Raw genomic sequence first — 70399 nt, forward strand, 5'->3', positions numbered from 1 at the left:
ATTGCAGCATTTCATTGTGTTGGGTGTACTCATTTGTTTATGCTATTTTTATTTCATTTGACAACTTGCAAAACCCTGGTAAATATAAGTCTTGCGAAGGGGAGTGCATGGTTTACTTCTCAAAGGAAGCGGATATAATTTTTGTGTTTGTCATTCCAGTCATTATCATCGTTGTCCTGTATATGAGAGTGTTTGTAGTAGCTATGTCCCAGGCCCGAATCATGCGATCTCACATTACTACTGTGACGTGCAAAGCCTCCAAGAAAACTGAGATTAAAGCCGCTAGGAACCTGGGTATTGTTGTGATCGTGTATCTGATGTGCTACTGCCCGTACTACTGTGTGGCCTACTCTGGGGTCAGTGTCTTGTTTCTGGGGGCTCCAATAGAAATGGTCATGCTTTTCCTCATGCTCTTCAACTCCTGTCTAAATCCTCTTATCTATGCCATGCTCTATCCATGGTTTAGGAAAACTATTGAAATCATTGTGACACTGAAGATTCTGAGATCTGGGTCCCGAGACTTTATGGTCCTCTAGTCACTTTTGTTTTTTGAAATAAACATAAATAAAGGTGCACTGTCTAGTACCCCTGGGAGGGTTACTAGACAGTGCACAGACCAAGGACTCCATTGTTCAACTGGGGGAGTTCAAGGCTCACGTGGGCAATGACAGTGACCCCTGATCTAAACCAGGGTGGTGTTCTGTTATTTGACTTCTGTGCTAGTTACAGTTTGTCCATAACCAACACCATGTTCGAACACAAGGGTCCATCAGTGCACGTGGCCCTAGGACACCCTAGGCCCAAGGTCGATGATCGACTTGTTATGTCATCTGACCTCTGGCCACGTGTCTTGGACACTCAGGTGAAGAGAGGGGCAGAGTTGTCAACCACCTGGTAGTGAGTTGGGTCCGTTGGTGGAGGAGGAAGCTGGAAAGACCTGGCAGGCCCAAGCATATCGTGAGGGTCTTTTGGGAACATCTGGCAGAGCCCTCTATCGGGGCAATTTACAACTCACACCTCCAGCAGAGCTTCTCCCAGATTCCGAGGGTGGCTGGGAACATGGAGTCTGAGTGGGCTATGTTCTCGGCCTCTATTGTCAATGCAGCCGCTCGGAGCTGTGGTCGAAAGGTCTGTAGTGCCTGTCCCCGAACTCGGTGGTGGACACTGGATGTAAGGGATGCCGTCAGGTTGAAGAAGGAGTCCTATCGGGCCTTGTTGGCTCGTGGGACACCTGAGGCATTTGACAGGTACTGACGGGTCAAGTGTGCTGCAGCCTGTGCGATTGCTGAGGCAAAAACTCTGGATTGGGAGGACTTCAGGGAGGCCATGGAGGAGGACTATCGGACGACCTCAAGGAAATTCTGGCAAACCATCCGACGCCTCAGGAGGGAGAAGCAGTGCTTCACCAAGACTGTTTACAGTGTGGGGAGAGAGCTGTTGACCTCAACTGAGGACGTTGTCAGACAGTACGAGGAATAATTTGAGGATCTCAATCCCACCGTCATGTCTTCCCAGGAGGAAGCAGACTAGGGACTCAGGCGTTCTCATCCATCTCCCTGGCTGAAGTCACTAAGGTGGTTGGCACGCCCCTTGGTGGCAAGGCGCCAGGAGTGGATGAGATCCGTTCTCAGTATCTTAAATCTCTGGATGTTGTGTGGCTGTCTTGGCTGACACGCCTCTTCAACATTGCGTGGCGGTCTGTGACAATACCTATGGACTGGCAGACCGGGGTGGTGGTCCCTCTGGAGGGTGTGTTCCAACTACAGGGGAATCACACTCCTCAGCATCCCCGGTAAAGTCTATGCCAGGGTACTGGAGAGGAGAATCTGACCGATAGTTGAACCTTGGATCCAGGAGAAGCTGTCTGGTTGCGGAACACTGGACCAGCTCTACACTCTCCATCGGGTGCTCGAAGGTTCATGGGAGTTTGCCCAACCAGTCCACATGTGCTTTGTGGACTTGGAGAAGGCATTCGACCGTGTCCCTTGTAGTGTCCTGTGGGGGGTGCTCTGGGAGTATGGGGTTCGGGGCCCTTTGCTAAGGGCTGTCCGGTCTCTGTATGACCGGAGCAGGAGCTGTGTTCACATTGTTGGCAGTAAGTCAGACCTGATCCCAGTGCATGTTTGACTCCGCCAGGGCTGCCCTTTGTCATCGGTTCTGTTCATTGTATTTATGGACAGAATTTCTAGGTGCAGTCAGGGGCTGGAGGGGGTCCGGTTTGGGGACCACAGGATCTCATCTCTGCTGTTTGCAGATGATGTTGTCCTGTTGGCTTCAACAAACCAGGACCTGCAATGTGCACTGGGGCGGTTTGCAGCCGAGTGTGAAGCAGCTTAGATGAGAATCAGCTCTTCCAAATCCGAGGCCATGGTTCTCGACCGGAAAAAGGTGGCTTGCCCTCTTTGGATGGGTGGAGAGTCCTTGCCTCAAGTGAAGGAGTTCAACTATCTCGGGGTCTTGTTCACGAGTGAGGGGAGGATGGAGCGTGAGATTGACAGGCGGATCGGATCGGTGCAGCGTCGGCAGGGATGCGGTCGCTGTATCGAACTGTTGTGGTGAAGAGGGAGATGAGCCAAAAAGCGAAGCTTTCGATTTACTGGTCAATCGTCTTTCCTACTCTCACCTATGATCATGAGTTCGGGGTAATGACCGAAAGGACAAGATCACAGATACAAGTGGTTGAAATGAGTTTCCTCCGCAGGGTGGCTGGGCGCTCCCTTAGAGATAGGGTGAGGAGCTCAGTGACGTGGGAGGAGCTCGGGGTAGAGCCGCTGCTCCTCCACGTCGAGAGAAGCCAGCTGAGGTGGCTCGGGCATCTGTTCCAGGTGCCTCCTGGGCGCCTTCCTCGGGAGGTGTTCCAGGCATGTCCCACCGGGAGGAGGCCCCGGGAAGACCTAGGATACGCTGGAGGGACTATGTCTCTCGGCTGGCCTGGGAACACCTTGGGGTTCACCTGGAGGAGCTGAAGGACATGTCCAGGGTGAAGGAAGTCTGGGAGTCCCTGCTTAGACTGCTGCCCCCGCGACTTGGCCCCAGATAAGCAGAAGAAAATGGATGGATGGATGCACAACTTTTCTGGTAGAAGGTCCATCACCTTGTATTTCCATGGAGATTTTATACCTTTGCTTGTTCTATCTGGCATTTATTAATTATTACCTGTGTTTCTACTGCTCAAAAATATCATAATTTCCTCTGTGAATAGGGTTGCCTCTCTGACCTGTAATGTAGCCTATACTTGTCTCCCCTGAGATAGAGATAGGTTCAATCTCCACTGTGGAACATTCTAGACATTTCCATGAAGACAAGCAGGTGACAGACCCTCCACCAGAAAAGTTGTGCAGTGCACCTCTAATAACACAAAACATGGCTTAATATAGAAAATAGATACATTAGACAAATAGCACCTTATGAAATAAAGTACATTTAAATTTAAATAATGTTATGGCACATCATGTCCAACATGAGTCCCATTTAGTCCAAAGTTTATCAAAGAGGTCCATTTTCAAAGAATTTTTTTTTTTTTTTCTCTCAGTTTTTTGAATCTCATTCATAAATTTCAGTCCAGTCTTTGATTGTCGGTGCAGTTTCTGTCATCCATTTTCTCATAATGGCCTTTTTTCCTGTTGCCAAATTTATGCTCCAGAGATAACTATTGATTGTGTCCATGGCTCAAATACATAATTTTGAAGCTGAGTGGGATGGTCATATTAAAAACAGTTTGCAGTTGTTAATTTCGGTCCGATATTTATTATATTGATGGATGGACGTCATCAAGTTTTTTGTTAAACTTTTATAATAAAACGTTCATCCAAAGCATGAGGGTGAGATGTCGTGCCAACTTCATTCTGCAGTAATCCCTCAAGACAGTTTTGGTGTAAATTGAACACAGAAGACATTGGCTAAAGGAGATAAATAGGCACTTTCTGAGGAGGCTGGTCTGATGATGGAGACTGAAGAGGAAGAGTTGTGCTTCCCTCATCTCCTCAACAGCTCCTGCAGAAAGACCCAGAGCAACTCATTTCACGTGTATTTCGTTTATGCCCTGCTCGCACTCGTCTCGTCTCTTTGTTCACTGCCATCCTTAACCTGCTGGTCATCATCTCCATTGCACATTTCAGGTAAATGCAAAGATAAATTATGTATATTTTTTGCTTTTGCTGTATTTTTTTGTTTTCATTTTTGTGCTTATCCATATTTGAATAGAATTTTCTGTTTTTAATGTGTAACTTTATCAATGAAAATTGTATTGAATTCATGATGTTTTAGATGCAACCTTATATTTGTACTGAGGGCATATGAGATATATTAGAATTTAGTAAACATTTTACAATAAACAATTAAGTAAACAATTTGTGTTTTTTCGACCATCTAATAAATCTGGCAAGTAATTAAATAAGAATCAGTCCTGCTTTGAAAACTTTTATATTTTATTTATAATGTAAATGGTGTTAAGAAATACACCTTTTTGATTGTTTTCTTTTTTTCCTTTTTCCAGGTGAAAAATCTTCAAATGAATAGAATAGTTTTTATGTTATTTTTTTGTGTCTCACATTAAAGGACCCATATGGCACTATTTTCTGATCTCATATAATGTTTCCTCATCAAAAAAATGCCTGGAGTTGTGATTTGTTTCATTGACACATGTTGAAAACACAAACCCTGCATTGTTCCACCTTGTGATGCCATGTGGTAATAATGAATAAAGGACTGAAAACCCCTACACCTTCATTAGAATCCTTTCGATAATTTCAGTCCTGGATATACCAATCTCTACTGAACTAAAGGTTAAAAGTAGCTGTTGACTTGAATACTACAATCCAATTAAACTAATACATTTTAACATGAAAATCTCACAAGAGTCAAATTTGTGTAATATAGGACCTTTAAATTGACTAAATGTATATTGTACAAACTACTAATTAAAACCATTTGTCTCTTTTGCAGACAGCTTCACTCCTCCACTAACCTTATCCTCCTCTCCCTGGCTGTCTCCGACTTCCTCATTGGCCTCGTGGTGATACCGATCTATGGGCTGATGTGGAAGACCTGTTGGTTTTTTGGGGACATGTTGTGTGCATTGTACCACCTCCTTCCGTTATCTTTAACTACAGGTTCAGTGGGAACAGTAGTCCTCATTTCAGTAGACCGTTACTTAGCTATTATTGACCCGTTGCATTACCAAATCAGAATGACTGAAAAGGTAGTAAATTGCAGCATTTCATTGTGTTGGGTGTACGCATTTGTTTATGCTATTTTTATTTCATTTGACAACTTGCAAAACCCTGGTAAATATAAGTCTTGCGAAGGGGAGTGCATGGTTCACTTCTCAAAGGAAGCGGATATAATTTTTGTGTTTGTCATTCCAGTCATTATCATCGTTGTCCTGTATATGAGAGTGTTTGTAGTAGCTATGTCCCAGGCCCGAATCATGCGATCTCACATTACTACTGTGACGTGCAAAGCTTCCAAGAAAACTGAGATTAAAGCCGCTAGGAACCTGGGTATTGTTGTGATCGTGTATCTGATGTGCTACTGCCCGTACTACTGTGTGGCCTACTCTGGGGTCAGTGTCTTGTTTCTGGGGGCTCCAATAGAAATGGTCATGCTTTTCCTCATGCTCTTCAACTCCTGTCTAAATCCTCTTATCTATGCCATGCTCTACCCATGGTTTAGGAAAACTATTGAACTCATTGTCACACTGAAGATTCTGAGATCTGGGTCTCGAGACTTTATGCTCTTCTAGTCACGTTTTTTTTTTTTTTTTTTGAAGGTGCAGCATTGCACAACTTTTCTGGTAGAAGGTCCATCACCTCGTATTTCCATGGAGATTTTATAGCTTTGCCTGTTGTATCTGGCATTTATTAATTATTACCTGTGTTTCTACTGCTCAAAAATATCATAATTTTCTCTGTGAATAGGGTTGCCTCTCCGACCTGTAATGTAGCCTATACTTGTCTCCCCTGAGATAGAGATAGGTTTAATCTCCACTGTGGAACATTCTAGACATTTCCATGAAGACAAGCAGGTGACAGACCCTCCACCAGAAAAGTTGCGCAGTGCACCTCTAATAACACAAAACATGGTTCAATATAGAAAGTAGATACATTAGACAAATAGTACCTTATGAAATAAAATACATTTAAATTTAAATAATGTTATGGCACATCAAGTTTATCAAACAGGTCCATTTTCAAATAAAATCTTTTTTTAATTTTTTTATTTTTTTCATTTTTTGAACCTTAATAATGCTTTACTTTATGCAGAACAGCAATGGCTTTGGAAATTTTGTCTTTTTTGTAATTTATATGAGACCTCCAGTCCATTCATCATCATCATCATAACTCCTAAAAATTTGGTTTCATTTACTCTTTGAGTCTGTATCCCATCCATTTCTAATGTTATGTTGTCTTTAATCTTTTTATCATTAAATAAAATGATATTTGTTTATTTAACATTAAGAATCAAACCAATATATTACTTTTCTTAGCTCTTTGTTAACTTTACTTGTGACGTCTTTTATGTCTTTTCCAGAGTAAAATAATGTTGTGTCATCAGCAAATAGAATTTTAAGTAAGTCATAAGTTTAAAGCCAATGGAGTCAAACATGTGGTACACTCTATCAGAAAAATTACATTGACCACCTTTAATTCACGACTGTCATTTAAAGGTGCATTGTTTAACTTCTCTGGTCTGGTCGTTACAGTAGAGAAAAAAGCTGAGCTGACGTAAGTAACAGGGAAATAGATGAAGGCGTTGACCACTGGAGACTTAAAGAATCAGGAGTTATATATCAGAGGGAGCTCAGTCACTTTCTCTAATGATGGAGACGGTGGAACTTTGCTTTCCACATCTACACAACAGCTCCTGCATTAAGCACCAGGCTGACATATTTGAGATAGATCTTGTAAGTGTCCTGCTTTCTCTCCTCTCCACGATCACGGCTGCACTCAACCTGCTCGTCATCATCTCCATCTCCCACTTCAGGTAATCTCACATACGGCTGAAGATTAATCACATTTCAATTGCAATTGAATTTGAATGGTTGAAATGAGCAAATCAAGCATTGTTTAAAGGTGCACTGTGTACATTTTCAGTTTGAGATCCATCACCTTCTTGTTTCTATGAATATGCTATAATATGTCATTGCTCTGCTTAGAATATTCCACAATATGACATTAAACAGATCTGCGTTACATTTATTTGTTGTTCAAAAATACCTAGAATAACAGACATTCTGATAATGTGCCTCTTCACAGATCAGACCTGTAACTTGGTCTGGTTTGGTTTCCATGAAGATAGAAAGGTTTAATACGGTGAAGAAGAAGAAAAGGAAAAAAGCGTAAGACGGATCCTCCACCTGAAAAGACAATGCACACAATACACCTTTAAGTACCATAATTTCCTACGAAACTGCTAAACCTGTAGTCCTAAAGTTCTGAAATGTTTTTTAGTTTATGCTTTAGTCTTTTCGTTGATTCTTCAGGAACAGAGCCTATTTTTTAAAGTGCATGTGACCTGTTTAAACTGTCAGAAAAATGCCTTCCTTGTGTCTAAATTGTCTCTGCATGGGACAGAGGATAGGTAGAGGTATTATGTTTTAAAACTTCCTCTATTTTCCAACTTTTTTTTCTACTTTTCTTTACAAATGATCTTGACTGATGTAAAAGTATGATAAATATTATTGCATTCTATACCACTAAACCAAGTAATAAATTTAAATATACATTCATCTGTCAAACGTACTTTAAACATAAAATGTTCATCTAATTGCAATCGCAAATTGTTCAACCCTAAACATTCTGTTTTTCCTTTTCTTTTTCTAGGCAGCTCCACTCCACCACTAACCTCATTCTGCTGTCACTGGCTGTCTCGGACTTTCTTGTTGGCCTCGTGGTCATACCAATTTTTGCCACAATGTGGAAAGTCTGTTGGTACTTTGGTGAACTTTTATGCGGTCTTGTCTACCTTGTGCCTTCTACAGCGATCATGGCTTCAGTTGGAACTGTGGTGCTCATTTCAGTGGACCGTTATGTGGCGATTTGTGATCCTTTGCATTACCCGACTAGAATGACAGAAAAGGTAGTTGGAATCAGTATTTCTGTGTGTTGGATCTACGCTTTTGTGTATGCAATTTCAGTTTATATTGACAATGTTATAAATCAAGATAAGTATCGACTTTGCCATGGACAGTGTATGGTTCATACGTCGAGAGATGCAAATTTTATTTTGGCCTTTGTCATCCCAGTTACCACCATTGTATGTTTATATGTGAAAGTTTTTATAATGGCTGCGTCACAGGCGCGGGCCATACGTTCTAACGCTACAGCTGTAATATCCAAAACTTCCAGAAAATCTGAAATTAAAGCTGCCAGGAATTTGGGTATCCTTGTACTGGTGTATCTGATGTGCTACTCGCCGTATTATTTTGTAGCCTATTCAGAGGCCAATATATTGATATTTGGTGTTCCCATTGAACTTGTATCTATTTACCTATACTTTTTGAATTCCTGTATTAACCCGCTCATGTATGCCATGCTCTATCCCTGGTTTAGAAAAGCCATCAAACTCATAGTCACACTGCAGATATTGAAACATGGATCGTGTGATTTGACAATTCTGTAATCTGTCATCATTTATTTGTAGATATGATTAAAATCTTATCATTTAGCATGTTTTTGTTCATCTTCATTGCCATTTCTGCTGTCTCTCCTTAATAAAGATATGAAATGCTAACACTTTGTTATAAGTTTATTTGAAGAGAAGCATTCTGGATCTATACTCTGGGAACTCTGGCTCCAAAAAACCTCAAGGGAGATTTTGATCTAAGGCCTTTTCTGAGACTCTCACTCTTTCAAATGTTGACCTCTTCACCCCAGTCTGCGGCCGTGCGTCTCCAATAATTTTTTTGTATGCAAACTGTACATAGTGTAAATATATTCCACTATGGTTTGAAGAAGGTTTTTTTTTTTATTTGTTTTTTTTTTTTTAATTAAGAGCGCCAAAGAATTGCATGGCAGATCTGTTTTGTTGTTTTTTTTCTGGGCATATTAAACAAGACATCAAGGTTAAGTTGATTCATATTTCCAAGTCAATCTGACAAAACACAGGGCAGACCACAGAAATACCCACTGAAATGAAATAGTGTCCCTAATGCCACAGCTCCACAAGAACCTGAACTGCAACAGATCACCTTTATCTCACCTATGCTCAGTCGGTAGAGTGTTTATCCTGTTGGTTGGTGTTGCCAATCCTGCTCTCGACATAAACATCACAGGTTGAGCGGTCAGATCCACCGACCCACAGGTTGGCTGATGTGATTCCCACAGATGAATGCTGTCGTTGTCTCCTTGGGCAAGACACTTAACCCACCTTTGTGTACACTGGTGCACGAGTGTGTGTGAATGGGTGAGTGGTTCGTTGATGTAACTGGAAGATGGAAAAGTGCTATATAAAAATGTGACCATTTACCATCTGCTTTTCTCCACAGAGGTCGATACATTTAATGCGAATGGAGTCAAATATGTGGTACGTTCTCTACCAGAAAAGTTACATCGACCACATATAATTCATGACTGTTCACTATTTTTGTTTAAATTTTCATTTAAAGGTGCATTCTGTAAATTTTTTGGTGGAGGGTCTGCCACCCGCAATTCTCCATGGACATGTTATTGCTTGTTTCACAGTATGGCGTTAAACCTTTCTGTCATCATGGAGACCAAACCACGCCAAGTTACAGGTCAGATCAGTGGAGAGTCGACCCCACTCACAGTCAGAATACTTGTTTTGGTTTTTTTTTGAGGTATTTTTGAGCAACAAATCCACCTGTAATTGAATAAATGTAAGGTCGATCTGTTTAATGTCATACTGTGGAGCATTCAAATCAGAGCAATGACATTACTCATAGAAACAAGAAGGTGATGGACCCCAATCGAAAAGTTACACAGTGCACCTTTAAGATCAGTGCTACCTCTTGACCTAAATTTGCACACAAAACCATCACAATAGAGAAAAAAGCTGAGCTGACGTAAGTAAGACGAAACAGATGACGGCGTTGACCATTGGAGACTTAAAGAATCAGGAGTTATATCAGAGGGAGCTCAGTCACTTTCTCTAATGATGGAGACGGTGGAACTTTGCTTTCCACATCTACACAACAGCTCCTGCATTAAGCACCAGGCTGACATATTTGAGATAGATCTTGTAAGTGTCCTGCTTTCTCTCCTCTCCACGATCACGGCTGCACTCAACCTGCTCGTCATCATCTCCATCTCCCACTTCAGGTAATCTCACATACGGCTGAAGATGAATCACATTTGAGTTACAGTTGAATTTACGTGGATGAAATTAGCAAATCAAGCATTGTTTATAGTTGCACTGTGTAACTTCTTGGTTTGAGATCCATCACCTTCTTGTTTCTATGAATTATGTCATTGCTCTGCTTAGAATATTCCACAATATGACATTAAGCAGATCTGCATTGCGTTTATTAAATTACAAGTGGTTTTATTGTTCAAAAATACCCAGAACATTCTGGCTGTGAGCAGGGTCACCTCTTCACAGACCTGGTTTGGTTTCCATGAAGATAGAAAGGTTTAATACTTTGAAGAAGAAAAAAAGAAAAGCATAAGACGGAAAAGACAATGCACACAATGCACCTTTAAGTACCATAATTTCCTACAAAACTGCTAAACCTGTAGTCCTAAAGTTCTGAAATGTTTGTTAGTTCATACTTGAGTCTTTTTGTTGATTCTTCAGGAACAGAGCCTATTTTTTAAAGTGCATGTGACCTGTTTAAACTGTCAGAAAAGTGCCTTCCTTGTGTCTAAATTGTCTCTGCATTTTGAATGGAACTGATGACGTATTGACATAGGTAGAGGTATTATGTTTAAAAACTTCCTCTATATCCAAACTTTTTTTCTACTTTTCTTTACAAATGATCTTGACTGATGTAAAAGTATGATAAATATTATTGTGTTCTGTACCACTAAACTAAGTAATAATTTGAAATATGCATTAATCTGACAAATGCACTTCATAAAATGTTCATCTAATTGCAATTCCAAATTATTTAACCCTAAATATTCATTTTTTCCTTTTCTTTTTCTAGGCAGCTCCACTCCACCACTAACCTCATTCTGCTGTCACTGGCTGTCTCGGACTTTCTTGTTGGCCTCGTGGTCATACCAATTTTAGCTACAATGTGGAAAGTCTGTTGGTACTCTGGTGAACTTTTATGCGGTCTTGTCTACCTTGTGCCTTCTACAGCGATCATGGCTTCAGTTGGAACTGTGGTGCTCATTTCAGTGGACCGTTATGTGGCAATTTGTGATCCTTTGCATTACCCGACTAGAATGACAGAAAAGGTTGTCGGTGTTAGTATTTCTGTGTGTTGGATCTACGCTTTTTTTTATGCAATTTCAGTTTATATTGACAATGTTATAAATCAAGATAAGTACAGACTTTGCTATGGACAGTGTATGGTTCACATGGCGAGAGATGCAAATTTTATTTTGGCCTTTGTCATCCCAGTTACCACCATTGTATGTTTATATATGAAAGTTTTTATAATGGCTGCGTCACAGGCGCGGGCCATACGTTCTAACGCTACAGCTGTAATATCCAAAACTTCCAGAAAATCTGAAATTAAAGCTGCCAGGAATTTGGGTATCCTTGTACTGGTGTATCTGATGTGCTACTCGCCGTATTATTTTGTAGCCTATTCAGAGGCCAATATATTGATATTTGGTGTTCCCATTGAACTTGTATCTATTTACCTATACTTTTTGAATTCCTGTATTAACCCGCTCATGTATGCCATGCTCTATCCCTGGTTTAGAAAAGCCATCAAACTCATAGTCACACTGCAGATATTGAAACATGGATCGTGTGATTTGACAATTCTGTAATCTGTCATCATTTATTTGTAGATATGATTAAAATCTTATCATTTAGCATGTTTTTGTTCATCTTCATTGTCATCTCTGCTGTCTCTCCTTAATAAAGATACGAAATGCTAACACTTTGTTATAACTTATTGAAATCTATTTAGTGTAGAGGATGTGCAATAAAAACCATGTTAGTGTTAACACGTGGTTTTCAGTGGACAGAGAATAAAGAGTCAATATTAACAGATAAATATTTCCTATGATGAAATTATATAGCTTGTATTTTTGTGTTTTATATCAAAGTCAGTAATTTCTCACACATTTGGATAGAGCTGTTTCCATTTATTCTAGTAATAAATTATTTGTCAAGTTTTGTCATTATTTGATCTACTTAAAACATCGTTAAATTAAAAACCATACTAAACATTCTATTGAAAAGAGAAGTATTCTGGCTCTGTGGGACCAATCAGTGGCAATGGAAGTATAGAGTGGAGTGTATATGTACTCTCCATCTGCAGTAAAGGTAGTATTTTATTCTATGGGCTATTAACTGCTAACACTTAAGTTCACCACGTTACCTTTTATTGTTCTGAATATGCTATATTTGCAGAAAACAAAGTAACAGTTTACAAAGAAAACAAAGCAGTAATAGTTTTTGATGGTATCAATCCCCCCTTCCTTTGCTGCCTGCACAAAGTCACTCCCCCTTCAGAGCGCTGTCACAACACAATCAGTGTGCATCCTGCTCATGAAACTACTGCACCTTCCATAAGGTTTGTCAAGTGAGCATGGATGATGTATGTAGGCTGAGCATTTGCACAAAATGTTGCAGCAAACTGGGCCCGAGAGAAATCGCAAAATTATTCAAGCACACATGGATGACATCTGAAACCTCTTCAGGCATGGTTTGGCGGAGGGAAAATTATAACACGCATAGTAGAAAGCTAAAAAAAAAAAATGATTGAACTGAACTTCAGAGGGGATGGTGATGGAGCTTTTCACCAGGGCTGCCCACACTTTTTCAGCGAGCTACACCCACAGTTTGAGAACCCCTTCTTTAAGAGATCTTCCTCTGGCACGTTACACAAAACTGTGAAAAATGTGAAGAAAGTGGGTATGATTTTTAAACCTGTTTTTTCAAGTTCCTAACTGGAGTTACATTCTCTTTTGCAGTGGTATTTAGCCTCTGCACATTTACCAAACCAAACACATCGTGACAAACACAGATGCATTTGTGAACTTTTTTTAGGCAAACTTCAACCACATGTCACAGTATGTCTGTTCTGTGCTGTAGGTCTGTTCTGTGCCAACACTGTAACATAAACTTAGATTAGTTTTTGCTTTGCATTTCATCTTGCTCTTCTAATCAGTGCGCATTGTGGAAGGAGCCTGTGCGCTTTACACAGAGGCAGGAGATAGAAAGAGAGCTCAGTCACACAGGAGGAGCTCGGAGTAGAGCCGCTGCAGAGAGGAGAGGCTGGCACTCTGGCACACATGAGGCACGCTGGAGGGCTGGCCTGGGAACGTCTCGGGATTCCCCCGGAAGAGCTAGAGGAAGTGTGTGTGGAGAGGCAAGTCTGGGAGGCCCTTCTCAGATTGCTGCCCCCACGAGCCGACCCCGGATAAGCGGAAAAAAATGGAATGGCTATTCTATGATTTTGCTCTTATTTTATTTTACTGATTTTATTATTTTAAGACTATTATGATTATTTTAGTAGTTTATTTTATCATTTTATTATTGTTGTCATTAGTATGTATTTGTTCAGCACTTTGGAAACTGTTTGTTTGTGAAATGTGCTATAGAAATAAAGTGGATTGGATTGGAAAACCTGAAACAGTCTGAACATGTGAGACAGGCCTCTACTTTGACTATATTTGAAACGGTTCTGTCTAGCTGTGCATATGACTGAACGTTTTTTTATTCCACACTCTTCTCTTTTACTGTAAATTTTTTGTTGATTATTTATATTTTGATTTGCTTCGTATTCTGAAAAGCACTTCAAATTACTGTGTGTACAAATTGTGCTTGCCGTATGTGAACACAAGACAACCAATGCTGTAAACCCCTTGGGATCGGATGCTGAGGTGGTCCCACTGAGGCCATAGGCAGTCGGGCATTAAAACAGAGCTCTACGACTCCAGTGCGTCTGATGATGGAGAGTGAGGAGGTCGGACTGTGCTTCCCTCACCTCCTCAACAGCTCGTGCAGAAGGGCCCAAAGTCACTCACCCGAGGCTGTGCTCATCTACACAGTGCTCTTCCTCCTCTCCCTGCTCACGGCCACACTCAACCTGCTCGTCATCGTCTCCATCGCACACTTCAGGTAGATATGATGCAAGAAACGTGTATGTAATGTGCTCTTATACTGGCTCTGGTATTGCATTCTGTTGTTGTCTAGCAAAATCCCATTACTCTCGCCTTACGCTGTGAAATTTGATGGAATTAAAAGGCGCGCTGTGTGATTTTTTTGATTGGGGGTCTGTCACGTCACTTTGTTATTTCTATGGATATGTCATTGCTCTGCTTGGAATGTTTCACGGCATGACATTAAACAGCTTTACTTTAGGTTTAGTTAGTTACAGGTGGTTTTATATCTCAAAAATACCTAGAAAAAGCAGGAGCAACTTTGCCTCTCCACAGATCTGACCTATAATTTGGTCTGGTTTGGTCACCGTGATGATCGAAAAGCTTTAAAATCATACTGTGAAACATTCCAGACAAAAGAATAATGTCTCTACGGAGAAAAGCATTTCACTGACCCTCCACCAGAAAAGTTACACAGTGCACCTTTAAATAATATGTAAGACTGTATATAAAACATGTATGTTGTTGATTTATTTATTTATTTTTGCTTTTACTTTTTTGTGCTTTTTTTTTCCAAAATTTTAACAAATATACATAAAGCAACAAACAATCTCTGGGGTTCTACAAAAAAAATTGAAAAATAAAATACCTTAAACATTGGAGTGAGCTTTGTAAATAGACCATTTTGACCGCCGCTTCTCAAATTTACCAGCTTTCAGTTTCAAATAAGCTCCATCACATACATTTCCTCCATTATATCTATCCATTGCTGTGATTTCAAAGAGTCATCCTTCAGCCAATTCCTTGTTACGACTTATGTATGCATAAATAATACTACTAGTGCATAAATAATTGACATTTTCTTGGGTTTGGGTTACATATTTCTTTAAAATTCCTTCTGCTCTCTTCCAGACAGCTCCACTCCGCCACTAACCTCATCCTCCTCTCACTGGCTGTCTCAGACTTCTTCATCGGCCTCGTGGTGGTCCCGGTGGAGACCTTTATGTGGAAAAGTTGCTGGCTTTTCGGAGACTTGCTGTGCCTCCTCTACTTCCTCCTCCCCATCACGTTAATCATATCGTCCATCATCAGCGTCGTTCTCATTTCAGTCGATCGCTACGTCGCCATCTGTCACCCCATGCACTACCACACCAGGATAACGATGAAACGCGTCCAAGTCACCGTCTGTGTTAGTTGGGTTTACTCGTTTTTCTTCGCCGTGGGCATACTTCACGAAAACTATTACAACTTAGGCGCGTACAAGTCCTGCCACGGCGAGTGTCTGATAACCATAGCTGTTGCTGCCGATCTTGTTTTGGGTTTTTTCATTCCTATTTCCATTATCGTTATCATGTATTTGCTGGTGTTTGTCGTGGCCGTGTCCCAAGCCAGAGCCATGCGTTCAAAAGTCGCAACAGTCACATTTCACAGCACGCAATCCAAGAAATCTGAAATTAAAGCGGCAAGAAACTTAGGCATTTTAGTCCTGGTTTACCTCATGTGTTACTCTCCGTACTGTGTGGTGCTCGCCGGGCAGCCTATTTTGGTTGGCATGTCTCTTGAAGTGATCATGATTTTTGTGATGTACGTGAACTCATGTTTAAATCCGCTTATTTATGCCCTGTTTTATCCCTGGTTTAGAAAAGCCACTAAAATCATAGTCACGTTAGAAATACTTAAACCCGGATCACGTGATTTTAAGATTATCTAGGATTTGTTTTTATTTGAGGGCCTCTAGCTGATTTTAAAGATTCCATATTAAGCAAAAATTTACTCTTGTGAGCTTTTGTTCATTATAATGTTACCTCCTCAAAAACAGACCTGGAGTTCTGTTTTGTTTCATTCACACAGTTTTGAGTAGCCTTTATTATTACTGTATTTTCTGGACTAAAAGTTGCTCCAGAGTATCAGTCGCACCAGCGAAAAAATGTGCAATGAAGAAGAAAAAACATATATAAGTCGCACTTTTGGGGGAAATGTATTTTATAAAATCAGAGACCAGGAATCATCTTGAAAGGCAAGTTATAGTAATAACAACAGAACAGAGAACAACAAACTGATGTTAACATGAACAGTTCTTCAGACAATTATAGCATAAACAACATAGCATAAGTTTACCAAACTCACGATCTCACTCGAAATCACTAAATCCATTGAATTCTTCATCCTCGGTGTCACTTCTGAACAACCACCCTTCCGAAGATAAACCACAGATTCATGATGTAAACAGAGCACCGCTTCCTCTTCTGTGTAGCTGTCGTCAGACTCAGCATCAGTTCCCATTAGAATTATTCTGGCTTTTCTGAATCCCGACAGGAAAGTTTCAGTGTCATTGAAGTTCAGGCTTTGTCCATCCATCCAGTGACATCCAGGAAAGTTGCATGGTGCTTCCTCCCGGTTCCCGTGAAGCTGTGTTCTCCATCCCCGCTTTCCGCCAGTCCCTCACAAGTTTCTCGCTCACTCCAAACTTTCTTTCTGCTGCTCGATTACTGTTTTCGGCTGCGGATTTCACTATTTGCAACAAGGCAGCGGGTTTTTCTACAGGAGGCATGCACAGTGGAGTGCGAAGTGACAGTGATACAGGAGTAATAGTAGTACTAGATACTGACACACAAGACTAGAGCCTCTCGCGGCTGTCAGTCTGAACATTTTAATATATAAATTGAAACACCCAAACCATGAAAAAAAGTGTGACTTCTAGTCCAAAAATATGGTAATCTGTCTACACCAAAGCTCAAAATCGTTCTGTTCCACCTTGTGATATCATGAAAGGGTAGTTTTCAAGTCAACAGCTCCTTTTACTTTTAGTTCAGTAGAGATGGGCAATTCTTGGGCTGAGAAATTTGTGGTTGAATATGTATGAATGAAACAAAACTCAACTCCAGGTCTGTTTGTGATGAGGAAACACCGTTATAACATAGATCAGAAAATAGCATAATATGGGTCAATTAATGTATTCTTGTCAAGATAAATGTTTTTTTAAAATAAGAGTTAAATAAGACAATTAAGTACATGGTAAAATATAATCTATACATTTTACATAGCATTTTCTCAGGTAATAACTAACACACAACACTGTCCAATCAGGCATCCTTTTACTAAGAAATATCAGAGACCAACTGCGTAACACTATCCCAGACTGTTGATTCTCTGCCATGGTGCAATTCAAGGTTGTCAAATAAGCAAATACTAGGCAGAGCTCAGAGAACTATGAGCAGAAAGGACTAAGTGGACGGGGCTAAAAGTTCAAACTAAAATATATTCCTGATTCATGTTGTGAAATCAGGTACAAGGCCTTTAACGTGGGGTTTTCAAAGTAAAATCTACATTCTACATTCACAGTTAGTAGAGTAGACATGAAATTGTAAAAAATTATAAGTGCTGCGATTCAAGTAAAAGTACAAAATAGTCCAAGAAATATCAAGTGAGAGTAATAAAGTGATTGAACATAGCTTGAACATAACATCTGCATAAAACGTGGAAAAAAAAAAAAACTTATCTGAAGGAGGAGAAATACAAAAAACACAAATATTCAAAAAAAATTTCAGAATAAAAGCTTTTGTCACTTGTAGACTCACTCAGTGGATAAAGTAACCAACCTTTAACTTCACAGTAGTGTGACTTTGATGCAAATATTACTCAAGGATGCGTATAAGGAAGGTCTTTGAAAACTACTCAGAGAAAAACACATTTATTCAAAAGTTACACAAGCAAATGTAGCACACGCCTCAGCACCAGAGAGAGAGCAGCAGGTCATGTTATGATCCTGAGGAAGAGCGACGCCCTGCTCTACATCAGTATGTACTACTATATGACTATATGACTATCTAATATTTGTCACTATCATTTACTTATTGTTGCTTAAAAAGATAATTTCTAGCCTGCTAAACTTTATGACCTATTTAGACTTAACTGCTGCCAAAACAACTGTTGAGCTCTTAAAAAAAAAAAAAGCCATATGGAACTTTAGAACTAGTAATTTAGTAACAAGGATTTAGGAGGTTTTGGAAAGCAACATGAGAATTTGTAATTTGTGTGAAAATAATTCTGAAGAAAATAAATTCCATGTTTTATTTTGACTATGAAGTTGATGTGATGTGATAAAAAAATATCTATAAATAATAATGCCCATAATGAAACTTGTAACAACTGAATACAAATATCCAGGGCAAAGGCTGCCCTCAGGTGGTGAAACAAGACACCTTAAGTATGTCTCACCTGGATGATATGCAAGAGTTGAATAAATGAAATAAAAGTTGCGCCTCACCCACAGACCACAGACATGTCAATCTTCAAACTGTAGGTTACTCCAGGGCATTCTCTCAGAGTAATATGATGACTGGATCAGATAGAACTGACTTTAGAGGCCTGGCAGGGTGCTTTACATTTGAGAAACAGTGGTGATGTGGAAGATGAGGATTCAATGATGGCCGTGTAGAACTGGCAGCTTGGCTCTCCTCTACTGAGCCTTCTTCTTGATGCTCCCACTTGAGGTCCTGGATGATGTTGGGGGTTAATCAGGGCGAAGGGGAGCAGATGCCTGTGACTTAGGGAGCAGCTCACCCAGTGGGTGTGCACTGTGACCCATCTGCAGCATTTTTGCAAAGGACACATTCACAATGTGTTTTAAGAACTTCAGCATTATATATCTGTGATCAAGATGCTTTTGACTCAGACATCAACAAAGAACAAAGAAATAAGGCTACATCTGATTTCTGGTCAGTTCAGCCATGTGTCCTTGGACAGTGTTTTACCCACACTTCACCAATATGTGGACTGTAAAACTCTAGACCTGCTGTATGCCAATTCTAAGGAGGCATGCAGGTGCCATTGTACGCCTTTCTGATTCTGTGGTCAGTAAAGTCCCCCAGGGTACAGTCCTGTCTCCTTTTCTGTTCACTCTGTACACCTCTGATTTCCAGTACAGCTCCAGGTCCTGCAGCCTGCAGAAGTTCTCTGATGACTCTGCAGTGGTTGGGTGCATCAGAGATGGTCGGGAGCTGGCGAACAGGACACTGATTGTAAACTTTGTGGAATGGTCCCAGGTATCTTACTTACATACTGTGTCCAAGTAATTTCCCTTGTGGATCAGTAAAGTTTGTCTAAGCTTAAGTTTAATTCTTGACCTGAATCGGCCCTTTAGAATATTATGTCATGACATGAACCCGACCTATAGGGACTCATGCGCAGTAAACATCCATATAAAATAGATTTGGGTGGTGCCAGGCTGCAGGAGGATGGAGAGTGCGGCAGAAGAGGAGCTGTGTTTCCCACACCTGAACAGCTCATGCAGGAGGCCCAATGCTCACTCCCAGAGCCAGACGGACATCATCTACACTCTACTGTACATCACCGCTCTGGTCACCACCGTGCTCAACCTGCTCGTCATCATTGCCATCTCACACTTCAGGCATGGGACCAGACTTAAACTGAGAATTTAATTGCAACTGAAATGATTTGCAATTAAAAGTTGGATATTTTTTCTGCCTTCCATGAGGCAATCAAGAACAAACCTTCTCTGAAATTAAAGGGACCATATTATGCTAAATTCTAATCAACATTGTCACGTTATTTTCTCATAAAAGCATACCTGGAGTTGTGTTTTGTTTCATGTACAATGTGTAACTCACACACTTACCCTTTAACTGTAGCAGCAGTTGCAGTGCAATCGCTTCCTGCTTGAATAACCGTTTGATATACTGTCTGTTGTTGGCTATGAGCTGTGTACTTCTTGATGCTTGAAAATTATACGACAAAAGACTTTGGAGAAAACCTGTTACACTGATTGAATGCTTCTGATGAGTTTCAAACACTGACAACATTTATGTAAAAATAAATCTTTTTTACAGTTAGACCATCATGCTTGTTTTTAAGAAATTCCAATTTAATCTTTTTGCCATTTGTTAAAGCCACAGTCTCCAACTTTTTAGTCTAAAAGAGACTAAAATAAAGCAGCTTAATTGCAGTGTTAATTGCATTGAAAAACATAGAAAATCCATCCTTAGTGTGAGTGGGCTTGCATTTCTCTTATTTGACTCTAATTAGTCTAGAAGAGGGTTCCTTCTGCTTGTTTCCAGGAGAATGTTGTTCCACAGTATGGCATAAATTTGTGTTAATTTCCACGAAGAATGTTTGTATGTATGAGAGTATGTTTTAAACGTTCATTTCCATGCAGGTGACCCACCAATGGAATGAGACTTTTTGTTCTTAAAATATGAAAATACATCCTGCTACAGCTGCTATAAGAAACAAAATCTCTTATTGCTTGAATTAAAAACCGACTTTCCTTTCCATTGGTAGATCATTTTACTCGTCAAGTTGAATCTATTCACATAAATTAAATTTTAACTTACTTAGATATTGTTTTTTGCAGTGCATTTACCTTTGTTGTTTTTGCACAGGCAGCTCCACTCCTCCACCAACTTCATCCTCCTCTCTCTGGCCGTATCAGACTTCTTCGTGGGCATCGTGGTCTTCCCCGTGGAGAGCCTCATGTCCAGAACGTGTTGGACCCTGGGCGACGTCATGTGCGTGGTGTACCTCATCATTCCCATTACCTTGGTGTCTGCCTCCGTCGGAAACATGGTTCTCATTTCCGTGGACCGCTACGTAGCCATTTGCGACCCCATGCATTACCAAACCAGAATGACCGTAAAAATCGTCGGTATCAGCATCGGCGTCTGTTGGCTGGGCTCTCTTCTGTACAGCTTCTGTCTTATGTACGAGAACTTGGTGGAACCGGGCAGGCACACGTCTTGCCGTGGGGAATGTGTTATCAATGTTTCCGGAGAAGCCGATTTGGTTATAGTTTTTATCATTCCGGTTAGCGTCATCGTGGTGCTGTATTTGCGGGTTTTCGTGGTAGCCGTCACGCAAGCCCGATCCATGTGCCATCAAGTCAGCAATAAGCAGAACGTTGTCACCGTCACCGCGCGGAAATCGGAAATCAAAGCAGCCAGGAACTTGGGTGTGGTGATAGTGGTTTTTCTTATTTGCTACTCACCGTACTATTGCGTCTCTCTAACTGGAGGGAACCTTATGATTGGGTCGCCGACGGAAATGTTCATGAGCTTTTGGATGTACTGTAACTCGACTCTAAATCCAGTTATTTACGCTTTGTTTTATCCATGGTTTCGGAAAGCTATCAAACTCATCGTGACTCTGCAGATTTTGAAGACAGGGTCAAGTGATGCAAATGTTCTGTAATATTTTTGTGGGGATGTGTAAGAAGAATTAAATAAAGCCTATTCTCAGGGATTATTAATACTAACATTGTGAAATTATGTTTTTTTACTACAAACTGGAGACAAGCTTGCAACATTTCTGTTTCTGGTCAGATCTGTGGAGAGGCAAGCCCATATACAGAATGTATGCAAGGTATTAATTTAGCAATAAAAACACAATGAACTGAAAGTGCAAGCGTAATTTTCTACTGTTAAACATTACAGGCAATTATTCATATAATTTATTGCCAAAGTAGATGCCTGGTCCGGGAATTTCAGGCAGCTACTCCATTAGAAGAGCTAGACTGCGGACAGTTTATCTTGTGGTGTGATTTCATGCACATTCTTTCTTTGTTGGGTGCATTATTATGTCCTCTATAATTTTTATGTGTTTCATCTTTCACCCAGTTGGGGGCGCTAATGCGTTTTTTTTGTTTTTTTTTTTTTATATTAGGTTGTGCTTGTTTAAAAATTTTAATAAATGAAAATGTCAGTCATCATATAATTTTTGCACTGTTTTCCTTAGGACCTCTTGCATATAGCTAATATTTTTTATTACTTATTTTAGTGGCAGCCTGTTCATAATGGGCGATGGGGCGCCGCCCTCCCTATTAATCATGCAAATTTGTAAAACAATTTAACATAAAATTTTGAAATAGTCCTGCAATATTAGTCTTTAAATATTACACAAATGTTGACTATAAATAACATAACTCACAAGAAAATATATCTTAATCTGTTAGTTTTTTAATTTTCTGTGTTTCAAAGTACACAACTTGGGGGCTTGAGGGGATTTGAAAATACCTCATCAGCTCCATTCAAAGTCCATGAGCAAAATCTGACTAATCAAATCCTTGTATTTGAGCGTCTAATGCACAGGTGTCAAACATAAGGCCCGGGGGCCAGATCTGGCCCTCCAAGACCTTTAATGTGGCCCTTGGGTGATTTTCTACTAAAATATTTCAAATGTTGAAATTGAATTTTTCTTAAAGTTTCAGGTTGTTCATAATATTATAATATTTTGTAAAAGAAAGAGTTCATCAATTAAAAAAGATTTCTGTAATAGATTTGCGTTTCTCTGCACAAATATTTTAACTTATTGTTATTTTTGGGGTTTATATGACATGAGTTTTCTGATCTGGTCCCTTTGGGATCAAAGTAGGTTGGATACGGCCCCCGGACCAAAATGAGTTTGACACCCCTGGTCTAATGCATTTGAGTGGCGTGCGTGAGAGCGATCAGATCTACGGCCCTTAACCCAAAGCCCATAATGACCGTGTTATTACAGCGCAGCAACACATTACACCCTTTAGAATATTATGTCATGACATGAACCCGACCTATTGGGACTCATGCGCAGTAAACATCCATATAAAATAGATTTGGGTGGTGCCAGGCTGCAGGAGGATGGAGAGTGCGGCAGAAGAGGAGCTGTGTTTCCCACACCTGAACAGCTCGTGCAGGAGGCCCAGTGCTCACTCCCAGAGCCAGACGGACATCATCTACACCCTACTGTACATCACCGCTCTGGTCACCACCGTGCTCAACCTGCTCGTCATCATTGCCATCTCACACTTCAGGCATGGGACCAGACTTAAACTGAGAATTTAAGTGCAATTGAAATGATTTGCAATTATATGTTGGATATTTTTCTGTCTTCCACAAGGCAATCAAGAACAAATCGAAGGGGCTGTATTATACTAAATTCCATGCAATTACTTACCTACTTACCACTTGAATAACCCTGTGATATACTGTCTGTTGTAGGCTATGAGCTGTGTACTTCTAAAGTTTTAATGGTTAAAAAAATTAGACGACAGAAGACCAAATTTGTCTTAAATAACATACTTCATACCAAGACTTTCCTTTGTTTTAGTAAGCAACTGCCATTTCATCTGTTTGCTGTTTCTGAAAGCCAAAGTCTCAAACCTTTTAGTCTTTAAGAGAGAAAAAATAAACATATTTTGGTTGTGTTAAATGCACTGAAAAACATGCAAAAAAAATGCATCCTTACTGTGAGTCCATTCTTATTTGACTCTTTCTGCTTGTTTCCATGAGGATGTTGTTCCTTTAGCTATAACCTTCCACAGTATGGCATGAATGTGTATTTACTTCCACAGAGAGTGTTCTGTATGTTTTTAAATATGGTTTTAACCTTTAATCTTCATGCAGGTGGCAGTGTTTCAGTTCCAGTCACGTGCTCTACCTTTAAAAAGCAATAATGATCTGTTCTAAACAATAATCTGACCTTTAGGAAGTTACAACATAGTTACTTCTCCTCTTTTGTCCTATACTATGTCACACACTGCAAAGACTAAAATCTACCCAAGTTAAGATGACTTGAATTAAGAAAGTTTTATCATGATTTGAGTAAATTTCACTTGAAAAGTAAAACGATCTATCAATGGAGTGAGACATTTTGTACTTAAAATATGAAAATACATCTTGCTACACCCAAGATAATAAACAACTCTTTACACTTAAAATAAGAAACTAAATCTATTATTGCTTGAATTAAGAAAAACACCCTTTCCATTTCATTGGCAGATAATTTTACTCAAATAAAGTAAAATGTTCTTAATTTTAACTTACCTAGATACTGTTTTTTGCAGTGCATTTACCTTTGTTGTTTTTGCACAGGCAGCTCCACTCCTCCACCAACTTCATCCTCCTCTCTCTGGCCGTATCAGACTTCTTCGTGGGCATCGTGGTCTTCCCCGTGGAGAGCCTCATGTCCAGAACGTGTTGGACCCTGGGCGACGTCATGTGCGTGGTGTACTATATCATTCCCGTTACCTTGGTGTCTGCCTCCGTCGGAAACATGGTTCTCATTTCCGTGGACCGTTACGTAGCCATTTGCGACCCCATGCATTACCAAACCAGAATGACCGTAAAAATCGTCGGTATCAGCGTCGGCGTCTGTTGGCTGGGCTCTCTTCTGTACAGCTTCTGTCTTATGTACGAGAACTTGGTGGAACCGGGCAGGCACACGTCTTGCCGTGGAGAATGTGTTATCAATGTTTCCGGAGAAGCCGATTTGGTTATAGTTTTTATCATTCCGGTTAGCGTCATCGTGGTGCTGTATTTGCGGGTTTTCGTGGTAGCCGTCACGCAAGCCCGATCCATGCGTCATCAAGTCAGCAATAAGCAGAACATTGTCACCGTCACCGCGCGGAAATCTGAAATCAAAGCAGCCAGGAACTTGGGTGTGGTGATAGTGGTTTTTCTTATTTGCTACTCACCGTACTATTGCGTCTCTCTAACTGGAGGGAACCTTATGATTGGGTCACCAACAGAAATGTTAATGAGTTTTTGGATGTACTGTAACTCGACTCTAAATCCAGTTATTTACGCTTTGTTTTATCCATGGTTTCGGAAAGCGATCAAACTCATCGTGACTCTGCAGATTTTGAAGCCAGGGTCAAGTGATGCAAATGTTCTGTAATATTTTTCATATCTGGAGATGTGTAAGTGTCAACTCCTTTAATAAAGAATTATTTTCTATGAATGGAAAATGGAAGAAAAAAAAAAAGGCTGTTCCCACTAAAGTATAGTAGGAACACATTCTTTCTTTGTTGGATTGGATCATTTTTATGTGTGTTTCTTCTTTCAGGGGCGCTAATGCATTTATTTGAAATTTTTAGGCTGTGCTTGTATGTGGTTTTGTAAGGGGATGTGGTCATATATATTTTTAGCTCCTGTTGCCATGTTGCATCTGTGTGCCAAATATGGTTTGGCTATGCCAAAGTTTTGTCATGTCCCTTTTGCGAGAGCAGATATTTGGCTTGTTGCTATGGTAACACGATAGGAGATGGGTGTGCCAGTCATTGGCTTTTTTGTTCGAGATGGATATGTGTACAGAATTTTGTATGTCTAGGACAAATGAAATTTTGTTGTTTCGTATAATTTCTTCTTGATTCTCTTATAGCCTATCAATTTGTTCAAGGCAGGGTTTCCACCAGCGATTAGAGTTTGAGTGAAATATATATGTGATAGATTAATCTAAGAAAGTAAATGTACATATTGGAGAATCACTAACAATATTTAGGCAATTCTTTCACTAACTTTTTCAAAATTTACAAAAGTTTAGTTTAGTTTAGTTTATTAAGATCCCCATTAACTACTGAAACATCAGTAGCTATTCTTCCTGGGGTCTCCTCAAATTCATTACATAGAAATTGGAATCCAACACATAAACTTCACACACAGAGACACAGAGACAGAGACACAGACACAGACACACACACACACACAGACACACACACACACACACACACACACACACACACACACACACACACACACATGCACACATGCACACACACACACACACACAATAACAAGACATGAAAACTCAATGTATAGGAAAAATATTAAATAAAATATAAAAATAAACAATTACAGCAGATATCAATAATACATAAATAAACAAACTAATCACTGTGTAAAAAGGAACAGTTTTAACTTTTTTTGAAATAGCTTTTTGTTATTTTCAACCAACAAAAATTCTGGCAGTGCGTTCCATGCAACCATGACTCGATAACCAACAGTCCGCTGCATTTGTTTGGTTCTACACATAGGAAGCACACCACTTATATTCTGACTCTGACGAGTTTCGTAATTGTGGGTATCTGAGAAAAACACGAATTTGCTATAAATTATTTCTGGGATTTTAGTTAAAATTATATTTCTAATAAAAGTTAATAAATGATACTTGAGTCTGTATTTTACAGTCAGCCAGGCCAACTCATTGTGCATTAAGATTATATTAGTTCTGTATGGGCAGCTCAAAACAAGCCGGGCGGCTTTATTCTGAGCGACTCGTAACCTGTATAAGTTATTTTCACATGTGTTTGAACAAATGACCGATGCATAATCCATCTGAGAAAGAACTAATGACTGTACTAGATTTTTGATCGACCACTGTGGGAGATATTTTCTACAGTGTCTGATCATGCCCAGACTACGACCCATTTTCTTCAGTATGTGATCTATATGGTTGGTCCATGTTAATTTAGAGTCCACTATTACACCCAATAATTTTATTTCTTCAACTTGTTCAATTAAAATTGCTCCCAAATTTAAATGTAATTTAGGTCTATTTTAGGTAAGTTGTTCCTCCATAAACAGAGAAAGTCACGCCCACCAATGCGGCCATTTTGAAAATGTTTCCTCTGAGCCTGTTATTTACTGAAAACCATGGAAAGCCACTAGGGGGCGTCTGACAAGTATTTAATTGTAAACAACAGGTTTTTCAGGGAAACTATTGATTATGTGGTTGGGCAGAGGTCTCAGAATGTTGTGTATCAAATATGATACAAATGGCTTTAAAGAGTTAAACCATTCTGTCTTCATGGAGGTCAAACCAGACCAAATTACAGGTCAGAAATGATCAGATGTAACCCTGCTCACAGTCAGAATGAACAATGTAGGTACAGCATCTAAATGGGGATAAATAAAATCTCCAGATCCTCTATGAGAAAGGTTACATAGTGCAAATAAAATGTTCTTTTGCATAAATAAAGCTGTCCATGTCATCTGTATCAAGTAACACACTGAGCTCCTAAACTGTTACTTAATCAAATAAAATGAAACTAAATATGAGGCGGCACTCTGTCTGTACAAACATATGAACCATTTCTAAACACGAGTGTCTAAATATGTTTGTGCAGACAGAGTGTCGCCTCATATTTCGTTTCATTTTATCTGATATATATCAAATGTGTGTGTGTGTGTGTGTGTGTGTGTAAATTATACATTTATTTACATACATATATATTTTGCAGTCAAAAATAAACGCAAAATAATTTCATCAGCATACACTTTTTTTATCACAAGATTAACACTTTTTGTGAACAAGTTTTTTTACAAGCTGTGGCCTCTTCTTGGAGCATTTGAAAAACAACTGGATCTGACTGTAAATCAGAAGCAAAACAATTTGAACGAAACTGAGAAGTCCCGGTTGGAGGAGGTGGGCCAAAGCACGGCACGGTTGCTCATGTACACGCACATACACGACTTCACTATACAAGTCCTGTGTGTGCACTGATGTTACTCATACAAGGAAAACATTATATATATATATACATATATATAAATTCCGCTCCAAAACATGGCAAATCCGCGTTTACCTTCAGAAAGGACTGTGGATAGTGACAGATGTTTTGCAGCCACTCTCCTTCTGTTATTACTGCTCTGCGCTGTTATCCATAAACTAACACAGGAGTGCACTATGTAATAGATATTTCATGCCGCTGGACTTGTTTTCTCCACTAACAGCATTAGCTCTGCTGCTCGACATAAACAAACAGCGCCATGTGATGACGTTATCAGTTGTGCAGGTGTAAGTGTGGCCATAGAACCCTACGCAATCCTGCTTTAGCACAGCTCGGGTCAAAAATCCCATTGTGAGTGCGCCCTTAGTACAGCAGTCATGCTAACTGGAGATTACTGGACATCTCTCAGTAATGAGAACTACCTCAGGGTCGCAGCACAGTATTTCACCCCACAGTGGGAACTTCATGCTTTGGCTCTTATGGGCCCGGTCAAGCAGAAGTATACATCCATCCATCCATTTTCTTCCGCTTATCCGGGGCCGGGTCGCGGGGGCAGCAGTCTAAGCAGGGACTCCCAGACTTCCTTCACCCCAGACACGTCCTCCAGCTCCTCCGGGGGAAGCAGAAGTATACAGCAAGGCCAAAAATTCAAGTTAATGTATCTGATATAAAAATGTATTAAACAGACAGCATATGTACTCTAGTTTGTAAAACTGTTTACCTTTTTTCTGTACTATTTTTGGTTCTAAAGTTACATACATTTTAAACAGACCATGTATGAAACATGAAACAAAAATTATTTCCCAAATTATTATTATTATTATTTCAGAGAGTGGAACATCGAACACAAAGTTGTCTCACTGACAATTGTTACGGTACCGCAATAAAAAAATAAAATAAAAATTACAAAGCAAGCAGGGTACAAAAGAGACAAAAATGTGTTTAATGATAATCAAGATTAAATATTTAAAATGGGCGACACTCTGCACAAACATGTGAACCATGTCTAAACATGTTTGTGCAGACTGAGTGTCGCCTCATATTTAGATAGGAAGTTGTGGGAGGTATATATATATATATATATATATATATATATATATATATATATATATATATATATATATATATATATATATATTAGTGCTGTCATGCGATTAAAAAAAATGAGAGATTAATTAATTATGATCTGTAATTAATTAATCCAATTAATCTCATTTTAATCTCACCTAAAAATTGCTGAGAAAAGCTTCAATTTGAGGTATTTTCATTTAAATTCATTATTACATTATTGTGGCAGATCAAAAAGACTGATATAGATTTAAAAAAGTGACTTTATAAAGTCATTTATTGTTTAACAAATCTCTCCAAATTGGCTGTTGAGCCCAAGTCTCCATGAATAAGAAACTGTTTGCTGTAAAGTAGCAAAGACGAGGAAATCTGAACATAATAACTTTTGTCTACTTAAAGACAATAAAAAGTCCAGTCTTTCCTTAACCATATTAAAAATATTATTGATAGAGAAATGCTTTATATATGTTTAGATCTACTGTTAGTTTTAGTCCTGGTTTTAGTCCTGGTTTAGTCCTGGTTTAGTCCTGGTTTAGTTTAGTTCCTGGTTTAGACCTGGTTTAGTCCTGGTTAGACCTGGTTTTAGTCTTGGTGTTAGTTCTGGTTTAGAGGCGCACAGGAGGAAGCTGCGGTTTACGCCGCGTACGCGAGAAAACACGATCCACACGCGGCTCACGGGAGCACGTCGGTGTCCGCGCAGTGTCTACGGAAGGAAACGTGGTCCGCGCGTTCTCAGGGTAATGACGATGATGAAGGTGTGTGTTTGTTTGTGTGTGTTGTGTTTGTGTTGTGTTTGTGTGTGTGTTGTGTTTGTGTGTGTTTGTTTGTGTGTGTTTGTGTGCGTTTGTGTTTGTGTGTGTGTTGTGTGCGTGTGTGTGTGTTTGTGTGCGTGTCCCCTCATGTGGCAGGTCACTATAGGACAGTAGTGCAGACATCATGAGCCTATGCAGGTTGTTTTCAGGCGATATTATATTTGTTATTTTCTTTTATATTTCACATCGGGAGAATAATTTCCAAGACACGAATGTGTTTTTACCTGTGCACTGCTGCCTCTGTTCTACTGGCTCTTCGACCTCGTCCATTGTGCGACTGACGCCGCCAACGTTAACATGACGTTTACTTACGCTGTTACTGCTCGCGTTTTGTGTGGGTTTCCGGCAATGAGTGGAATTACCGAAATAAAAAAATGTATAAATGTGTTTTGTGTGTGTGTGTGTTGTTGTCCCAACAACACATAAAAACAGGTTTTATAATAAAGAAACTCACATACAGAAACACTAAAGTTAGAGATTAAAAATGAGATTAACGCGATTAAAAAACATAACGCACTAAATATGACTGTAATTAATTAATCGCAATTAACGCGATAATTTGACACCCCTAATATATATATATATATATATATATATATATATATATATATATATATATATATATATATATACACACATCACAATATTCCTCACCTTTCACAGTGGTAGGTCTCTCTCACCCTCATTAAGCTCGAGTCCAGCCTGGGAGCTAGAGAGTTCTGCACAGTATGTTTGCTGTTCCTAGTATTGCACTTTTCTGGACTGAGATGTCTGATGGTGGGTAAGGTAACCCCCTCGATTTGGAGTTGCCTTCCAAGTGTTCTCCAGCTGTTCCTTGAGCCCCTGGTATTTCTCTAGTTTTTCATGTTCCTTTTTCTTGATGTTACCATTGCTTGGTTCACCACAATGTCCACCACCACGATTTTGTTCTGTTGCTTTTGACTGTTGCAGTTGACCGATGGCCTCAGTAGGTGAGTTTCCAGTGTAGTAGACGACTATTTGGAACAATTTTGAAGCAGCAATCTAAGTATAGCTTAAGGCATTGTTACAAGAATGTTTTCTGTTATAGCTGAATAGACTGCCCTTTATTATCTTTGACATCAGGTGTGACCAGAGTAAATGAAAAGGAATCTGGGTGTTCCTGAAGTCAAACAGTGATGGGAAACCTGCACACAGATCACAGTAAAGATAGAAGGATGCACTTAGGAGTATAAAAGAAGAGAGTGTGGTCCAAAACAGTACCTCAGACTGAACTAGCCAGTTCTCCACTCAGAAAGGTGAGCATCTTCTTGTTCCTCACAGCTCTCTACCACAGTCATCTGATAATGAACATTTGGTATAATTAATGTTTTTATAATAAAGTTGATTTTTATGATCTACAGGGAGCCTGAGTTTTATCTTCTGCATCGTCGGTATGAAGCTGCTGGTTTTGTGTGCGCTCATTGGGGCTGCAGTGGCCGCTACTACAAGTGAGTTTAAAGGAATTGTTTATAAGATTTACATTTTAAATTCCGTAAACACAATCTAATTGTGTCCCCAGAGATGAGTTAAACATGTCTGAGTCAAATATAGCTTTTCCTACTATTGCTATTCTTATGCTGATTCACTCTTAATTAGAAAAAACATTGGACATAATGTCAAAGTTGTTACAGTTTGGTGTGGTTGCTTCTCAAGACGATTATCCAATCAGAAAGAATTTGAGTTTCATTTGGGTCTCCATTTTCAATGCTGAAATCCAGTTTGCTTAAAGAACACATATTGTGCTCGAGCCGGCTTTATAGTTCTAATCCATGACACACATGGATCATCAGGTTATAATTTGCAAAGGTGCAATATTCATCTAAAATAACTTAATAAAAAATCAAGCTCGAGTGAATCACTCCAAATACAACATCAACTATAACATGGTTAAAGGCTCTGAAAAGTCGATTTTGCATAATAGGTCTGCTGTGAGTGCTAGTGCAGCCTCTGCTGCTCAAGGTGTGATTTCTGAAGGTTCTGAACTTTCACATGAGGCCAGTCCATAAACTGAGAATGAGAAAAGCTTGTATGTGTCTCTATCTGCAGGTTAAGGCACTGATGACCCAGGTTCAGTTGTAATTGTGGTTACATACAAAGAAATGTTCAAATATAATGTGTAATTATAATATTTTCACTTTGGGGTTTAATGTTTTTGTCTCAGCACCATGGCAAGGTGAGACTGAACTTACTCAAGGTGAGTACCCATCCAAAAACATGGGATGTCTTTGTCATTTAAATTTAACAATACCATGAATAAAATTCATTCATGTGTGACTAAACTTGCTAAGAAGTAAATAATCAAATAATTAAAGCAAAATTTGTGCTCGGGTACAGGCTCTCATGATTTTCAAACTGAAATGTCAGAGTGCAGCAATTCAGGACGCTACCTTTACTTCAAGGATGCCAAACATTGGGCTGATGCTCAGGTAACACAAGTTACACATTTTTGTGTAGTAAAGATTGCGTACATATTAATATACACTACCAGTAAAGACAGGACACACCTTTATGTTTACTACTTTCCTCAAATATATGACGCAATATGTAAAAAAAAAAGAGGCACGTCATTTGGGCTCTTATTTGTTGTCTTGTTTTAATTTAATTTATTTTTTTTTTTACCAACAACTCAAAAATGTTTGTTTATTCTTGTCTTTTTTTTCTTAGCAGCAACAGCTAACATTTTTATTTATACTTATTATTTTTTTTGACATGGCTGATAAAAAATAAAAAAATAACGCTGCACTGCCTCTCTGGCTTTAGTGGGACTGGGGTGCACCCTGACATGGAGAGCGAATGGACTGTTGGCTGGCTCTGCTGCTTGCCAATGGGAGCAGACATTTTGCGTGTTGTCGTCGCAATGGGATTTGTGAGGATGTTTGTGTTATTAGACCATCCACAAGCGACTTTTGGAGCTGTGCTTAGCTGCTCCTGTCCAACACAAGAGTGAGGTACGCACCAAGCAAATATGCATGGCAAGAGGAGCTCATGGGGATTTGGGGACAAACATGCAGCATATACTTTCATCTAACATCCAGCAGCTTGATGTTATCTGAACAAGAAGTTCAGGGGTTTTGATCTGGGTGACTATTTCCTATAAGACATTGATTCTATGTATTTTGATGGTGACACTCACCAGCTCATCAGGGCGTGCCTGTGGGAGACTTGATGCCACAGTGCCCTGCTTAGTATCAGACTCACTAACTATACATCTCTGAGACTCGGTCCTGTCTATCTCCTAGCAACTGATGTTCCATTTGTTGTTTTTCCTCGGCTTCTTCACCTGATGTCCACTCTTCATCACTGTGTTGTCCTTCCTGGGTTTCTCCACCTGCACTGTACTCTGGTTCCCTTTGTTGCCCGGTTTCTTCATCTAAAGTGTTGAGGTCACTGCCAGTTAAGTGAGAACATAACTCCTTTTTAGCCAATTTGGCTTGATCATGAATTTCCCTACAGTCTCATCATGGGGCATTTCATAGTTTTTTAAAATCACAGACTTCAGAAGAAGTGGACTTGGAAAAAGTCCTTTCCCAGTCTAAGAATGTTAGTGTATTTGGCATTTCTGGAGATGGCAAGTCTACATGTGCCACCTCCATTTATTGCTCTTAAACATTTTTGACATGTGAAGCCAGGGGCGGACTGGGACCAAACAAAGGCCCTCAGTCTATCACTTTCAATCAAATCAATAGTGACATAATTGAAGAAAACACACAAAGATTAACTACGTCTGATGTGTATTAACACAAGCACCTAAATCACTGAAATGCTGTAAGGGGCTGCAATCAGTGCAGTGGGAGTAGATGTTTCCTCAACAGGTCACTGCTTTCTGCCACCTTGTCAATCACACACTCAGTGTCCAGGCACATGAGGACATCCTTTTCTATCACCATTAGCATGAACACCTCCAGATGTTTCTGTGAATTCTTGCTCCTCAACCAATTGATATATTTTAGGATTGAGAAACTTGTTTCAAAGGCCACTTGTGTCACATGCAGAGTAAGAAGGAACTGATATCCTAACCTAAGGATGTGGTAGGCATCCATTAACAGGCTGTACCTTGTTAGAATCTGGTAGCAACATGTGGGGTACTCTTTACAGGATTTGCACATGTTGTTTTTAATCTCTGCCTCCTCCACCACCTCTGGGTCATCTTCTACCCTCCTCACTGTGTACTGCTCAAGCACAGACTATTTAAGGTGTGGCTACTGGGCAGCCAGGCTCTTCAGCTCACTTTGTAAATTAGCTGTAGTGGCCCTGTTTTCGAAATTGAGCAAGCATTTGCTTAGCTCCATCAGTGCAGGGTCAGGCAATCCTGAAAAAATAAATGGGTCAAGAAGAGCCAAGTCTGCATAGAGAGCACCATGAGTTAAAAGCAATCGTGGATGCTCTCTGTAACAGTATCCATGATCTGATTATTTACATTTGCTTCATAGGCAATGCTGGCATTTGTGAAAACTTCATCACTTGCCACTTCACAAGCCATCATCGTCTTCTTTCTAGTTCTTTTCTCTGGAACGCATTTTGGCCACTTCAGGGTCACATTTCTCTTCAGTCAGTTTTTCATTTGCAAACTGAACAAAACAATCTTTAGCTTGCATCACTGACTTAAAATCTCTTGCTATGTTCCTCAGTGATTCTTCAGTGGTCAAAACCATTCAGTGAGCTGACCATGTATGTGACAAACCATGGGTCTGTAAGTATTTTGAGGTGGGGTGACTTCAAAAATTCTAAGGAAAAGCTGTATAGTCCGAACAGTCTTGTACCTTATCAGTGTCTCCAAATACGCCCTTGCTTTGAAATGCATTGCTTTCAGCGTCCTTTTCTTCAATCATTTCCAGTGTCCTGAGGACATCAATGTAAACACACTGCTCTGGCTTCCCAAAGGACCCAAACATCTTCTTCAAGGCACCATCTTTAGCCCACCATAGTGTCTCTCCAATAATGGAGAGGTGTCTGTGTTGACTATCCTGCACACACATTCATCCATTGAGCAATATCATTCATTAAGGAGAAGAAGGTTCCACTAGAAAAGGACACTTCAGTTGTGTCAGCCAGAACTGTTTAACACTTGTGCATAACAACACACATGCACTTGATTTGGTGCTTTTAAAGAAAGCAGTGTGACAAACTGGAATGTGGAACTCGCATCGTATCAAAACACAGTCAAAACACCCCAAATGGGTGCCCTACTATCCTTTACAGAACACCACATCTGTATGGCGATGAAGACTTCCTGGTGCCTTGCAGGGAGGTGTACATTGCAAACTGTGCTGAAGAAAGCCATGAGCAGGTTACCTGTGTGATGAGACTGAGTCTTTGAGTTGTCCTGCATGTTGATGGCAGAAAATGAGCAGCAGCAACCAAGAAACATCAAGGGAGGAAAGGAAGGCTATGTGAATTTGAGGGAGGAAATTATTAAACAGCTTTGAGTGATGAAAAGTGGAGAAGCCAAGTGCAGACAACAAAGGGTTGGTTGTAAATGAGATATTTACAATGGCAACTAATCAAATTTTACAGATTCAGCACAATACATGCAATTCAGAAATCTCTCGGCGAGCTACTGTGAAGAGGATGAACAGATACTGGTAGCTCCTGACCTAGAACTTGGAGACCTCTGTGTTAGGTGCTTCTCCAACAATGGCAGCAGCAATCCTGAGTTTATTCGCTATGATATAGTAATTATTGTTCTTGTCACAATACTAATACCACCACACACATACAGTTACACACATGCAACCAGAACTTCGCTTAGAGCATCTTAACCAACACACTCTCCTTTGATTTCGACATAGCATAGATTGCTGGGTTTCAGGTGACATCACAAGATTCTATAGTAGAGGTTTGCATGAGACTGAAGTCCAGATTTAGTCCTTGTTCAGAGATGATTCCATTGTGGTATAAGCTCCGTTGTTGAGTTATTTGTGGCTACACTGTGGCGTAGCACGACCCTCCTCTTGTGCCTGGTCCACTCAGGGCTACAGAGCGCACACTCTGTTTAGTGCTTGATGTTGGATGAAAGTATATGCTGCATGTTTGTCCCCAAAGCCCCATGAGCTCCTCTTGTCATGCATGTTTGCTTGGAGTGTACATCACTCTCGTGCTGGACAGGAGCAGTTACGCACAGCTCCAAAAGTCGCTTGTGAATGTTGTAATAGCACAATTATCCACACATATCCCACTGCAAAAATGACGTGCAAAATGTCTGCCCCCCCATGGTGAGCAGCAGCGCCAGCCAACAGTCCGGGAAACCTGCTGCTAAAGCTAGAGAGGCAGTATGGCGTTCTGTCCTCCAGCCCGGAGCAGTGATTCCCGCTCTGGCTCTCACTGCTCGGTTTCAGATTGGGGTCCACGATCTCAAGCTGTCTACATCACCTGCCCGTGCCTTTGTCTTGCACAGCACCCGGTGCCTGGGCAGTGGGTCAAAACATGAGCAAAAACCAAAAAACAACCCATCTATCTGTCAATCCCTTTACGCGATAGTGCAGTGCTTTGCCACATGAGCTAAACAGGAGAATATCAACAAAATACAATAGCACAATTAAAGTACATTAGAAAAATAGCGTCTTATGCCTGCATTGTAATCAGTGATGCATCAGTCTTACTTCTCATATAACTCATAAAGGGAACACAAAAAGTAAAACTGATGAAAAGACTGGTGGTTTCGTATACAGTTGGAGCAGTTGAGTCTTAAACCCCTTCATTTTGTAACTCACTGCCTACACTGGAGCAGTGAGTTAGAACATGAGGGATTGGAGCAATAATAGTTTTTGTTTGTTTGTTTTTTATTTGTTTGTTTTAATCAGTCACACCAAAGGTAAAAAAATAAAAATGAAAAAATAAACTGCTGCAAAGAATAAAACATTTTTGAGTTAGAATACAGGGCCCAAACGACGTGCCTATTTTTTTTATATTTATTTTTTTTTTCGCTTACCACTCAGTGCCTCCATAGATTAGGCAGCAAAGCAAGATTTGTTTTAATATTAACATTCAAAATCTTTGCTTTGTCCCGTGGCAGAAGGCTTACTGAGCTTCATGATAAAGCCCCTTGAAACTGTTTTAACTTACCAGCTGTGCCGTGTCATGAATGAACTGTATGTAAAGTGAGTGTGCTGGTGTTATGTACTTTTGTGTGATTGCTGCTGTACTTTTCCCTGTGCTGTAGATGATTTAACATCACATTGGCCACGTTGGCTATAATCTTTACATATTATTTACATTTTAAATATTCATTGATATGTGCTGTCCCTTTACAAATAATTCATAAGAAAGAAATTTAACGTAATGTCTCTTTTATACAGCTGCACTGTCAGACTCTGGGAGGAACTCTGGCCGTGATTCACACATCCCAAGAGAACGATTTACTGAAGAATCTTGCTAAGGGAATGCCTGCATGGATTGGATTCTCTGATGCACAACATGTTTGTCACTTTAACTTTAGCAACGTTGATTATAGATGTCACATTCTACAAAATAATAATCAAATCTGCTTTAGGAAGGGATTTGGCTCTGGATAAACGGTGACCGGTTGAGCTATACTGACTGGTGCTATGCAGAACCTGACAATGTGGGTGGGAAACAGGACTGCGCTATCATCAATTCGACAGGTCAGACACCATCAGAAATAAACACTAATGTTAAATTGATACTCTGCAGCTGATGACGTCAACATTCCTGCTGAACATTCCCTCGTAGACATACCGCATTTTCCGCACCATAGGGCGTACTCATAAGCCTCCAACCCCATCAAAAAACGACTGTGCGCCCCGCAATCCAGAGCGAATCCACTCGGGTGTCCCAGCACGACTTTGGTAAACTACAAAGCCGCACCACCCGCAGAGCACAAAAACACACACGGAGCAGACAACGAACACCCACAGACACACTCATCACTCCACGCGGACGAGGAACGGAACAGAGGAACCGAACCAAAAAAAATAGTGTTTTAGTCCCGGTTTAGTCCTGTTTAAGTCGTGGTTTTAGACCTGGTTTAGATCTAGTTTATATCTAGTTTAGACCTGCTTTTTAGTCCTGTTTTAGACCTGGTTTAGTCCTGGTTTTAGACCTGGTTTAGACCTGGTTTAGTCCTGTTTTAGACCTGGTTTAGTCCTGGTTTTTAGACCTGGTTTAGACCTGGTTTAGTCCTGGTTTTAGACCTGGTTTAGTCCTGGTTTTAGACCTGGTTTAGACCTAGTTTAGTCCTGGTTTTAGACCTGGTTTAGACCTGGTTTAGTCCTGGTTTTAGACCTGGTTTAGACCTGCTTTTAGTCTGTTTTAGATGGTTTAGTCCTGGTTTTAGACCTGGTTTAGACCTGGTTTAGACCTGGTTTAGTCCTGGTTTTAGACCTGGTTTAGTCCTGGTTTTAGACCTGGTTTTAGACTGGTTTAGACCTGGTTTAGTCCTGGTTTTTAGACCTGGTTTAGACCTGGTTTTAGACCTGGTTTTAGACCTGGTTTAGACCTGGTTTAGATCTAGTTTATATCTAGTCTAGACCTGCTTTTAGTCCTGTTTTAGACCTGGTTTAGACCTGGTTTTAGACCTGGTTTTAGACCTGGTTTAGACCTGGTTTAGTCCTGGTTTAGACCTGGTTTAGTCCTGGTTTTAGATCTGGTTTATACCTGGTTTAGACCTGGTTTAGATCTAGTTTAGATCAGTTTAGACCTGCTTTTAGTCCTGTTTTAGTCCCGGTATAGTCCTGTTTAAGTCGTGGTTTAGACCTGGTTTAGACCTGGTTTAGACCTGGTTTAGTCCTGGTTTTAGACCTGGTTTAGTCCTGGTTTAGACCTGGTTTAGTCCTGGTTTAGTCCTGCTTTAGACCTGGTTTAGACCTGGTTTAGACCTGGTTTAGATCTAGTTTATATCTAGTTTAGACCTGCTTTTAGTCCTGGTTTAGACCTGGTATAGTCCTGGTTTTAGACCTGGTTTAGTCCTGGTTTTAGACCTGGTTTAGACCTGGTTTAGTCCTGGTTTTAGACCTGGTTTAGACCTGGTTTAGTCCTGGTTTTAGACCTGGTTTAGTCCTGGTTTAGACCTGGTTTGGACCTGGTTTAGACCTGGTTTAGATCTAGTTTAGATCTAGTTTAGACCTGCTTTTAGTCCTGTTTTAGTCCTGGTTTAGACCTGGTTTAGATCTAGTTTAGACTTGTTTTAGTCCTGTTTAAGTCATGGTTTTAGACCTGCTTTTAGTCCTGTTTTAGACCTGGTTTAGACCTGGTTTTAGACCTGGTTTAGTCCTGGTTTAGTCCTGGTTTTAGACCTGCTTTAGTCCTGGTTTAGACCTGGTTTATATCTAGTTTAGAACTGTTTTAGTCCTGTTTAAGTCGTGGTTTTAGACCTGCTTTTAGTCCTGTTTTAGACATGGTTTAGACCTGGTTTTAGACCTGGTTTAGTCTAGTTTAGACCTGGTTTTTGACCTGGTTTTAGACCTGGTTTAGTCCTGGTTTTAGACCTGGTTTAGTCCTGGTTTTAGACCTGGTTTAGTCCTGGTTTAGACCTGGTTTAGTCCTGTTTTAGACCTGGTTTAGAGCTTTTAGTCCTGTTTTAGACCTGGTTTAGTCCTGGTTTTAGACCTGTTTTAGTCCTGTTTTAGACCTGGTTTAGTCTGGTTTAGACCTGGTTTAGACCTGCTTTTAGTCCTGTTTTAGACCTGGTTTAGACCTGGCTGAGAAAAAAAAAAAAAAAAAAAAGGGATATAGCCCAAAATGTGAAAACAGGAAAATACTGCCGTGTTTCAACAAAGTAACTGTAATCCAATTACCACTCACTGAAACAGTAACTGTAACTGAATACAGTTACTCATAATTTGTACTCTGATTACATAACTCCGGTACATGTAATCTGTTACTCCCCAACACTCCCTACACGCCACAACTGAACAAAGCCCAGAGTCACCGTGAACGCGCCAAACAAAGTCCCACTGGCCCATCCCACTGTTGTGTTTCGTTTAACGCGCCTTATATTCCAGTGCGGTTTATAGGTGAAAAAAGTTCGCAAATAGACCATTCAATGACAGTGCGCCTTATAATCCAGAGCGTCCTATAGTGCGGAAAATACGGTACTTGCTTTACGCCAATGACAGTCACGTTCGCTGTAGCTGGTCTCAGACTCTTCAACAGTCTTCCTCTGGGTATTAGAAAAGTCCACTCTTTTAATGTTTTCAAATCTATGTTGAAAACGAATTTGTATGCACTGACTTTTAACACAAGCAGAGCAGGATTTGTATTGTATTGTATTGTATTGTATTGTATTGTATCAATTTTTGAACACTAATGCTAATGAGCTATGACTAGAAAAAAATAGACTCATTGGCTCTGGTGTTCTAAAATATAAAACTAGCATGAGCGTCAAATGTCTAGTTATCTTTGCTTTACCCTGTCAGACAGTTGTTGTATCATTGTGTTTAAGACATGTTTCTTCCTTAGGTAACAAGTGCTGGGATGACCAGGACTGCAAAACCGCTTTCCCTTTCATCTGTCAGATGAAGTAGCTTCGGAAACATAAACCCTGATTTAAACACAAAATCATCTCCATCAATTTTTCTTTTTCCTGCTGTGACTTAAAGGAGTGAGAGAGAGTCCCATGTGAGAGGAGGTCTGCTCAGAGCTCATACAGAGAACAAGGAATGGATTTTAAAGATGCTTTGACTTCACTTTTTTTATTGTGATTAAAACGCTAAGCAATAAAACATGATTGGTCATTTTTCTATAACCCTAGGATCTAGACCTTGACATTAATGAATATTTATTTGAATATCTTACAATGGTTTTAATACAGTTAGATCAATCAACCAATCAAACTTTATTTATAACGCGCTTTTCATACAAAAATGTAACACAAAGTGCTTTACAGTGATTAAAAACAATCCCATATTTCCATCCACCTACCCACTTACCCAACCCCCACACCTGCCCGATCCCACACAACCAAACAACCAGACACACACACACACACACACACGAGCATGCTAAAATACATAAAACATAGTAAAATGTGAGGCTGAATACAGGCGAACCAGATGAGAAAGCACCATCAGAGGAGCCGTCTACACCAGGAGCAGAGAGACGTCCACCACCACCAGGAACCACCAGGAGCCCACAGGACAGACCCCGGCAGCCACAGCCGACCTCCGCTCCTGATGCAGAGGCTCCTGTAGATCTAGATCTAAGCTGCTTCTGAGCTGCGTCTTTCTTCCATGGCCCTTAGAAGAAATATAAATGTTGGTAATTTAACAATAACTACACCAGTTAGTGGCCCTCGCACATGTTTCGTCCAGGTGTCCTCTGACTGACTTGCAACTACCCCAGCATGCCTTTCTCTTTTTCTGACAGTTGGCCAGGTCCTGTCCTACGGAAGCCGAGAGGGGTCACAACAAACGCAAACGCCGCAACAAATACAAATGCGACAACACAACAAAAAGCCACAACACACCAAAAAAAGCCACAACAGGAATGACCGCGGGACTCTATTTTAATGCAAACGCCGCAATAAATACAAACGCCGCAACACATTAAAAAGCCACAACACATCAAAAAGCAACGATTTGTTCAAAGTAACCTCAAAACTAGAACATGTAGACGTTCAAGTAAGTGAAGGTGCAAGTGCTACTCATCAGACTACCAAACCAAAAAGGAGGAAAAAGTTCTTCTGTCTAAGATCCTGGTGTTGTTTTGGGAGATCTGCTAAGGAGTAAGTGGTGAGGAGTCTGAGTGGTAGTGAGTAGTTTAGAGCTGTAGGGGGCAGCAGTTTCATGTTCAAAGTGTGTTTCAGCTCCAATAGTGGTTCACCTGTGTTGGTGAACCACTTCTTTTTTCTTTTTCTTTTTTGAACTTCACTGAAATTGTGTTCAGTAATTGAATAGAATTGTTAAAAGGGCTGTACCTAATTTTTACTGTCTTCAAAACATGAGAAACAACAAGTTTGTATTACGTGGTTTACTGAAGTCAAAAATTATTCCTAAGCCATGCACTTAGGAATGCATCACATTTCACAACTTTTAGATTTCTAAGCAGAGTTTTGATGTCACAGTAATGCAACAACTAGCATGCTAACAGCATAACAACCGCAGCTTCCTCATACTTGATAGAAATGGGGTAAAAACATTTTGCTCATCTACACAGATGCAAACCTGGATTCAGCCACTTTGGTAACTGATACCTTACATTATATGGGAATCAATACTTGTGATACTTTTCAAATCATATCGTGGGATTTTAACCAACTAAGAAGTGACAGCATGTGCAGTTCAGTGGACACAAGTAAGGCACTGCTGGATTGTGTGAAATGAGAAAATACTCCAAGAGAGAATGAACCATTTCATCACCGACTGAAACAACAGAGTGAAGTAAGAACAAGGCCTTTCCTGTTGTGTCCACCTGGCGCCCCCTGGAGGCTGCTGTGATGCTGCAGGACAGAGGAGGGACACTTTTGGCTCTTCCTCTCCTCAAACTGCCCTGACACAGGATCTGCTGACTCTGCCCAACCAGTCACCCTGTTAAACCGCACTGAGACCTTTGACTGAGACTGTCATAAATTAGTCAACCTTAAACCCATATCCCATGCAAGAAATATCATGATCGGGGTCACCTGTCCACAGATCTCACCTGTAACACGGCTCGGTAGTGACAAGGAAATTCTGAGGAAGGAAGACCAAATGAACTTTTTGTTTGTACGGTCTATTTGAAATCAATTTGTTTTGCTCCAGTGTAGATGTATAGTATTTAGGTCAAAACAAATCCGTGGCGTACTGTCTGCAACTAATTTTAAAGAGTTTTATCCTCAAAGAATCAGGAAGTGTGCTGTTAGCATTACTGTGACTGGCCCCTGAAAGTTGTAAAAGTCATCACAGTGAGTAATTATTATACTCAGACTGAATAAGGTAAGTGAGGAAAACCTTTGGACCACTGCAAATCATTTAAAACAAACTAGTTCTTGTAAGTATCTTTTATGGTGAACTGTGTAACTTTTCTGGTGAAGGGTCCGCCACCTGCTTGTTTTCATAGGTATGTTAGTGCTTTGTCTTGATTATTTCACAGGATGGAAATATACTTGGCTATCACAATTGAGACAGGTTAATGGTCTATGGAGAAGCAAGCCTGCACACAGTAAAAATACATGTTTTTCAACTCCTGAAATTGAATAAACTCAAGGCAGATACACAACCGGTCAAGAGTTTTAGAACGTTTGACCGGTGGGGGATTTAGACCTGTTTTAGACCTGTTTTAAACCCTGTTTTAGACCAGTTTTAGTCCTGTTTTAGACCTTGTTTAGACCTGATTTATTCCTGGTTTAGACCTTGTTTAGACCTGACTTAGTTGTGGTATTAGACTTGTTTTAGTCCTGTTTTAGTCCTGTTTAAAATCTTGTTTAGACCTGGTTTAGACCTGTTTTAAACCCTGTTTTAGTCCTGGTTTTAGACCTGTTTTAAACCCTGTTTTACACCTGTTTTAGTCCTGTTTTAGACCTGGGTTTAGACCTGGTTGAGACCTGGTTTAGACCTTGTTTAGACCTAGTTTAGTCCTGGTATAGTTCTGGTTTAGACCTGGTTTAGATCTGGTTTAGTACTGGTTTTAGTTCTGGTTTAGTCTTGGTTTTAGTTCTGGTTTAGTCCTGGTTTTAGTTCTGGTTTAGTCTTGGTTTTAGTTCTGGTTTAGTCCTGGTTTTAGTTCTGGTTTAGTCCTGGTTTTAGTTCTGGTTTAGTCCTGGTTTTAGTTCTGGTTTAGTCCTGGTTTTAGTTCTGGTTTAGTCCTGGTTTAGAGGTGCGGCTCGTGCAGCGTATGGGACGGGGAACCGATACGGGTTCAGAGTATAGAGGTTTTTGGTGGGGGCTCTGTCACCTGCTTTTTCTCCATGTTACATATTATTATTGCAAAGCAGATACGTTTAATGCCCTGCTGTGGAACATTCCATGCAAAGACATAACATCTCCATGGAGGTAGCAGACTCTCCACCTTAGAAGTTACATAGTGCACCTTTAAATTTGTGAGCCAAAACTGTTCAGTGAACTTCACCAAAGTTCCTCAAATTGGATGAGTCAGCAAAATCGTGCACAAACTGAAGTTGCAAAGTAGTTTCTGGTTTTTCCAATGATGTAAGTCCCTTGGAGCATCCAGTGTCCATCTGGGAGCGGTGCAGAGGTGGAGATAAAGGGGACATAAAGAGTCGGCGTGATGTCACGGTCCCATCTCCTTCCAAAATGTCCACCCTCTACAGTGGCGCTTACTTGTGCTTCCCCGAGCTGGGCAACCTGTCCTGCTACAAGGGGATACCAGCTTTGGGCTACTCCCTGTATCTCAGCGGGTTGTACTCTCTCGCCTTCTGCTCTGGCATCCTCAACCTCATGGTCATTGTTGCCATCAGTCATTTTCGGTAAGTAACGTGTTTGTGACGTGCAGGCCTGTCATGATAATTACTACATCAACTTCAGTATAAGGAAGCTGGAACAATATATTTTGAGCCTTAATATTTATCATATGTACAATTTCCTTGCAACACTGGGGAGATTTTTGGTTTTGGTTTAAATTTTCTGTTCATTCTGCTGTTTATGTGTGGGAGCTGTTGCCTTATAAATATACTATATACTTAATTATCCTGCTTTTAATATTATGGTTTATCGTTCTATTTCTCTGTGGTGCTTTAACATTTGTTATCATCACAGGCCTAGTCACTTATTTGTGCTGGATTTAAAAAGAAATTTACTACGTCCAGTCAGCGCGACTGTCTGTCCCAGCACCTGCTGTACTAGAGGTGCACTTACGCTGGGACTTTTGGGCTGTGCTGTGCTCAGACGCTGTTACCTGTGGTTCTGTGGCCCGTGTTCACACCTGCGCGGCCGATGGCACTGTCGCACGATTGTTGCAAACAAAACAAAAACGCAGTTGCGCAGTGGAGCTGGCACTTTTGGCGAAGCAGGTCCGTCCAGCATCATAGAGTGTTGAACGGTGGGACCAATGTTGCGGCGCGCGCTCTGCTGTGGGTTTGTGGATGTGGTGGCGGTGCGGGGGAGTGGGGCCAGCCAGGGGAGAGAGGCTGTGGGGCTTCTGTCATCTTGTTTTTATTTGATAAGATCTTGTATTATTTGGAGATCATAGACTGGCCTAAATGTTTCAAACGTAATGCACATGCTTCCATATAATGTCAAATATGCAAACTGTAGATTGTGCAGAGTCGAGTCTCAGGTCTGATCTGATTCTGGTCTGGTTCCTGTTTTGTCCGGTTCATTAAATATATTAAGTTACACATTCCAAGACCAGACTGTAAAAAGTCAAGATTTTCAACAATGATGGTGCACAGTTAGAAAAGTTAATTTAAAAAATTTCTCACAAGTTCAGCCCAAATACTACACATTGAAATCAATACAATCTGATCCCGCACATATCCTTAGCTCATTTTATAATGTTTTATAGAAGTATCGGATCGGGACTTGGTATCAGCAGATACTCAAAATCAAAGGACTCGGACTTGGACCCGGGGGCAAAAAAATGTGATCGGGACATCCCTAGTTACAATAATATTTATGCTGTTATACTTGTTTTGGTACAGTTCAAGATCATTCTAAAGCTATTCAGGAAAAGTTCATTTCATGTCCAGTAGATGTGATTTTTTTAGTATCAATACTTGTTCAGATGAGTACGTAGTTTTGACATTAGTTTTAGTTTTAGTATCAATAAGTAGTGCTGTCATGCGATTAAAAAAATTGAGAGATTAATTAATTATGATCTGTAATTAATTAATCTAATTAATCTCATTTTAATCTCACCTAAAAATTGCTGAGAAAAGCCTTCAATTTGAGGTATTTTCATTTAAATTCATTATTACATTATTGTGGCAGATCAAAAGACTGATATAGAACAAAAAAAAGTGACTTTATAAAGTCATTTATTGTTTAACAAATCTCTCCAAATTGGCTGTTGAGCCCAAGTCTCCATGAATAAGAAACTGTTTGCTGTAAAGTAGCAAAGACAAGGAAATCTGAACATAATAACTTTTGTCGACTTAAAGACAATAAAAAGTCCAGTCTTTCCTTAACCATATTAAAAATATTATTGATAGAGAAATGTTTTATATATGAGATCACTGGTTTTAGTCCTTGTTTTAGTCCTGGTTTAGACCTGCTTTAGTCCTACTTTAGTCCTAGTTTAGTCCTGGTTTTAGTCCTGGTTTAGTCCTGGTTTAGTCCTGGTTTAGACCTGGTTTTAGTTCTGGTTTAGTCCTAGTTTAGTCCTGGTTTAGACCTGGTTTAGTCCTGATTTAGTTCTGGACTGGATTAGTCCTGGTTTTAGTCTCGGTGTTAGTTCTGGTTTAGAGGCACAGGAGGAAGCGCGGTTTACGCCGCGTACGCGAGAAAACATGATCCACACGTGGCTCACGGGAGCACGTCGGTGTCCGCGCAGTGTCTACGGAAGGAAACGTGGTCCGCACGTTCTCAGGGTAATGACGATGATGAAGGTGTGTGTGTGTGTATTTGTGTTTGTGTGTGTGTTTGTGTGTGTTTGTGTGTGTGTCCCCTCATGTGGCAGGTCACTATAGGACAGTAGTGCAGACATCATGAGTCTATGCAGGTTGTTTTCACCAGTGACATTTAAGTTGTAGGCGATTTTATATTTGTTATTTTCTTTTATATTTCACGTCGGGAGAAGAATTTCCAAGACACTAATGTGTTTTTACCTGTGCACTGCTGACTCTGTTCTACTGGCTCTTCGACCTCGTCCATTGTGCGACTGACGCCGCCAACTTTAATATGACGTTTACTTACGCTGTTACTGCGCGCGTTTTGTGTGGCTTTCCGGCAATGAGTGGAATTACCGAAATAAAAAAATTATAAATGTGTTTTTGTGTGTGTGTGTTGTTGTCCCAACAACACATAAAAACAGGTTTTATAATAAAGCTACTCGCATACAGAAACAGTAAAGTTAGAGATTAAAAATGAGATTAACGCGATTAAAAAACATAACGCGCTAAATATGACTGTAATTAATTAATCGCAATTAACGCGATAATTTGACACCCCTATCAATAAGTACTTGATTTTTAAATAATTTTCCTTTGTCTTTTCTCTCCAGGCAACTTCACACCCGTACCAACCTCATCCTCCTCAATCTCGCCATTTCGGACTTCCTGGTTTGCGCCTTTGTGATCCCAATCGAAGGCGGATGGTTTTTCTTTTGCTGGAGAGCCCCTGATTTCATGTGTGTTACGTACATTATTTTAGTCTGCATACTCATATCTGTATCCACGGTTGACATGATCTTCATCGCTCTGGACCGCTACATAGCCATTTGCCATCCCTTACACTATTCTTCCATTTCCCTTCGATCTTACAGCATCACTTTGGTTTGCTGTTGGCTCGTTTCGGCTTTTTACGGTATTGGTTTTCTGCATAACGAAGTCGTGAATCCCGAGGAACAGAGTCCATGTGAAGGCAAATGCCTTACGGTAGTCACATTAATCGCAATCTACGTAGACATGGGTTTGAATTATGCCGGGCCCTTTCTGCTCATTGCGATCTTATATTTGCGAGTGTTCATTGTGGCGGTGGTTCAGGCTCGGGCGATGCGTTCTCACGTCGCAGCCAAGGCTCACCAGCAGGGGGCGAGCTCAAAGAAATCGGAGCTCAAAGCAGCGAAGAATCTGGGTTTTGTTCTGTTCGTGTTTTTATTGTGCTACACGGCGTACTACGTAATCAACCCCACGGAAGATATGAATCCCTATTTAAGGTTTACCCTGCTTTATCTCTTATATTTTAACTCATGTTTCAACCCTTTACTCTACGCGGTCATGTACCCCTGGTTTAGGAAAGCAATGAAAATAATTTTTACCTTAAACATTTTCAAAAGTGGATCGAGTGATGCAAGTTTACTGTGAGAACTCCAGTGTTATATTTAATATTTCATAAAAGTGCATTGTGACACACTGATTTAGAACACACAGAAAAAACAATATCTAGGTAATAGTCCAATGAGGTTCATTTGGTCTTCTGATATTTTATGTTATTTGGTTCTTTTTACAGACCAAGAGTTTGTTTTTTCATACCTGATCGTACAGAAAACTCAGACAATTACTCGTCCACCTGAAAGACAAAAAAAGAACCGGAGCATAAATGTAATGTCATATACGAAATACCATGCATGTCCCGTAATAAAACATACATCGGGGAAACAGAGAGGGCGTTCAGTACACGAAAAAGGAACATAGAACAGAATGTGAGAAGGAAACAGCAAAGACGTGCACACGAGTAATAAAACACAAAGCAGAACAGGAACAACTCAAGTCAGCCATCTCTGATCACTGTAAAAGAAAGAAGCACATTATGGACTGGGACGGAGCAAATATCACTGGGACAGAGGAAAACAAACACTGTCGCTGGACTAAAGAGGCAATCGAAATACGGAAACCTGCCCATGGGATGATAAACTGGGAGGGGGGCCTAAGGAAGTGGGACTGCAGATGGCGCTGTCATCCTGCCTCCACCGGTAGAAAGACAGCACCAAACCTGTTTAAATCAACTGAGCGACACGACACAACATCACAAGGCTCTGGGAAAGAGCGCTAGTGAGCAGTCAAAACTGTCAGGTATGAAAACAAACTCTCGGTCTGAAAAAAGAACCTAATAACATAAAAAAGACCAAATGAACCTGATTGGACAACATAGTGCACTTTTAATAAAGAGTATGTGTATTAAATATAGTGTATATGAACGGAACTGTACATGCAGAACGTGTAGTTGTACAAATATAGTGTAGTAAAACATGTAGTCCAGTTTTGCCGTGAAGGTAATGCTAACAACAATTAGCATGCCAACCATGAACTTCCTCAAGATCAAACAATGAAATGCTTTATAATTAGATGCAGACAGCTACTTGTACAATATATCTGTACTGGGGTAAAATAATAATAATAATACTTGGCAAAATGGGTATGGAGCCTTTGATATGACAAAACAGAAAATGTGTTAATCATATACTGTATATTATTATCCTGCTCTGGGTGTAGTTTGGATATTTGCAAAAATATATGTCCAATGACTGATAATATTAGCTTGAACATGGTAAAAGAAAAATAAATGCTGTATTCTGAATCTGATGGTTAGTTTGGCACAGTAGCTGCGTTCTCTGTTGGTCCAATAGGCAAACCTTTGGGTGTTCCCTGCTCATGTACGAGTCCAAGACCGAACACAGTATTACACCTTTATATTGTTTCCAAATATGTTTATTATGTTGTATATAAAATAAAACATTTTATAACAATGAAGAGATTGCTAAAATCTCTTTGAGTAAATAGATGTGTTACTAGTAAAGCTGAATCTTGTGTTTGATCAGTGTCCATTACGATGCAACATTGGTTGTTTTTGAAAAAAATAAAATGCAGTGGAAAAAAACAATATCTAGGTAAGTTAAAATTACTTAAATTAACATTTTATTTTATTTGAGTAGATTTAACTTGACAAGTGCAATGATTTACCAATGGAAGTGTGTTTTTCTTAATTCAAGCAATGTTCGATTTTGTTTCTTATTTTGAGTGCAAAAAGTTGTTGTTTTTCTTTTTTTTAAGTGTAGCAAGATGTATTTTTATATTTTAAGTACAAAAAGTCTGATTTCACTGGTAGATAATTTTACTTGTGAAGTGAAATTTATTCAAATCATGATAAAACTTTCTTAATTCAAGTCATCATTTTGTTTTTTGCAGTGTTTTCTTAATAATTTTTTGGCCTTTTTACACATTAAATTGAAACAAACACAATCAGGGACAGCAACCTGGTCCTCCATGAGCCGTCGGTGGTTCAGTTCATCACCACAGAAGCAGTTTATGAGGAGCCCAGCCCATATTACATGATCGTTATATCCACAATGCAATGTGTGTGTCTGTACAGGCCCATGAACATTTGTGTGATATTGGTCACACATGAGAATGTCTGTGTTTACTAGTGTGTAATGAAAATATCATTTTTCATGTGTTCCGTGTGTGCGACTGTAGATCAGTGTGTTGTGTATCAGCAGAAAAACAAGAAATGGAAATTATTTTTGTTCTAATTAGAATTTTAATGGCTACACTGAAAGAAAAAGGAACTGTTATAATTAGTGATCATCTGGAAAACTATGAATATTTGACCATACAAATGCATCGAATTATGAATACCGTATTTTCCGGGCTCTTAAGCCTCTAACCGTATCAAAAAACGACTGCACACCCCGCAATCCAGAGCGCCCCATACACGAATCCACTCGGGTGTCCCAGCATGACTTCAGTAAACTACAAAGCCGCACCACCCGCAGAACACGCACACACACACACCGACGAGGAACGGAACGGAGGAATGAACCGAAAAAGCGAGTGCAATGTGCCGCTTCTAGACACGACTGAACAACTGAGTCACTGCGAACACGCCGACAATCCGTTGGTCCCAGACAGCACCCTCCCTACACGCCACAACTGAACAAAGCCCAGAGTCACCGTGAACGTGACAAACAAAGTCCCACTGACCCATCCTGCTGGTTGGTTTCATTTAAAGTCCGGTGCATTTTATTTGTGAAAAAAGTTCAAAAATAGACCATTTAATGACAGTGCGTCTTATAATCCAGAGTGCCTAATAGCCCAGAAAATACGGTAGATAATGATTTTTCTGAGATTTTGAGACCACTCCTGTTGCTCGAGTTCAATCCTTGTGAGATTTATGACCAAAAACGCCTATTTCACCTTGGTTATCTTGACCAGTTTCAATCTGTAACATCCAGTGTGCCCCGGTTATGTGTGTGCCAACTTGTGTGATGATTGGGTGAATATTTTAGCCCGCAGATGGTTAAGAAATTGCCTATCCTTTGTAATGACGTGACCTTTCAATTGACCCGTGTGACCTCGGATCATCACCAAACTTTTTTTTTTTGCAGCATCGGGCACAGGGGCTTGACCCATGTACCAAATTTGGTGACAGTCGGTCCATAAATGGCAGGGTGGACAGACACACAGGGTGAATACAAAACCTGGTCAAACCTTCGGGGACCAGATAAAAACTCCAGAAACAGGACAGAAGCAGCCAATGATGTTCATTATGTCTTCTTATATACTTTAACTTCTTAGGTTCTTTTTAAAGACAATGCAGTAAAGTGTATTTACCTTGTTGACATGTTTCGGCTGCTAGCTGCAAGCCATCTTCAGAACTGTCACCGGTGTTGGTGGTGACGTGTCGTTTATCAGCTGTTGTTACTTCCTGTAGGCGTGGTCAGACCTGATGGACCTGGCAGGTCGCTCAGACTGACCACGCCTCCCGTCGCCCGGTGTCTCTGGAGGAGGGTGTCCCAGGTGTGTGAAAGGAGGAACGCAGAACAGGAAAACCTAAAATCCGCCATATCAGACACTGTAAAAGGAACAACCACATTATGGATTGGGACGGGGCTCGGATCATTGGATCGGAAAACAACAAGTTCAAACGCTGGATCAAGGAGGACATTGAAATCAGGAAACGAGGCACGGACAGCATTAACCGTGATGACGGAGCGTTCCTCCTTTCACACACCTGGGACACCCTCCTCCAGAGACACCGGGCGACGGGAGGCGTGGTCAGTCTGAGCGACCTGCCAGGTCCATCAGGTCTGACCACGCCTACAGGAAGTAACAACAGCTGATAAACGACACGTCACCACCAACACCGGTGACAGTTCTGAAGATGGCTTGCAGCTAGCAGCCGAAACATGTCAACAAGGTAAATACACTTTACTGCATTGTCTTTAAAAAGAACCTAAGAAGTTAAAGGACAGAAGCAGATGTGAGCCCCGGTGAAATCTCCCAGAGTTCAGACGGGGAGTGATTGACAGATGGATTCGCCAATCACGCACCGGCTGAATGAGGATCCCAAAGCGAGAACGTGCGTGTGTTCAGCCAAGCCATCTTTAGCCCATCACAGTTTAGGGAGTGAATGGAACCAACACGACCAGACCTCATGTGTTTCTTATCCAAATGATTAAACCCCGTAAACTCTGATGGGAAACTCCTTGTATGGACCTCTGGATAATCCCATTCAAAATCCCTGCTGTGGTGGTTATGTCTTTATTAAGTGACCTGAGAGAGGCAGATATATTTACACAGCATGGCATTGAAACGGAGGGGACTGTTTGTTTTTGGAACGCTCTCTGTCACTCAGCTGTGCGATAATCCAACTGGAAACCGCAGCTATTTTTAGTCGGCCTTTCCGCGCTGCGCTCCGCTCCTCTCACACTGCCCCAACTCCTCTTGTGCAGACGGCGGGAAACGTGCTCCAGGTATCGTGTTCGGCCGCTCCGCTCCTCTCGTGCTGTAGGTGCGTGTTTTTTTAGATCTAACTCACGGGATTTAACATATATAGCTGCACTCAGGTTAGTTTAAGATGATACTAAGTTGTTTTTTTTTTACAGGAAAGACAGTCAAGTTTTGGCTTTCTTGAGAATATCAAACATCAATATGTAGATTTTTTTATGTCCACTGCTTAATATTCACCAACAAAAGCAGTTTTAATGATGGAAGCAACTTAAAATGTGTTTGTTTATTTCTTACGGAAAGACTAACTCAAATTTACTTGCTTAAAATTTTCAAAACATGTGAGGCAGTACGTCAAGGTAGATTTGTTGTCATTGATGCTGCAAGTCAAAGGTTTAATTGTTGTTTCTAAAAGCTCACGATTAAATGGTGCCAAACCTGCATGACACAAACAGAGGATTACATTATAATTTATGTTGTGGTTTATGTTTTTGTTTACATTTGGGTGTCTTGCTCAGGGGTCAGCAGGCGAGGCTTGAACTGAAATTTCTCTGATAAGGAGGAAAATACTTAACCCTGTGTCACTTAACAAATTAGCATCTTTTAAGTATGTATTTTTGGTTTTTAACAGCGACTAGAAGAATGTTAAAAGTGCTCTATGAAGCTTCTGTGGTGGTAGAGTCTGTTGCTTGCTTGTCACCATGGAGATGCTGCTTTGCTGAGTTGCTTTGCCTGAAATATTCCACAGTATGGCATTAAACGGAGCCATGTCGCTTTTTCTAGTTTAGATTGAATATTCAAATAATCAGTAGTCGAAACATTCCCATGGAGTTGGATGGTAGGCTTCACACCAGAAAGATACACAGTACAGCTTTAACTTACACAAACGCAAAACGAGCTTTTCTTGAGCTTTTCACAATGTTATATGTTGTTCCTGCGTCTGAATTTGTGTTTTGTTTCATTCACGCTTGTTTCATTGGAGTCAGCCCTATGTTCCCTCAGCCCTATGTTTCCTTATTTCTAAGATTTTTCTGAGAATGAGTCTCTAAGTCAAGTCATTTTTATTTTTATCTCACATTTAAAAGGGATGATTCAGAGTCATTTCAACCTCCTTTGCACCTCGACGTCTGCATTACATCCAGGGGTGTAGTGGGCGTGGTACGCGGGGGTACGCCGTCCAGCCACTTCTCCCGACATGAGAAATAAAAAAAATAACAAATATAAAATAGCTACAACTTAAATGTCAAACTGGAGCTACTGACAATGATGAAAACAAACAACATAGGCTCATTCTGTCTCCATGTCCAATAGTGACCTGAGACATGAGGGACCAGGACTGAACCACGAGTAAAACAGATCTAAAACAGGACTAAGCCAGAACTAAACCAGGACTAAGTGTTGGGATGGGCCCGGAGATGCGCCCACGTAGACTGTCGGGTGACCGCAGGTGAAAAGACCGGCGCAGACTAATCAAGTTCAAGATTAGTCCTGGTTTAGTCTTGATTTAGACCTGGTTTAGACCTGGTTTAGTCCTGGTTTAGTCTTGGTTTTAGTCCTGGTTTAGACCTGGTTTAGTCCTGGTTTAGTCCTGGTTTAGACTTGGTTTAGACCTGGTTTAGTCCTGGTTTAGTCCTGGTTTAGTCCTGATTTAGACCTAGTTTAGTCCTGGTTTAGACCTAGTTTAGTCCTGGTTTAGACCTGGTTTAGTCCTGGTTTAGACCTGGTTTAGACCTAGTTTAGTCCTGGTTTAGATCTGGTTTAGTCCTGGTTTAGTCCTGGTTTAGTCCTGGTTTAGTCCTGGTTTAGACCTGGTTTAGACCTAGTTTAGTCCTGATTTAGAACTGGTTTAGACTTGGTTTAGTCCTGGTTTAGACCTGGTTTAGACCTAGTTTAGTCCTGGTTTAGATCTGGTTTAGACCTGGTTTGATCCTGGTTTAGTCCTGGTTTAGACCTGGTTTAGACCTAGTTTAGTCCTGGTTTAGTCCTGGTTTAGAACTGGTTTAGACTTGGTTTAGTCCTGGTTTAGACCTAGTTTACCTGGTTTAGTCCTGGTTTAGTCCTGGTTTACCTGGTTTAGACCTGGTTTAGACCTAGTTTAGTCCTGTTTAGTCCTGGTTTAGAACTGGTTTAGACTGGTTTAGACCTAGTTTATCCTGGTTTAGTCCTGGTTTAGACCTGGTTTAGACCTGGTTTAGTCCTGGTTTAGTCCTGGTTTAGACCTGGTTTAGTCCTGGTTTTAGTCCTGGTTTAGACCTGGTTTAGTCCTGGTTTAGTCCTGGTTTAGACCTAGTTTAGTCCTGGTTTAGTCCTGGTTTAGACCTAGTTTAGTTTAGACCTGGTTTAGACCTGGTTTAGACCTGGTTTAGTCCTGGTTTAGACCTAGTTTAGTCCTGGTTTAGAACTGGTTTAGACCTGGTTTAGTCCTGGTTTAGTCCTGGTTTAGACCTGGTTTAGTCCTGGTTTAGTCCTGGTTTAGACCTAGTTTAGTCCTGGTTTAGAACTGGTTTAGACCTAGTTTAGACCTGGTTTGATCCTCTTGGTTCAGTCACGAATCACATACGCCACTTAAAAAATCCCCACTGCAGCACTGATTACACTTGTCGTCAACTGCTGCTGGAGAATAGTTTGGGTGTAATTGACGACCAGATTGGGAGAAATGGGGATAAATTCTGATGCAAATTGACGATAAAGGAAATGGGAACAAAGGGCCTAATTTTAGAAAGAAGAAAAAAAACCTTAGAAGTGTAGGAACATAGGGCTGAGGGAACATAGGCACACATCCATTTCATTAATCCATTAAGCCAAAGTCGTCTTCCTTGAGCACTTTTTGTATTTTTTTCAATTTGTATTTTCCTCACATTGTTTCATCCCAGATCAAACTCCAGACTTTTCCTGTGCAGCTTTTAAGCCCAAAAAACATCACTCTAGAGTCATTCTACAGCCAACAAACACAATTCAGGCTACATTTGTTGATTTTACCATTGTTAATACTTAATTGAAAAACAGAGGTGTAGTTTATAAAGGTTCATTGTGTAACTTTTCATGGTCCACCAAACGCTTTTCTCAGTGGAAATGTTATTGCTTTGTCTGGGAAGTTTCATAGTATAACAAGACGTTAGTCCAGTCAGAATGCCTTTTTTTTTTTTTTGAGCACTAAAACCAAATGTAATTGTAAGGCAGAGCTGTTTAATGTCACACTGTGGGACATTCCAGGTACAGCAATGACATCTCCATAGAAACAAGAAGATGACAGACCCCCAACCAAAAATTACACAGTGCACCAAGTTAGAAAATGTGAAACGCTTATCCCAAAGTGACAAAAAAACACGTTTAAAAGGGAATTTAAGCCACAAGAACGCGTAATATCCATTAAGAAATTTCAAAACTGTTTAAATTCCAATTGAGGAGTCGTGTTGGGATGGGCCCGGAGATGCGCCCACGTAGACTGTCGGGTGACCGCAGGTGAAAAGACCGGCGCAGACTAATCAAGTTCAAGATTAGTCCTGGTTTAGTCTTGATTTAGACCTGGTTTAGACCTGGTTTAGTAGTCCTGGTTTAGACTTGGTTTAGACCTGGTTTAGTCCTGATTTAGACCTAGTTTAGTCCTGGTTTAGACCTGGTTTAGTTTAGTCCTGGTTTTTAGATCTGGTTTAGACCTGGTTTGATCCTGGTTTAGTCCTGGTTTAGATCTGGTTTAGACCTGGTTTGATCCTGGTTTAGTCCTGGTTTAGTGCTGGTTTAGACCTGGTTTAGACCTAGTTTAGTCCTGATTTAGAACTGGTTTAGACTTGGTTTAGTCCTGGTTTAGACCTGGTTTAGACCTAGTTTAGTCCTGGTTTAGACCTGGTTTAGTCCTGGTTTAGACCTGGTTTAGTCCTGGTTTAGACTTGGTTTAGACCTGGTTTAGTCCTGGTTTAGTCCTGGTTTAGTCCTGGTTTAGTCCTGGTTTTAGTCCTGGTTTAGACCTGGTTTAGTCCTGGTTTAGACCTGGTTTAGACCTGGTTTAGTCCTGGTTTAGACCTGGTTTAGTCCTGGTTTAGACCTGGTTTAGACCTAGTTTAGTCCTGGTTTAGATCTGGTTTAGACCTGGTTTGATCCTGGTTTAGTCCTGGTTTAGTGCTGGTTTAGACCTGGTTTAGACCTAGTTTAGTCCTGATTTAGAACTGGTTTAGACTTGGTTTAGTCCTGGTTTAGACCTGGTTTAGACCTAGTTTAGTCCTGGTTTAGACCTGGTTTAGTCCTGGTTTAGTCCTGGTTTAGACTGGTTTAGTCCTGGTTTAGTCCTGGTTTAGTCCTGATTTAGACCTAGTTTAGTCCTGGTTTAGACCTGGTTTAGTCCTGGTCCTGGTTAGTCCTGGTTTTGGTTTAGACCTGGTTTAGTCCTGGTTTAGACCTGGTTTAGACCTAGTTTAGTCCTGGTTTAGACCTGGTTTAGTCCTGGTTTAGACCTGGTTTAGACCTAGTTTAGTCCAAAAATTACACAGTGCACCAAGTTAGAAAATGTGAAACGCTTATCCCAAAGTGACAAAAAACACGTTTAAAAGGGAATTTAAGCCACAAGAACGTGTAATATCCATTAAGAAATTTCAAAACTGTTTAAATTCCAATTGAGGAGTCGTGTTCTTAATAGTTTTTCCTTATTTTATTTTGGCCGTGCAATGCTGACTTCATCACAGGCCTGACACGGTTACATGCACTGACAGCCCACTCTTCATTCTGACGGGCAGGTGATAAAGTGACACCGACTTGTTGGTTTATTTCATTATCACTCATTTTGACAAGCGGCTCAGTGTTAATGTGCGTATATGATATGCTGCAATATAGTGTCCTTAATAATAACACCATTGTGAGACATTTTTGTAAGAGAATACTCCTGAATTTGTGCCACGTGTCAAGAGACGAGAGAAAGAGACAGAGGCGCTTTATTGATCCCAAGGGAAATTCAGGTTTTACACTGCATTTTACACTGCGCCTTTTGTGTCGCAGTCAAAGGTCTCAATGCAGTTTAACCCTTCCAAACCGACGGTATCGAATATGATACCAGCGGACGTGTTTTATATAACTGCGCAAAACTTTTCAACCATAAAAGATAGAAACTTAATCTACGTTTACACTGAAACGAATCCGCGTATCACCGTATCGGAAATGATCTGCATCCAGACATGTCGTTTCTGTGTCCGCGAGCCTTCCCTATCCACACAGCTTTGAGCATATTTGTTTACGTTTTACAGAAATGACACTTAAAACCGCATGACTCATTTATATAAACTATGCGCTCAAAAAACAGGTTGCTTTGTGCGCTGATGCGGTTCAGCTTCTGTCGGACTAAAGGACACGACTCAGTGGAATATGAGTGTTCTTTCTGTGACAGAGGGGTGTTCTGCTGATGGTGAGTCTGTTCTGTGCTTCTATCATGTTGGAGATGGTTCATGTTAAACTTTTCAGAGATTATACGTCTGCAGGTCGTACACACAGACGTTTATATAAATGGATATATATTCTAGCCTCTTAGCGTTTTGGTGGTGAATTACTTCGCGGCTCATAGACCTACATCAGCGTATCAGCGTTTTCAGGCGTCCACACAGTGCCGGATCAGATCTGTACTCAGATGAATTCGTGGGAGCTGGAGGCACCAGATCTTTCCGTCTCTGGAGCCGTTTTCAATCAGATTAGTGTGGACGAACACTGCATCCACAACGAAAACGACTTGAATTCATACTAGTCTGGACGGGGCCTTACTTTTTTTGCTTGAATTTCTGACAGTTTCAGCTTTCCAAGGATATTTCCGGTGTTATCCTACGTCCTACACACGGTGCATGATGACGTTGGGAGTTTATAATAGGAACTTTGTTTTCCACCAAACACATGCAGCTCCATCCATTTTGATCGGCCCAAACTTTACCAAAGAGTGTAGTGAGTCAAAATGGTCGATGCTCTGAGCGTCTGTGTGCGTTTCAATTGAAAAAGCCGCTCTAAGTGCAGTTATTACTCAAATAAATGGCAAAATGCATCCCCAAAAGCAATTTTTATTTGAAAGGTTTATTTCAGTCCAAAATGTACAAATCCAAATGTAATAAACACCATGGAAATGCAGGAAGTGATGTGGCTCTGTGCTTTGGACCTGACATGAGCTGTTTCCATGACTGACACCTGGAAAGACATTATTTTGTTTTTGAGGGCAATAAGTTTTTAGTTTATTTTTTATTGTATATATTTTTTGTTTTGCACATTTGCATATTTTGCACTTTTGTTGCTAAGGCCCTAAATTAAGCATTTTTTATGTCCAAAAAGTTGTTTATACATGTTTGCTGTGTGTTCTGTATGAAAGAGTAATTTTTATTTTTTTATTTTTTCATTTGTATTTCTAGTCCTGTAGCTTTTATTACAGTCATATGACACAACTACAGCAGCAGATAGTGAAATAACAGGTTGTACTGAAAAAAGGATTTATAACACTTCATTAGGCGGTAAAAAGGGGAGTTTTAAATGCATAATTAATAAAAAAATAAATAAATCCAGGCGAGGACAAATGTATTAAAATTACCCTTAGCTCTGGAAAGGTTAACAGAACCCAGGTGGGGTCAACAGATCCTGTATCACGTCAGTTTGAGAAGAGGAAGCGCTGAAATGTATGCATATAATTTATCGCTGGGTTTCAGATGACATTACAGCACCCTATAAGTCAATTATATTTATTACAGGTGACAGCAGCTAAAACTGATACGTTCAGGGGTGTAGTGGGCGTGATACACGGGGGGTCCGCTTAAATGTCTTAAACTTAAATGTCACACCGGAGCTATTGGCAATGGTTAAAACAAACTGCACAGGCTCATGATATCTGTACTACTGTCCTACAGAGACCTGAGACATGAAATCAGGACTAAAGCAGGACTAAAACAGAACTGAACCAGGACTGAGTGTTGGGACAGGCCTGGAGGTGCACCCGTGTAGACCGTTGGGTGATCGCAGGAGAAAGGACCAGCGCAGAGCTCCAGTGCACAGGGCTAAGCGCAGCCGACGTCCTGCTCCACGGGCTCTGGGTTCTTCCTCTCGCTCTGAAGTCCAAAATTGTCCTGGTCCTGGTTTAGTGTTGGTTTGGTCCTGGTTTAGACCTGGTTTAGTCCTGGTTTAGTACTGGTTTAAACCTGGTTTAGACCTGGTTTAGTCCTGGTTCAGTTCTGGTTTAATCCTGTTTTAGCTCCTTTTAGTCCTGGTTCAGTTCTGGTGTTCTGGTTTAGTCCTGGTTTAGACCTGGTTTAGACCTGGTTTAGACCTGGTTCAGTTCTGGTTTAGTCCTGGTTTAGACCTGGTTTAGTCCTGGTTCAGTCCTGGTTTAGTCCTGGTTTAGACCTGGTTTAGTCCTGGTTCAGTTCTGGTTTAATCCTGTTTTAGCTCCTTTTAGTCCTGGTTCAGTTCTGGTTTAGTCCTGGTTCAGCCCTGGTTCAGTCCTGGTTTAGACCTGGTTTAGTCCTGGTAAAGTTCTGGTTTAGTCCTGGTTTAGTCCTGGTTCAGCCCTGGTTCAGTCCTGGTTTAGACCTGGTTTAGTCCTGGTAAAGTTCTGGTTTAGTCCTGGTTTAGACCTGGTTTAATCCTGGTTCAGTTCTGGTTTAGTCCTGGTTTAGACCTGGTTTAGTCCTGGCCTAGACCTGGTTTAGACCTGGTTCAGTTCTGGTTTAGTCCTGGTTCAGCCCTGGTTCAGTCCTGGTTTAGACCTGGTTTAATCCTGATTCAGTTCCGGTTAGGTCCTGGTTTATTCCTGGTTCAGTTCTGGTTTAGACCTGATATAGTCCTGGTTTAGACCTGGTTTAGTTCTGGTTTAGTCCTGGTTCAGTTCTGGTTTAGACCTGATATAGTCCTGGTTTAGACCTGGTTTAGTCCTGGTTTAGACCTGGTTCAGTCCTGGTTCATGTGTTGTAGTCTATGATTTATGTTCTGTGGGTGATTATAATCGGTGTTAATGTTTTTAACATGATTCCACATAATTTTGAGTTAAAAAAAAAAAAACATCAAATATTAGTGACTTTTACTGGGCTTTATGTTTGTTTGGGGGAGATCACATCGATGACGTCACGAATCACGTACCCCCACTTAAAAATCCCCATTACACCACTGGATATGGGTAAAATGCAGTTTTTTGTTGTAGTACAGTGAGTTCATGTGTCCAGTCACTAAAAGAAATGATCAGGTTCAACATTTGTGATTTTACCTTTTGGTTATTTATGGCTAAAAACAGAAAAAATAGAAAAATCTGACTCTTGCCTTCCATCAAATCCATCACATTCATAACTATCAATGCTAAATATTTGCTTAATATCGCAGGAAATTAAAATGCATGGTGATTTAAGTAGTGGGTGGTGGTTACTAGTAGCAGTGTTAATTTTGATTTAAAAAAATATGAAACTGTTAAAGTCCTGCTTGTGTAATATATTTTGCAGTGTAGTTTAGTAAAAGTTTGTTGATAAAATGTTTGATTTAAACATTAGGATTCATTCAAGCACCACCTCCTCAGATATAAGGTCAGATTTATTTTTCTTATTTTTAGCTCTACTTTACTTTATGGGGATCATTTCGTGACCCAGATAGTTTCAGTTGTTCTGCACGACTTCTATGTGTTTATGCCAGGTGCTTGAACAACGTGATTGAGGTACACCACTGGCCTTGTAAACAGTTGTAAACAGCTATTTGCAGAGAAGGCGGCAGTCGTTTCATTGTTAAACTTATCAGAGCCTGACCTGACCTGTTGTATTTCTGTTGCACTTGCGTGAGTCAAGGCTAAAACACAGGCCAAGGCTCCATCCACACTAAGACGTATTTGAGTCGTTTTCGTTGTGGATGCAGTGTTGATCCACACTAATCCGACGGAAAACGGCTCCAGAGACGGAACGATCTGTTGCCGCCAGCTCCAAGAATTCATTCCGTGTGGACGCCTGAAAACGCTGATACACTGATGTAGGCGCTCTAGTTGCGTCCTTATTGAACCGCAACACTGTGAATTGCTCCTTCCTGATTCGCTGGTTTCGTGACATCGGTCATGTGACGCTGTTGCGGAAAACAGTTTAAACAAACCAGAGACAAACGGGAAACCACGTAGCTACAACTACTTACTAGTACACAGTCCACGAAAAGACTATTTTTACGCTTGCCATCTTCCTCTGCTCAAAATGCTGCTGGAACTTACTAGCGTTTCAGGCAGTTTCGTATTAAAGGGCAAAGTATAGTTCTATAGATCTGTGTGTACGGCGTGCAGATGTATAATCTCTGAAAATTTTTACATGAACCATCTCCAACACGATAGAAACACAGAACAGACTCACCATCAGCAGAACAACCCTCTGTCACAGAAAGAACACTCATATTCCACTGAGTCATGTCCTTTTTAATCTGACAGAAGCTGACCGTGTTTATACAAATTCGCCATGTGGTTTTACGTTCCGTTTCTGTAAAACGTAAACAAATACGCGCAAAGGTGTGTGGATAGGGAAGGTTTATGGGCACAGAAACGACGTGTCTGGACACAAATCGTTTTCGATACGGTGATACGTTTTAGTGTAAACATAACCTAAGACCCTACCTTTCTAAAAACACTGCATTTGTGAAGTGTTGTTATCATGTTATCAGTGACATGCACCTTGTATCTCCCTGTCTACTCTCTGATCTGTCCATATTTATACATTTTTGTGTAAATTGTAAAGAAAAAAAAAAAAAAAACTCTTAAGGGATTACATTACAGTGGAAATGAATGTGAATAACGCTCAAGCAACTGGAACGAGCCAGATGCCACTGCGCACAGAGCCTGTTTCCCTCTGCTGACCTCTTCAACAAGCCGCGTTTAAGAGTTCAGAAAATAGTGACCCACATAATTTGAATATTTGTTTTACAGGGGGCTTCATCTGAGTACCACCTACACCTGCACAGCGCTTGAAAAATATATGATGGAAGTCAAGCTGTGATTCGAATTTGCGTATTTCATCAAGAAGAAACAACCACCGCTAGACACTTTCACAGCCAGAACAGATATCGCCCATATCCATGACTGTGGGAAGGAGAGAGGAGACATGCAAGGAGCCAAGGGAGGAAGGAAGTGAAGGAGACATGAAGAGGCCTTTGTCGATCACTGCTCTCAGCACCATCGCCGTTCAGTCTGGACAAACGCAAATAGTCGTATCTGTGCTCAAGGTAAGACATCACTGTGATTATCATGCTTAAAATGCATTATTTATTCAGTCCACACTTGGCTGGGGTAAATCACTGTTGTAGCCACAGCTGCCTTGAGGCGAACTGATAAAAGTAAAGCTGCCATAGTCCAACGAGGTGCATTTGATCTTCTGATAATTTATGTTATTAGGTTATTTTTTCAGACCAAGAGTTTCTTTTCATACCTGACAGTTTCGAGCAAACATCACTGGGATAGTTGAAAAAAACAAAACACTGTTGCTGGATTAAAGAGGCAATCAAAATATGAAAACATGCCCAAGGGACTATAAACCGGGACATGGGGGCTTTTTTACTGTCACACACCTGGGATACTGTCCTGAGGAAGCTGGACTGCAGGTGGCGCTGTCATCCTGCCTCCACCGGTAGGAAGACAGCACCAAAACCTGTTTAAATCAGCTGATGAGACACGTCACAGCAACATCACGTGACTCAGGAAGACCGGTAGTGAGCAGTCGAAACTGTCAGGTATGAAAACAAACTCTTGGTCTGAAAAAAGAACCTAATAACATAAAGTAAAGCTGCCAGTTTGGGGCACAACACCAATACTTGCACCAAATTGATGCTAGGAAATGTGGGTGAAGGGTCTTGCCTAAGGACACAGCAACAGTTTTTACCACTGGCGTCCCACTGTGGCACCTTATATTCCCAGGGTCTCCCATCCAAGTACTAACCAGGCCCAGCCCGGCTGAGTTTCTGAGATCTGATGAGATCAAGCTTTGACAAGGCGGTTTGGCCACAAACGTGTTAAAACATGCTTTGGTCCTCTTGGTATTTCAGGGTTCAGAACTTAATATAAAGCCTACACAATCCCTACTTCCAAACAAATAGATTTGTATTTGCTGAAAAAAGGCAGAAAAAGAAATACTTTTAGCAGCCATTTGGCAAAACAAGGTTAATGACATAAGCCTGAATGCTGCAAAATATAATTCAGGAATGTTTTTGATGCAGCATATTGTTGTCTCAAGGCAAGACACTTCCCCCACAGTTTTTAATCCAAGAACAGTTTCCGGCTGATTGTGATTGACTGGAAAGGCATCTGGCTTCAAAATCAGTCGTGTGACTATCTCGACCCATCTCCTTGAACTGATCCTGGAGGAAATACAGTAATTCAGTCATGTCCAGAAAATCTCAAACATCAACACACATCCTACGTCAATATTAACGTAATAAAGATCTCCATTAATGGAAATCTGCCCTGTATTTAAAATCAGACGGGCTGGGATGAGCTCTTAAGAGGAAGCTTTGAGATGTAAACCTCACGTGCCTGAGCAGTACACATTCCTCTGGTGGATAGATTATCTGAGGCATGTCAACGTGACACGCAACTGTCACCCTTAGGTGTCATATCCTTCACACTCTGATGGGCGGTGAAAACCACCCACTGGGGCTAGTGTAAAACAATATATTTTTAATTTTTTGTTTTTGAAGCCATGCAGAGTGACTACAAAAATATCTACCTATTAAGCAAAATTGACTATTGACCTATCAAAGTTGTATTTGGAGTTATCTGAGTGTGTTTGAACAATCTTTAATCACTTATTTTCAAGACGCCATATTGCAGTTCAATCTGTGTTTCATTTGTTCATTCATTTTTTTCAAAATAAAACCCAAAATAAGAAAACAAAAAACAACTATTTTCTATATTATTTGCCTCCAAAACCAAAATGAAAAAATGGATAAGGATTTGTTTTTTTGAGTTTTTCAGTGACTTAAAATGCAATGCTGGACTTTTGCACCACATACGGACTAAACCAGGATTGCAGCAGGACTGAGTGTCGGGACGGGCCCAGAGGTGCACCCACGTTGACTGTCGGGTGATCAGGACTAAGACCAGGACCAGACCAGAACAAGATCAGGACTGAGACCAGGACTGAGACTGAGACCAGAACCAGACCGAGACAAGATCAGGATTCAGACCGGGATCAGACAGGAGACTGAGACCGGGACTGAGACCGGAACCAGACCAGGACAGAGAACGGTTTATACCCAGTTTAGACCTGGTTTAGACCTGTTTTAGTCCTGAGTCAATCCTGGTTCGTTTTTTTCAATATTCACTTAAACACAAAATCGAAAACTTAAAAACAAATTGTTATCCGTTTTTTTATTAATTTTGGTTTTGGAGACAAATCGTGAAGAAAATAGTTGTTTTTTCGTCTTCTTATTTTTGGATTTAGAAAAACAAACGAACGAATGATACACGGATTCAGTTCAATCCCCGTTTTCACCACCAATTGTTCCATACTTTGTTCTCTTCTTCTTTTTTTTCCCAATGTATTGGATTCAGCAGAGTCGTGTAGTAATTTTGGTAGAAATTGAAAAAAATTGCAACTCCCCAGCATGATCTACAGCTATCCAACGTATTTTCAGACACTTTGTCGTGATTACACTTACGGCGAAATCAACTCTGATTTGAAATGTTTTAAAGTAACGATCGGTGTTGATATTTTATCTTGAAAAGGGAAAGGAAGACAGACAACATAAAATGACTCTTCTTCTTTCTGCTCCTGTTTGATGTTGTGACACTGTTGATGTCTTTTTATACTTTATGAATGAAATAAATAAACAAATAATAATAAAAAAAAATAATAATAAAAATAACTCCCGACATCAGAAGCTTTTAAATCAGCAGACTTGTTTCTTTTCTTGTACAGGAGACTGCTGAGAATATCAAGTGCTGCAGTGGATCTTGCAGAAACTGTTGTTGTGTCTTTAGGCATGACACTCCTGACACCTACTTATCTTATTATGCTTGTGGAGTGTGCATTAGTGAGGCTGATGATGCAGATTGGCAGCCAGGGCAGCTGTGGCTCCAACAGTTTATTACCAAGTGTGGAGTGAACGCACAGTAAAGCCCTTTGGAGGAAGAACGTTTCGGACCCTCCACCTAAAAATGAAGTGAAATACAATCTGCAGAAACAAAAATATCACACGCAGGAACTCTGAAAGTAAAAGTAGATTCGTTAGAGTGACCACTTGAAATAATATAGCTAAATATGGAACGTGTTTGAACAAGACTTTAACTTTTATCTATAACCAAACCTATACATCTTATTACACTGGACAACATGGACATTTGATAAGGGAGTTTCTCAGGACCTTTTTCTCTGAGGGGCAGGAGGTGTGGTTCTCTCACGTGTCTCCCCTGGTGCAGCGTCAGTCTGAGCCGGGCTAAAACTGGACACTGCGATGGCGCTGATGAAACGGGCTCTAACACAGACTGTTCACAAGAGGGTTACGCAACACTCATTGTATAGTTCAGTATTGGTGTAATTTAAAAGTCCTATATTACGCAACGTGTACTCTTGTGAGCCATGTTTTAATGCTGTTACCTCATCATAAACATAGCATGGGTTGTGTTTTGTTTCATTAACACGTGTTTGAATAATCCTGCATTATTAGTCTTTGAACGCCTCTAAATATAAGGGCCTGTTTACAAGAGAACGCTTGCGGGTAAAAACGACTAAATATTTTATCGGAAGTGCCTTTTGTTTAGACAGTGAAGGCGTTTTTAACATATAACATATAATCTTAAATTGAAAGGGTACAAATACGATGAGCAATGGGAAAAATGGAATGTATTCATAAATGACACCAGTAAAACAACATAGTACATAAAAATGTCAATACTAAATGCATGTTTAAATAAGAACCTGTAATTCCAGATTGTTGTTACATTGTTTTTGATTTTATATTGTTTTTGTACGTTTTGAAATGTTACTTAAAACCAGTAAAAAAAACCCTCGCAAAAATCTGAAAACAACCTCCAGAGTGGAAAAGTTGAATACTGCACTGCCAAGACACAAAACTCTGGTCAGATCTGCTCACGTCACGAACACGTTTACGCAAATTTCACACACTTTTGCGTCACCGTATGCATGCAGATTTGCTCCTGAAAACGCTCGTCTAAACGCGGAATAAAAAGTGAAGACACGACACCACTTTTGCGTCTTCTGTTCAGACCGTCTTCATATAAACGTAGCCTCAAATTGCTCTGTTCCATCTTGTGATCTTGTATCTGTACTGGAACTAGACAAATTTGGGTCAAATACATCAGAAAAATCAGGGACCAGACTTTTAAGGACATTATGTCTATATGATCTGTTGTTGTAGTCCCTATTTTGAGCCTACATTTCTTTATGTGTTGCAGAGTGGCTCCTCTGTGCACCTCCAGTTGGTTCATGTTGAGCCAGGACTGTGTGAGATTGGGTCAAACCAAGAGGACAACCAGACCCTGATACATGAACAGAAACAGCTGCTGGGAAAGCTGCAGGTACAGTCTATAATCACACCAGAAGAAATTTAATTCAGATTTGAAAGCTTCTGTATGAGGGAGTGTACCAGGCCAAGGAGAACTTTGAGATATTTACGTTTGAGGTTTTGAGTCTCTCTAAATCTCCAAACCTCACAATGCTCTGTTCCACCTTGGGATTTCATGAAGGTTTAGTTTTCAATTTAATAGTCACATTCTTTTGTTTAGCTTATAAATAAATATTATTACTGTTATTAAAAATCCAGGTCCATAAGTAATTCTGAAAGCGACATCCTCAGTGAAGTGGTGAGCTTTCCGGGGGATACACACAATTCTTTTATTCTACACAGCAATTTTCTAGCCAGACGTAGTGCCTCCGCTCAGTTTCATTTCTCTCCAGCGACTAGGTCAGGAATCAGAATACACTAGACAGTTTGCAAGAACCCCGGAAGTTGTAGACCGCGCACTGGCCAATCAGTGAAGATCTGTGAAGCCATGACAGCAAACTCAAGCATCTGTCTGGACTCCTTTTATGGAACAGCACAACAGTAAATAAAGTGGTTGAGATGGATGTAGACAAAGACAGACATTTAAAGCCGGAACAAAGAGAATGTTTGACCAAATAGCAGTGACTGGTTAAATTAAAAAAAGTACCTGCCAAGCGAATTAATTCTAATGCTGACGGTCTCCATGAAGTGAAACTGGCTGATGAATCAGGCTAGTAATTTTCGCCCACCAAGGAAAAAAAAAGTTTGGGGCAGTCCTGGTCTTTGAATTTGAAAAAAATTATAATAAAATAGCTTCAATCACTAACAAAGCTATAACAGAGATTTTGTTGTATTGTTTTTTTTGATGAAATAACTGTTCTTATTCTCATATCCTTTAGAAACATGAGGGCGAGGTGCTGTCATCTGTTCAGAAGAAGCGTGAGGAGCAGCGCAGACAGAAGCAGGACATATGGACGTGTGGAGAGAGGAGAACACAGGAAGAGGAGGAGAAAGAGGAGGGAGTGTACCGGGCCATGGAGAACTCTCTGAGGGAGGGCTGGGTTCTGCTGCTGCGGCTGCTAGACAAACGGCTCCACGCTCTGACCCTGGCTGCAGACTTCTACCACACAGTTCATGAGGTAAATGGAGAACTTTTGTCACATTTCACTGGCGGCATTGACATAATCCTGTTAAGGTGAAGTAAAATAAACTGGGTAACTTTTCTGGTGTTTGGTCTGTCGTCTTCTTGTCTTCATGGAGAAACATTTGTGCTATAACCTTCCACAAAAGTTGCACCTTCAACGGTCCAACATACATTTGCATTATAATATACTACTTTTGGGCATTAGCATTGGAGTATGATGTCTAAAATTTTGGATTTCTGAGGATACAAAATAGTATTATTAAAGTCTGGCTAAACTTTTTAAATTCCATAAACATCTGTGTCCCCAGATACAAAGAAAACATGTTCAAATCCAGTAAAGCTTTTACAGTAAAGATTATAATGCTGATATATTCTTAGTCATTTTCACACTGTCACAAGTTAAGTCGATGTGAAAGAGCATTGGCACTTTGTGCGCTTGGGTCGGTGTGAACTTAACAGGCGCATTCATGAGTGCAGTAAATGACTCCTCTGAGAATGTTTGAAACAGGTGGTCTCTGAGGCTACGTTTATATGACGATGGTCTGAACAGAAAACGCAAAAGTGGCGTTGTGTCCTCACTTTTTATTCTGTGTTTAGATGGGCATTTTTGGGAGGAAATCTGCGTGCATACAGTAATGCAAAAGTGTGTGGAATTCAGCTGGGTATGCATGCCAGGGGGCTTCTCCCAGGTCTCGTCCATAACCGTCTGGCTATAGCTTTCACATGACACTGTGGGGGAAAAAAAAAAAAACATATGCAAAATGTACACAAGTAGTCCTCAAGGGTGTCAGGAAAAAAACTGTAAGACAACATATACAGTGCCTTTATAGATCTAATGTTAGCCTGATTCATCAGAAGGTTTCACTTTGTGGAAAACGTCTGATCTCGCAGCATTAGGATTCGTTCGCTCGACGGTAGGCGGGTACTTTTTTATTTAACCAATCACTTCTGTTTGGCCGTGACTTATGTAATGCACCAAATCCCATAGGAAGAAGGGCAATAACGTGTTTCCCCTTGATAAAATTCACCAAGCATTCTCTTTGTTCCAGCTTTAAATCCTCGATTTCGGAAATTATTGCCAACACAAAATGTCTGTCCATCTCAGTCGCTTTGTTTACTGTTGTGCTGTACCACAAAAGCGATCCAAACAAGCGCTTGAGTTTGACGTCATGGCTTCACGGCTCTTTGCTGATTGGCCGGTGTGCGGTCTACAACTTCCAGGGTTCTTGCAAACCGTCTAGTGTATTCAGATTCCTGACCTAGTCGCTGGAGAGAAATGAAATTGAGCGGAGGCCCTAGGTGGCGCCAGCCTGGCTAACCTAATGATGTCACAAAGTATAACAGTGTTTTGACAATGTCTGAAATGTTCATTGGCTTCTGTATGTGAACTCTATAAAATGCATAAACTTACACAACAGGTAAAATCCTCTAGTGAAGTTAGTCCTGGCCAAATCTAGCTCAAGATATGAAGGTCAGTCCCCATGCCCACTGCTCCTGATGGGTCAAATGCAGTGGACAAATTTCTCTACAGAGACACTACATGATAAGAACATAATAACACTATTGAAAACTGTAAAACTGTAAAAATCCAGGTCTGAGTTATGCCTTTGCTCTTTCCCCTTGAAGCCCAGATCACATTTCTCTGCAGTACTGCTGTTAGCGTGTGGTGGTGGTGGTTAAACATGTCCGTTGGCTGCCTTCCATTTTACACAGCCACCTGCTGTTTGGCCAACACCATCTGCCACGGCCCTTTGTCTGAAACAGTTCAACAATGGGCTCTCATGTGTGCCGTTTTACCTTTAACAAGCAGACAGGGGCCCGCGCACTTCACACAGAGCGACTCTAGCCTCCCTCTGCTCCTTGTGTCAGCAGCACCACCATTTTTACATTCTTGTTTTACTTGTGTTTAGATAAAGAGCTAAAAATAACAGCTTGTGGTGAAACACTATGGGAACGCTTCAGCAACTTTAGTTAATAAGATCACGAAGGGTCTAATTGGATGAGAAGAGGTTAGGTCCGTGTGAACAAGGTAAAGGCATCGGCTCTTGTTTAAATAAAAAAAGGCACTAAAAATGAGAACTGAACCTAAATTGCCAGAGCCGCAACTTCTAGATAAACCTCTTTACAACAGAGCCCCGTTTGAAGGTCCCAAGTGGACGACTGAAGGTACTACTTTCCAACGGGGTCCAGCACGGTTAGGACCTGGGACCTGTTCACAGGGGGCACGGCGTAAAACAGATATAATTATTATTTAAAAAGCACCTTTTGTGCTTGTTAGCAATTTAAGGTGCTTTCCAGAATCATAATAAAAACTGAATTACATGTTAGTACATAATTAGAACAATAAAAAAATACAGAAAACAATTAATTATAGTAGAGGAACAGGATAGTCCATTTAATGCAATCAAGTTGGAATCATGAGCTCTGGGTAGTAATCGAAAGGACAAGATCGCGGATACAAGTGATCGAAATGAGTTTCCTCCGCAGGGTGGCTGGGCCCTCCCATAGAGATAGGATGAGGAGCTTGGTTACACGGGAGAAGCTCGGAGTAGAGCCACTGCTCCTCGATGTCAAGAGGAGCAGTTGAGGTGGCTCGGGCATTTGTTCTGATGCCGCCTGGACGCCTCCCTCAGGAAGGAAGGAGGCCCCGGAGAAGACCCAGGACACACTGGAGGGACTATGTCTCTAGGCTGGCCTGGGAATGCCTCACAGTCTCCCTGGAGGAGCTGGAGGAAGTGTCTGGTTTGAAGGAAGTCTGGGAGTTCCTGCTTAGACTGCTGCCCCCGCGACTCGGCCCCGGATACGTGGAAGCAAATGGATGGATGGAAGTTAGAACCATTCAAATTAGTTGAATGCAATTTTTTATTTTTTTTTATAAACCAATAATAATCATTTTTCACTAAATCGCTGACTTGATCTTGTGATAAACCACTGTATTTCCAGTGATGGCAACTTATGTATACTGACATGATTTGTAAAACAGAGCTATCAAGCGGTTTCCTGTTTATCGGTGCACGAGACTCACATCGAGATCAAAAATATAATTTTATTTCCAGTGAATAACACTGAACATGCATTTTATAAAGAGACATTACAACACAGAGTAGAGGCACAGAGAGAGAGAAAAAAATCCTGTAATGCTGATGATAAACAGGAAGAAGGAAGGAAGGAAGAAGTACTCTAGCTTTATCTCTAAAGGTCCTTTATTAACCAAAATGT

At 40.5% G+C, this 70399-nt stretch overlaps 7 protein-coding genes and 1 pseudogene across 7 annotated transcripts; all 8 read left to right on the forward strand.

Annotated features, from left to right (window-relative positions):
* The first annotated feature begins 3943 nt into the window (after positions 1–3943).
* LOC110158780 (trace amine-associated receptor 4-like) lies at positions 3944–5743 on the forward strand (annotated as a pseudogene).
* Positions 5744–6817: 1074 nt separating this feature from the next.
* On the forward strand, positions 6818–8821 carry LOC129408127 (trace amine-associated receptor 9-like). The gene is made up of 3 exons (XM_055151015.1): positions 6818–6984; positions 7824–8600; positions 8761–8821. The coding sequence occupies exons 1-3, from the start codon at positions 6818–6820 to the stop codon at positions 8819–8821; spliced, it is 1005 nt and encodes a 334-aa protein (XP_055006990.1).
* Positions 8822–10116: 1295 nt separating this feature from the next.
* On the forward strand, positions 10117–11906 carry LOC110158779 (trace amine-associated receptor 13c-like). Its single transcript, XM_055151016.1, has 2 exons — positions 10117–10280; positions 11108–11906. Exons 1-2 carry the CDS (start codon positions 10117–10119, stop codon positions 11904–11906), a joined length of 963 nt encoding a protein of 320 aa, XP_055006991.1.
* Positions 11907–14038: 2132 nt separating this feature from the next.
* LOC110158778 (trace amine-associated receptor 4-like) lies at positions 14039–15900 on the forward strand. The gene is made up of 2 exons (XM_020923299.2): positions 14039–14208; positions 15102–15900. The coding sequence occupies exons 1-2, from the start codon at positions 14039–14041 to the stop codon at positions 15898–15900; spliced, it is 969 nt and encodes a 322-aa protein (XP_020778958.2).
* A 3526-nt stretch (positions 15901–19426) lies between these two features.
* LOC110158777 (trace amine-associated receptor 13c-like) lies at positions 19427–21395 on the forward strand. The gene is made up of 2 exons (XM_020923298.2): positions 19427–19599; positions 20591–21395. Exons 1-2 carry the CDS (start codon positions 19427–19429, stop codon positions 21393–21395), a joined length of 978 nt encoding a protein of 325 aa, XP_020778957.2.
* Positions 21396–22819: 1424 nt separating this feature from the next.
* On the forward strand, positions 22820–24857 carry LOC110158776 (trace amine-associated receptor 13c-like). The gene is made up of 2 exons (XM_020923297.2): positions 22820–22992; positions 24053–24857. The coding sequence occupies exons 1-2, from the start codon at positions 22820–22822 to the stop codon at positions 24855–24857; spliced, it is 978 nt and encodes a 325-aa protein (XP_020778956.2).
* Positions 24858–30565: 5708 nt separating this feature from the next.
* On the forward strand, positions 30566–40034 carry LOC110158783 (lactose-binding lectin l-2-like). The gene is made up of 7 exons (XM_020923303.2): positions 30566–30625; positions 30731–30817; positions 31531–31563; positions 31704–31795; positions 36665–36784; positions 36859–36970; positions 39786–40034. Exons 2-7 carry the CDS (start codon positions 30763–30765, stop codon positions 39848–39850), a joined length of 477 nt encoding a protein of 158 aa, XP_020778962.1. The 5' UTR covers positions 30566–30625; positions 30731–30762; the 3' UTR covers positions 39851–40034.
* Positions 40035–51597: 11563 nt separating this feature from the next.
* On the forward strand, positions 51598–67235 carry LOC129408129 (coiled-coil domain-containing protein 141-like). Its single transcript, XM_055151032.1, has 4 exons — positions 51598–51649; positions 61466–61761; positions 65948–66070; positions 66936–67235. Exons 2-4 carry the CDS (start codon positions 61615–61617, stop codon positions 67233–67235), a joined length of 570 nt encoding a protein of 189 aa, XP_055007007.1. The 5' UTR covers positions 51598–51649; positions 61466–61614.
* The last annotated feature ends 3164 nt before the right edge of the window (positions 67236–70399 follow it).

The sequence above is a fragment of the Boleophthalmus pectinirostris genome, unplaced genomic scaffold (assembly GCF_026225935.1).
Source record: "Boleophthalmus pectinirostris isolate CB_2022bp ecotype Guang Dong unplaced genomic scaffold, ASM2622593v1 HiC_scaffold_1, whole genome shotgun sequence".
Taxonomy (NCBI): domain Eukaryota; kingdom Metazoa; phylum Chordata; class Actinopteri; order Gobiiformes; family Gobiidae; genus Boleophthalmus; species Boleophthalmus pectinirostris.

Excerpts from the sequence above, each read along its gene's own strand:
- LOC129408127 (XM_055151015.1), top strand. The coding sequence starts at position 6,818 with ATGATGGAGACGGTGGAACTTTGCTTTCCACATCTACACAACAGCTCC. Across the intron at positions 6,985-7,823 it reads ATCTCCATCTCCCACTTCAG|GCAGCTCCACTCCACCACTA; the intron begins GTAATCTCACAT and ends TTCTTTTTCTAG. Across the intron at positions 8,601-8,760 it reads CAGATATTGAAACATGGATC|AAGCATTCTGGATCTATACT; the intron begins GTGTGATTTGAC and ends TTATTTGAAGAG.
- LOC110158779 (XM_055151016.1), top strand. The coding sequence starts at position 10,117 with ATGGAGACGGTGGAACTTTGCTTTCCACATCTACACAACAGCTCCTGC. Across the intron at positions 10,281-11,107 it reads ATCTCCATCTCCCACTTCAG|GCAGCTCCACTCCACCACTA; the intron begins GTAATCTCACAT and ends TTCTTTTTCTAG.
- LOC110158778 (XM_020923299.2), top strand. The coding sequence starts at position 14,039 with ATGGAGAGTGAGGAGGTCGGACTGTGCTTCCCTCACCTCCTCAACAGC. Across the intron at positions 14,209-15,101 it reads GTCTCCATCGCACACTTCAG|ACAGCTCCACTCCGCCACTA; the intron begins GTAGATATGATG and ends GCTCTCTTCCAG.
- LOC110158777 (XM_020923298.2), top strand. The coding sequence starts at position 19,427 with ATGGAGAGTGCGGCAGAAGAGGAGCTGTGTTTCCCACACCTGAACAGC. Across the intron at positions 19,600-20,590 it reads ATTGCCATCTCACACTTCAG|GCAGCTCCACTCCTCCACCA; the intron begins GCATGGGACCAG and ends GTTTTTGCACAG.
- LOC110158776 (XM_020923297.2), top strand. The coding sequence starts at position 22,820 with ATGGAGAGTGCGGCAGAAGAGGAGCTGTGTTTCCCACACCTGAACAGC. Across the intron at positions 22,993-24,052 it reads ATTGCCATCTCACACTTCAG|GCAGCTCCACTCCTCCACCA; the intron begins GCATGGGACCAG and ends GTTTTTGCACAG.
- LOC110158783 (XM_020923303.2), top strand. The coding sequence starts at position 30,763 with ATGAAGCTGCTGGTTTTGTGTGCGCTCATTGGGGCTGCAGTGGCCGCT. Across the intron at positions 36,785-36,858 it reads GATTCTCTGATGCACAACAT|GAAGGGATTTGGCTCTGGAT; the intron begins GTTTGTCACTTT and ends AATCTGCTTTAG. Across the intron at positions 36,971-39,785 it reads CGCTATCATCAATTCGACAG|GTAACAAGTGCTGGGATGAC; the intron begins GTCAGACACCAT and ends TTTCTTCCTTAG.
- LOC129408129 (XM_055151032.1), top strand. The coding sequence starts at position 61,615 with ATGACTGTGGGAAGGAGAGAGGAGACATGCAAGGAGCCAAGGGAGGAA. Across the intron at positions 61,762-65,947 it reads TAGTCGTATCTGTGCTCAAG|AGTGGCTCCTCTGTGCACCT; the intron begins GTAAGACATCAC and ends TATGTGTTGCAG. Across the intron at positions 66,071-66,935 it reads AGCTGCTGGGAAAGCTGCAG|AAACATGAGGGCGAGGTGCT; the intron begins GTACAGTCTATA and ends CATATCCTTTAG.